Below are 66,014 nucleotides of genomic sequence, written 5' to 3'. Positions count from 1 at the left end.
CCACAATGGGTTTTTGCATTGTGTGAACTGGCCCAATGGAGATCCAATTGCCAGTCATAGGCGTGCGCAAGCACATTTCATTAGCGTGTGCACCCAGGGATTTTTTTAAAAAAAGATGAACATTTATTGAGTATTCGGCCATAAAGGACATTATTTTTATTCATTTATTTATTAAACGCTTAGACACAACAGTCCAGTGTGAGTTATTCTACCCACAGTGGGGTGTGGAGGATGCATAACACCAAAACAGGGCATTTTGACTATGCAAGCCTCAGCTGGGGGTTGCCGTGGCTTGCGTTGTATGAACCCGAGAGGTGGGGGTCATTTGAGGGTAAAACAACCCTTGCCCTCCTCCAGCTTGTCTCCATCCCTCTTGAAGTCACACCACTTTGCAAAGAGTCTGTGCAAAAGAGTAATACATTGCATTCAATCATGGCACCTATTGGGAGTTCCACCTAAGACATAACTGAAGAGGAGGAGGCGCACAACTGCTCCAGACTACACTGTGGGCGCTTCCAGACAAGTCAGCTTCTAGCACTATCAATCAAACGGTATTGTGCAGCCATACCCCTAAGAAAAAAGATAGTTGCTGTGGTGGGAAAACACAGGAGGGTTCCAAATAGAAGACAATGGCTCAGTTCAGGCAACACGTTTCTCAAGAGTGGTTTTAGAATTCCACGGTGGAGTTTTGACACCACCATTTCCCGCATTGTCTGGCGGGAAAACTCCTCACAACAGTGGAGGTTTTTTTTGGAAAACATGCCATGCAAAATATTCACACTGTGCAGAGGAGAGTTCCTGCACAACTGTTGTGTGGCAGGCTTCGTGGAGTTTTCCATTACATTGGCTTTTCCCACTGGCTACGGAATTCCCTGGCAAGCGTGGAGAAAGGAGCAAATACCCCTCTAGGAGAGCTGCTGGGATATATATTTTTCCAGCAATGCCTGATGGGATGCCATTGGGAGGACCAGGGGAGGAGAGAGGACGGAGGAACTGTCAAACCAAATGTGATAGATTGTACTCAACTCCACAGTAGCCCACAGTCACACAATGGTGGAGTTAGGACATGTTGGTTGCTTTCGGACAACACTTTAGTCAATGGAGGGTTGACAAGTCAATTCACAGTTGGGGGTTCGGGGGGTACTCCCCAGACGACGTGTTCCCACGCCCCCGTGGACCGGTTGAGGCTCCAGTCAAGTATATTCCTACGCAACCTAGCATTTGACTGACAGAACGCCTGCCCCTTTCCACAACCTCCCTCCTCCTTCAGTCCTCCACATGCTATCCCAGGAGCCATTGTGACTTGTGCCGACTGCAGCAGAGCAGCTGGTGCAGTTTTGGCCACTCTTGCCTGGGAACTCTGTAGCCGGGTGAAAAAAATAAACTCAACGGGTGAAAAACTTTACTGGCTCGGTTTGGATGACACAAAAACCACCCGTTGTGTGAGAAGTCCTCAATGCAGGCAGTTGTGTTTCTTCAGTTGTTTTCTTGATGAAAAAGTCATCCGTGGGGTGGAAATTGCCCAACAGATGACACAAATAGCAACCGTTGACAACTCAACTGACAAATGATTCCTAAAAATGTTGGTGGTTTTTGTGTCATCAAAACACAACCATTGTGTGGGGAATGCCACCTAAAAACTCAAATGTATATATATACACACACAAATACTGGTATTCCTGACAGTGGCATGCGTGTGTGTGTGTGTGAGTGTGTGTGAATCCTTTTTCCCGTTACCTGGAGACAAAGAGTATCATGTTATTGGTGCTGGATCTGTTTGAGCACCAGAAAAAAGAGCATATATTCAAAATGGGGGTAGGGAGAGGAACTGACTTGTCTTCCTACTGCCCAGAACAAGGGGTGCTGACGATCACCTGTCTCAGAGCTCCCTCATGTGTCCAACTACAGAATATAAGAAAAATAATCCGCCAGTTATATCCAGACTCTTGTTGAGTTCTGACCGCTCCATAACATACAGGGATGCTTAATTAAAAACTTAGTGAATAAATCACGGCTATCCTCGAGTAAATGCCTCATTTGGAAGCACCCAATCCCCCCTAGACAGAACTACATTTGACATTCCATATTATTTTAAAGTTTTTTTCCTCTTTACTTCCCTTAAAGAAAAGCCAAGGCAACTGATAAACATAAAACAGAATAGCAGTCAATAGTAAATTCTTAAAACACCAAAATCTACACTTTACTCAGAGGGTTAGAGTAAAAAAATAAAATTAAGGGTTTACACGCAATTGTTTACTATGAACTATTAAAATTATAAAACTTCTTCAGTTGCATACAAATTGTTGCGTGTAACTAATTAAAGCTGGATCAATGGAACCTGTTACCAGGGGAGGTTGTGGGCTCTCCCACACTAGAGACCTTCAAGAGGCAGCTGGACAACCATCTGTCAGGGATGCTTCAAGGTGGATTCCTGCATTCATAGAATCAGAATAGCAGAGTTGGAAGGGGCCTACAAGGCCATCGAGTCTAACCCCCTGCTCATCTCCCTGCATTGAGCAGGGGGTTGGACTCGATGGCCCCTTCCAACTCTGCTATTCTATGATTTTATGATGTATTTTAATCAGAATTAAGGCAAAATACTATGAAGCGAGATCAGACATCTGTGTCTAGTCATCCCGAATTATTTTGTCCTGGGTTTCCCGCACTTACATACACTTCACTCCTGCATGCCAACCACTCTAAATTAGTAGTTCTCAAATGGTTTACCAAGAAACTATGTGGAACCTTAGAAACTTATTAAGGGTTCCTCAGTAAGATCACTAATAGCAGACAAGTTGCCCTAAAAGACACTGTTAGTGGCTGGACAATCTCCTTTTGCAGCGTTCTACGTGGAACCTAAAAACACTTGCTGAGTGTGGGCCAGCCTTACAATGTGCCTCGGACTCCTCTGTTTATGGACACAAGTTTCAGGGGACAGCAGTGTTAGACCAGAAACAGAGCAGCTGGGCCAGATGCCATCAGAGGTGTGAAGGGTTATCCTCAGTTGACAGGAATGATGGGGTTCAAGACATTGTAGGCAGTGAGGACAGAAGGAAATGAAATGCAAAAACTATGGATAGTGGCAATTCAATTGGAACTTGAACGTCTGTAAAATCAGCTCAGTGACCCTTCACAATAGTAGTGAGAGGTGATAACTGCTTCCACCTTGGCTTTGCCCAGAGAGCTTCGCCTATGGGGCGGTGTACAAATGCAAGAAATAATAATCTGCGGGAGTTCCGTGGTGGAGAAGTCAGTAAGGACACGGTTGCCTATGCATGGAAATTTGGAAAATCATTGCCCTACATTAAGAACAGGTTACAGGGGTCACATTTCCCCAGGATGCCAGAGATGCGAAGGGGAAGAGGCTCTGTATGGTACCTGGAATAGGTACAGAGACTTTTGGGGCAGATACAGCTTTTCTGACCCAGTTTTATGAAAACTGCACGTGCCCAAGTTCCTTACTGAAGGCACACATTTATCCAAGGCATGTGACTCTTACTGCCCTTCTTGGCATCTGTTCGGTTGGCCATCCACTCCATTAGGAAAGGTGCTCCCTCCGCCTCTCTGTCTGTGTGTCTGAGCTTCATCCCACCTACCTGCTTCCTTCGGATTATCCCCATAGCGCTAAACTTTCGCCGTTGTTGTTGCTTTTGCTACCGGGAGGCAGCGATCCTTTGCATACCAGGAAGTGAGTTTAAGGGGGGAAATGTAAAAAAAATCATTAAAAATCAAAGGATGATCCAATTAAATTCAAATTTGGTATGCTTAAAGCGCTCCCTACTATCTATTACTGTGCCAATTTTGGTGTCTGTATCTTTAAAGCTTACACAGATGTAAGCATTTCTTTAAAATTCTGCTCCTGTGGCCCAGCGGCGGCTTGGAAGAAACGCTCAAAAAGTAGGGGCTAAATATGGCGAATCTTTTGGCTTTATAGCACAATTAAGGCAGGATGCCTGGGAGTCCTTCACAATCAAAGTGGATTATAAGGTGGGAAACTTCGGAGTCCTTTGCATGCAATTCGCAGTGATTGCGCAGTATGACGCTGGTGCGATAAAGCTCGGAGTTGCTCCTGCCTACCCGGCCTCTATTTCGCTCCTGTGGCTTTAAACCAGCTTTAAGCCACCTTCTACCCCAATAGTTCCTCTTTATGCAAATCATGCGCATGACTGATCCAATCAGCTTCCACGCCGCGTTCTTCCCCCTCAATCTCATTCCAGGCTCCCCCATCTGCCAATCATTTCGCCGTTGCCTGGAGATGAACGACCCTGGCAACAGTTCCCACCTCCGCGCCTTCCTCCGGGGACCATAGCAACGGCTACAACAACAAAAAACCCGCCCCTCCCGCTGGGGCAAAACTCCTGCAGCAGCTCCGAGCCTGGATGTGGGTAGTTGCTGCTGCTGCTGCTTCCGCCCACAAAACGGAGAAGGGCGCTTAATGGGAAGGAGTTTGGTAGTGGGAGGGCTGGTTTGAGCCCGAGTTTGTCCACAGGTCTGCGGTTGGGCTGTTTTAGGAGAGCAAAAGGTAACGAGGTCACCAGCTGCACAGGTGGGAAACAGTGCAAGGAAGAAGTTCACCAAGTGCAGCTTCTCTCAGCCATATGTGACAAGCTGCACTTGCTCTCTTCCACCCCACACCCTGAGAGTGAACAGAGACAAGCCTCTTGTCCCTTTAAATCAGTGGTTCCCAAAGTGGGCGGTCCTGCCCCCTTGGGGGCGGTGGGATTGCATAGGGGGGCGCTAAGAGGCAAGGGGGCGGCAGGGGGCGCTAAGAGGCAAGGGGGCGGCAGGGGGCGCTAAGAGGCAAGGGGGCGCTAAGAGGCAAGGGGGCGGCAGGGGGCGCTTAGAGGTAAGGGGGCGCCAGGGGGCGCTAAGAGGCAAGGGGGCGGCGGCGGGGGGGGCGCTCGAGGTGGTCTTTTCCGTACCAGGAGTTTTGGTTACAGAAGGAAAGTTCTGATCGCTATCCTGCACTATGGAGAGTGGTTCAGGAGCTCCTGGGCAGGAGCTACACTACTGCTTTAAAATGGTTTATAACAGTTTTGACAACTGTTAGGGCCCGGGACACACAACATATACAGTTTCCAAAACGTTTTCAAAGTGTTTTATCCTGCTTGGTGTAGATCTGGCCCTGGTTGCATTTCCAACATCCTATTTGGTGGAATGTGGTTTTAGTGTGGTCTGCCTATTTTGCTCCAAGCAAAGAAATCGACTCCAGGTTACTAAACATGGTGATTTAAGACTCACATTAAGTGACTTTAAACCGGACACTGGGAAACTGGTATCCCTTCATCAAGCCCATCCATCACATTAAGAATTTACAGAAGAGTGAGGTACTCTATCTATCCTAGTTACTAAATGTGATATCTAATATTCTTGCTGAATGACTATCAGACTTTGAAAAGATGATATCACTGGATCAAGTTCATCAATTATGTTTAATTGAATAAACTAAAAGAATATAATTGGATTTTGAATAAATACTAAATTAATTTTTACTGTTTTGAATTTTATTGTTATTATCTTCCGTAGTGGGTAGTTGAAAACCACTATTCTGAATAATGATTTTTATAGGGTAGGGTAGGGGGCACTGGGCATGAGTTTGTGGAACCAAGGGGGCAGTTACCTGAAAAAGTTTGGGAACCACTGCTTTAAATGGACTTTTGCTTTAGCTCTGGTTAAAAACATGTCAGAATGTTCTTAATGTGCTTTGTGTTTCTGTTTTTGTTACAAGGACTGCACTCCTTCGTTGCATCTGGCCATGCAGGGGCTGATTTGTCAGTTTGGAGACCCTGTTTGCTCTCTGATAGATGTCTTTGAGATATTTGTGACCAGGGCAGGGAGGAGATTTTAGTCCATATGGCACCAACCAGACAGCAAGGACCCTGATTTTTAAAAAAATGACCCTGAGAGGCTAACCCATAAGCACACCGTGTCTTGCTTTTGGGTCCCTGGTCAACAGCTGTTTGGCCACTGTGTGAACAGAGTGCTGGACTAGATGGACCCTTGGTCTGATCCAGCCTCAGGGCTCTTCTGATGTTCTTAAGCCAAGGACCAGTCGGAATGCAAAGTGTTCCCTAAAAGGAGCTCCCCACGTTTCCTGAGAAACGTCTGCCACCAGCACTAACACAGAATTGCATACCCACACCCACACCCACACACACCATCGTCCATAGGAATTAGGTGACTCTGCTAGTGACTAAAATCTACTTTCAATCTGTTTGTTGTTTAGACTAGAAGTTCCAGCTTTTGCAGATGTCAGATGAGGAGCTTGAAGATGACAATGATGCTGAAGAACAGAAGGAAGATATTGATGAGAAAGGGGGAGATGAGGGGGAGGAGGAGAAGGAAGTGGGGGAGGAGGAAGAGGAAGAGGTAACAAACTGATTTTATTCGATTATGCCTAAAAATGTAGGGCACAATCCAGCCAGCGTTTAGGCCCTTTTAATGTCAGATCTCCTTTAATGATAGGCCTCCCTCCCATTAACGACAGTGGGCCCAATGTAAGCTCATGTATCTCTGTCCCCAATGAAATCAATGGGACTTCAAAGGACTTAACTCTAGCTGAATAGTGCCTGTATTGGGTGCTTTATAACGGAGAGCCTAAATCAGCTTGCAATTTAGGAGTCTAGAAACAAATTGGAAGCAGAAGAAACAATTGAGAAAAAGAAAGGAATAGGGAAGAATCCTATTCGGAATAATGTATGTGTGAGGGAGAGAATGGGAGTGGGGCAGGATAACGGAGCCTGATTTTATCTAAAATAGCCAGATTGCAACCTAGAGGTTGCCTTGTTCTTTATGCTTTGCCACTGAATTAGGGGCAAAGCAATGATGATTTTGCTCACCCCTCTCCTACCCTTTTGTCTGCCCCCCCCCTCCATCCTGCCTGCTATAGTGAACAGGACTCCAGGTGTCACACACAAGAGGAGAAGCTGACAGGATGACGTGAGGGACTGCGGGGAATGAATAACAACTGCTTCCTCTCCCACTTCCATGGCAAAACTCTGCAACCTGACAACGTCAATGTTACCTGTTTTCTTTTTCTGTCTGTGCTTTCTTTCATAGCAACAAGTCTCAAACCCTCTCACTGAGGATATCATAAAGGAAGGCCTCTCGCTTTTATGTAAAACTGGCAATGGCCTGGCTCATGCCTTTGTGAAATTAGAGGCCAAAGAAAAGTGAGTGTACAAACATGCCCAAGTCAACACCTGCCCCAATTCCCCCCTCTCCAAACTCCCAAGCCTTCCGTCTGGCTTCAGAGGGATGTAATTCCTTCATCCAACTTCCTGGGGAAATGGAGCTGTTAGAGAGAAGCACTGGAAAGCTGCAACTAGTGAATAATAGTCTTTCTCACCCTCATTCTGTGGCAGGGAACTGACAGACATCACCGTCATCCAAAGTTTCATCCACTTACGTTATGTAGACCTGTCAGACAACCTGCTCCGAGATTTGTCTCCGTTGTCCTGCCTCACACACCTGCTGTGGTTGAAAGTGGACGGCAATCGCCTAACCAGCGCCAGCATGGATGAGCTGCCATATCTGCAGGTTGCCAGCTTCGCGAACAACCACATCAAGGACACCCATGGCATTAGCCATCCCCGCCTGACCAGCCTCACGCTGAAAGGTAGGTGGGCATCACTCCAGATTTCCTCTAAACCTACTTCTTTGAGGGAAACTTCTTAGTCTGTACCTCCTGGGAAAGGAATCCTGAGACAATTAATCCTTTCATTGCTATGTATTCCTCTGACATCCAGGAAATGAGATTGAGGTAATATCAGGATTGGATCCAGACAAGTTGTCAAACCTGCACACGCTAGAGTTGCGGGGTAACAGCCTACAGTCTACAGCTGGACTTTGCTTGCCCAAGCTCAAAAATCTGTACCTGGTAAGAGAACGTGCCTCTCGCACGGTGGTGCCTGTGGGCCAAACTAGATGTGATGCTAATTGTGTGAGTGAAATTAATGTGCACATGCTTATGTAAATAGCACATGGTGAAGCTTAAGCAGCCTCAGCCAATGGAAGGTGGGGAGGATAAATTCAACTCTTTCTTCTTCTGCCATGCTCCTGATAAAAAATCACCTCTCTGATGCTACTATTTGCCTTTCAACAGTAGCTCCCATTGAAGCCAATAGAATTTTCTCTCCAAGTGCAAATAGCAGCTTCAGGGAGGCAATTTTTGTTTGGGCTGTGACAAGAAAGTCACTGTCCTCGCCCTCCATGGTCCCCAGGCTGCTTAAGCTCCACCAGCTGCTACTTACATAACAAACACATGCATATTAATTGCATGCATGCAAATGAATGCAAGTAACACCACTGTAGCAAGAGTAGGCAACTAGGAGCCTTCCAGATATTTGGACTACAACTCCCATAATCCCTGACCATTGGCCATGCTAGCTCAGTCTGATGAGAGTTGTAGTCCAAAACCTCTAGAGTGCATCAGGTTGCCTGCCCCTGATATATGGTTTTGCACTGTTGTGTTTCAAGCTGGAGGTGATTCAGTCCACTAAGTCTCAGATTTATTCAGTGTAATGATTTTTTTCTTTACTTTTTTTTAGTATAAATGTTTTATTATTTTCTAATACACAAACAAACACATAAACATTGCAGAACATAAAATCAAACATCAACATAGCGAACATAAAAAACATACACAATTAAGATGGACTTCCGATTCCCTCCACAGCAAAAAATATGTAACAATATTTTCTCTTACTCGATAATTAAAAAGAATTTCTCTCTTTCGTCTATTTTAACATTTTCTTCTCATTCACTGAATCCACAGATAAGCTATTTTTTCTAGTCCCTGCAAAAAGCCTATAAAAGGTTTCCATTCAGTTATAAACCTAGATGTTACCTTTTCTCTGATAAAATGTTCCTTCTTACTCTTCACATTTCCAGCAGATTCCCTGTACATATTTATACATTTTAAACAGTTTATAAGGAGACATATACCATCTATACATCGTTTTATAAACGTTTTCTATTTATTCATTGTAATGATTTGACAACAAGTCCAAAAGGGAGCTAAACTAGCCTAGGATATGGAAGACCTGGAAATCCATTCTGGGTTCCCATAAATCTCACTGGATGATCCTGAGTCTGTCACATTTCAAGCAGCCTAAGCTATCTCATCGTGTTGCAGTGGGGATAAAATAGGAAACCCCCAGAAAATTAGGAAAACACTGAGCTCCTTGAAAGACGTTAGGATATAAATGGGAAAAAATAAGACAGCATTAAAAACTACTGGTCAGATTCAAACCCTGACAGCTGGGGTCGAAAATGAGTGATGACCAGATTCATGACGATTCAAGGACCAAAAATATGACAGTCCCCTTGCCTACATATTTTGTTTAATTAGCAGAAGTGTTGTGATTCCTCTGACAACCCTCGGCCCCAGTAAGCACAGATGTTGCCAAGCTGGATTCTATAGTTCTGTATTCAGTAACCCTAGCAGCACAGAAGGTTGCATGTGTCCAGATGGAATTGAAATAAGCTTTTAGGTGTGCTGTTCTCCAGCTAACTTCTACAGAACCTGGGGACTGTAGTTAGTTTGTTTGTTTATTGTTTATTACATTTCTATATAGCTTAATAGCCAACGTTCTCTGGGCAGTTCACAAAAATTAAAACCACAAGTGCAGCGTAGAAACAATATAAAATATAAAAATTTAAAACTACAGTATAAAAGTACAACCTGAATATAACCAAGTAGCAATGCAGAGGTTTAAAATACGGCAACAATTTTAAAACAGCAGAGCTAAAAAGACTAGAATACTAAAATTCCTGGAGCAGGGGGATCTTTACCTGGCGTCGGAAAGAGCACAACTTAGGCACCCTAACCTCTCTAGGGAGCTCATTCCATAGCCAGGGTGCCACAGCAGAAAAGGCCCTCTCTCTGGTAGCCACTCACCTCACTTCCCTCGACAGGGGCTCTCAGAGAAGGACTGCTGAAGATGATCTTCGGGTCCAGGCAGGCACATATGGGAGGAGGCGATCCTTCAGATAACCTGGCTCCTGCCATTTAGGACGTTCAGTGTTAATACCAGCACTTTGAATTGGGCTATTAGAAAGTTCTGTAACAAAGTCTTCTCAGCACTCCCACCAAGCTACAATTCCCAAGGTTTTCTGGGAGACATCACGGCAGTTAAACTGGTATAAAACTAATATAGGTTAGCGGCATAGATATACCCACAGATCTAATGAGTTGCAACAGATTTCTAATGACTAGGTTCTTTTATCCCTGCTTAATGTATTGTGGACCAGCAGTCAATTCTCCATCTCTTACCCTGCATCACACCCTAGGCCCAGAATGCCATTACCCATCTCGAGGGCCTGGAAGGACTGGGGCAACTCACAACCCTCCATCTGCGTGACAACCAGCTTGAAACTTTGGATGGCTTCTCAGAGAGCCTGAAATCTCTTCAGTACCTCAATGTACGGTGAGTTGCGCTTCATACAGAATCTCTCTCAGAGGTCCTGGATAAGTAGAGGAAACAGCCCCTGCGACTGGTGTCTGGGCCACGTGCAGCTGCCTAAACTGTAAATGCCACTCTTTGGTAAAAGCCTGCACCTGATCCCAGCACCTTACTCCCTGCAGCATTTGCTGTGAGTAGCAGTGTAGCTAGCATAGGGCAGTAGCGACACCTGCCCTGGGAACAACCTGGAGAAGGGGACAAAACCTTAGAGCTAAAATCTGCTGGTATGTTTGGTGTTTTGGCCTGCCCCCTTTTGCCTTTAGCTCCACCCACCATAGGAACGCCCTCACCCCACTCTGAAATGGAATTTGGCCCTCGGGCTGAAAGAGGCTCAAAGGAGCTTAAAGGCTCATTTATTCTTCGTTCTCCCTGATGCTAGTTCCAGAGTATATGTGTGCACAGAAGTAGACCACCCGTTCTGTGCACAGAAATGCATAGTTATGACACTGGCTGTAAAACAGGGGCTGCGCAACTTTCTTATGCCTCAAGGGTGAATGCTGACTTGGGGAGCTCATGCACACAGACACACACAGATGCACAACGCACACACACACACACACATATCCCGGTGAGCTGGATAAAGATTGTTCTTCTCTTGCTGCTAGCAGTGGTAGGAAAAGAGACACCTACATGAAGTTCTCTGGCAGAGAGAGTGGAGAGTTGATGCAGCTGGGAAATTGGTGGGAGCTAGTGGTGGTGCAGGGCCAGGGCTGATGGTGGACTTCGGGGGGCCCTCAAGCATGGTGCTGCCAATGGCCTCCCTGCCTCTTCCTCCACTGTTGCCACCCTCCACCACCTCCTCTCGTCCTGCATTCCACCCACCACCACTGCCGTCACCAGCTCACTCCCCTCCCATGACTCCAGGGGGCAGCTCTTTCCTGCTTGTCAGGCCATGCCTCATCTTGGCTCCAATGCAAGAACACCCCCTTTCAAGGGGGTGAGGGGGTGTGTGGCCCTTGCTTCAGTCTGCCATGAGGGTTGACATGGTCAGGGATGGGCCCTTCTGAGCTTGTGGGCCCTCGATCGCTGCCCTGCCATGCTGCCCTGATGCTGGGTCTGGTCAGGGCACCCTTGGGTGAGCATAGTAAAGGCCTTGGAGGGACTGTAGGTTGTACACCTTCGCTGACACCAAAATGCGATCTATGAATAGTGCAGGCCCTCAGAGGGAAGATTTTAAATAGTGCCTGGAAGCAAACCTCCGCATGCAGGCCTACTTACTCATTTTATGACATCTGTTCTTCACTTTTTATGTTAGTATTCTGTTGTCGTCGTCATCATCATCATCATCATCATCTAAAGGGGGGTGTTTTATAAGGAAAAAAATGTCCCTTTCCCATTGCTGCAGGGGGAATGCCATTGAGCAGCTACAGGAGCTGACGAAGTTGAACGTGCTGCCCATGTTAAGAGCCCTGGTCTTGCTAGACAATCCTTGTTCTGATGAGGGCGACTACCGTATAGAAGCCCTGGTGCTGCTCCCACGTCTTGAACGCCTCGATAAAGATTTCTTTGAGGAGGAAGAGCGGGCGGAAGCGGAAGACATACGTCAGCGACGGCGGGAAGAAGAGCTGGAACTAGAGAGAGAAAAAGAGAGAGAAAAGGAGCTTGAAGTGAGACGCGGGGGGAAATGCTGGAGGAGGGCAGCAATGATCAAACCCCCTGGGAGCCTCCTCCCCTTTTGTGACAGTCTCCCATTATCCGTTTCATTTCTATACCACCCACTAGCCAAAGCTCTCTGGGCAGTTCGCAAAACAAAACTTAAAACACATAGTAAAACATAATATAAAACCTTACATTTAAAATGGAATAAAACCAAAGCCAGATATAAAAATCCACTGACATAATTTTAAAACCTGAAGGACTAATGACTTAATTACTAGTTTTTAAAGGCTATCGTGATGGTTATAAGTGGGGAGAGTCAGGGGGCGGAGCTTGTGGTTTTCAGTATCACCCTTTCATTTTCGATTCTTTTATTTCAGTTCTATATCATCCATTATTATTATTATTATTATTATTATTATTATTATTATTTATTTGTATCCCGCCTTTTGCCCAATGCTGGGCCTCAATAGCCAAAGCTCTCTTTGTGAACCACACAAATCACAATACAAAATACATAAGATAAAAATTTTAACATACAAAAAATTAAAAATGCTTTAATAGCAAAAAAAAGAGACGTCACAACAAAGGCCTTAGCTAGACCAGAGAATTTCTGTAAACCGCCCAGAGAGCTCTGGCTATGGGGGCGGTATATAAGTGTAATAAATAAATAAATAAATAAATATATCCCGGGGTGAATCCCGGGATCATCCCTGTGCATCCCCATGATCCATCAGGGAAGGATCATCCCTCCCTTGTCCCAGGATACAGCCCTACACTTTGGGCCCGCTTTTTCCACGGTCTCGAGCTGAGCCCGAGACAGGGCAACATGTGGCCCGTTTCCGCGGGTTGACTCACGCGGAGCTGCGCACAGGGTGCAGCACTCCTGAGCAGGTTTGGGTGGGGTGAGCGGGGAAATGAAATGAAATTTAAAAAAACACTTACCTTTGTGCACGACCTTTCGTGCACTCCTCTCCCTTTAAGAAAATTTTAAAAATGGCGGGCAAGATGCCTCTCTTCCTGAAGTCGTCATGCCTTACATGTTAATGAGGGTGAAATCTCACGTTAATCACAACGCAAGGTCTCCCCTCCTCTCCCCCGGACTTTCAGGTAGGTCTAGCTAAGGCCAAAATATTGGGACCTGATAAAACACAGACATAAAGCCTCGTCATATGTCATCTAATGCCTGGGAGTAGAGGAAGGTCTTAACTTGGCCCCAGAAATATGGCCATGTTGGCACCAGGCAGATCTCAGACAGGAGAACGTTCCACAATTGGGGAGATGGGGTGGGGGCACATCAGAGGAGGCACTTAGCGAAGGACCTCAGATGACAGTTGTAGCATATAGTAGGTTCAAAACCTCTACAAATTAAAAGAAATGTCAAAAAGGAATGTCTCCAGTCGAGGTATCAACACTGCACAGCATGAGGTGTACCGGGGGGGGGGGGGGAGAAAGAGTGAGAGAAGCCAACTAAGCGTTCAGCATTAGAAAAGGGATTAAAATGAAGTAGTAATAATATAATTGCATTAATCTATGCTGCATACACATTTAGAATATTGTGCACAGTTCTGGTTCCTTCACCAAAAGATCTAAAACAGAAAAGGGCAACCGACGTGAGCAAGGGTTTGGGCCATCTTTCCTATGAAGAAAGTATTGGGGGCTTTTTTCTTTTAGGGAAAAAAAGTCCTTTTTTTTTTTTTTTTACAAAATTAGTAGTGGTGAAAGTGGAGACTAGAGGGCCCCCAATGAAGCAAATTAAGAGGACAAGACAGAAAAAAGGGAAATCTTCATTATTCAATGCATAATTGTTTTATTTATTACATTCCTATAACATCCAATGGCCGAAGTTTTCTGAATTCACTTCAACGAGATATGTAGACTGTCACTACATCAGATAGCTTTGAAATGATCTTGAGACAAATGCATGTTAGACAGGTCAAGCATTAGCCCTGATGGCTTAAATAGAACCTTAACAAACAGTATTGAGGGCTCAACCCAAAGACGTGTGAAACCATTCCTGCAACCCCCCCCACCACAACAGATTACCATCATTTATAAAGCCCCTAATATGTGCTCCGTACTGAATGAAATGTCCTTGCCTGCAGGCTCACTGCTTAAAAGGTATAGACAAAAGCAGAAGGTAGTTAGAGGGAAAGGGGAAACGTTGTGCCAACGTTGTTGCACTTGACAGTGGAATCCCGTGCACATCTACAGTGAAGAAAGGCCTCTAAGTTTCAAGGAGACTAACTCTGGGGTAGGTGCGCGTGGGACTGCAGCCTTAATTTTCCAGGACATAATTTACTGGAATGTCTTCCACATTTCTTCCACCAAAATTGTTGGGAGCTACACACTCCCATTCATTTCAACAGAGCTTGCACAGGAAGACCTTCCTGTGGATTTTCTCCGTCTTGTACTATCTGGGCTGTCGAGGTGGAGGGGCAGGGGAGTATCAGCGCACTTTCGGTGTGGCTTGTGGATGTAAGATGTGTCAAATTGGTCTGCCTCCTGCCACCGGAAAGGTCCTCATCTGAAAATACACTAAGCTTGTGTGCGCTCTCTGTCTCTCTCTGTCTGTCTGTCTTCTCCACCCTGTTTTTCAGGACATGGAGGATGGTACCCAGGAGGAGATACCGGAAGACTGATGTGGAGCTGTCTGTCCCCCGGTTGGAGGAGTGAGAGCCTCAGGCTGCCTTCCAGAGCCTTCTTTCCGGTGTGGTACAGCGCCAACCCAGACAGCGCTATGCCCCCGGTATGCAAGAACAGAAGGCGGCTGTGCTGTTCTTGCACAGAGCCAGAGGCTCCAGTGGGATGGTAAAAGGAGAGGGATGACTCCATGCTTTGAATGGATTGTGATTTGATGCATGTGAATTAAAAAAAAAAAAGTCTGATGAAACGGGACTGAGTGTGTTGCTTCTGGCGTCCCATTCCTGCAGCAACCACCCACCCCTCCCTTCTCCCTTCTCTCCATCCTCTACGTGCTGTTTGCAAAGCTCCCTTGAAATCCTGACTCATCGCAGCTCTGGGTCACATGCTGCTAGCCAGGCCCTATCAGGGGCAGCTCCATCCCGCCGCCGCTGCTGCTGCTGTTGCTGCTGCTCCTCCTGCCACTGGCTCAGAGGACAGAGCAGCTCCCCTTCAAGTCCTGCATCCCTGATCTCACCATCCAGCACCTCTTAGCGGTGCTGCCTTGGCCAGCCTTCCTACTGCTGCACTAGGAAGGTAAGTGGCTTCTCCCCCCCCCCCCCGCCCCCGCAAGGCTGAGCTTCCAAGGGGTGTTGCAAAATACTCTCTAGACCACCCCGATTATTATTTTTCACGGTATCGTCCTGTTCTCCCCCTTTACTTCATGTTGATTGGCTTCCAGGCTTCCTGCCCCACAGTTGGCTTTTGCAAACACCCCTCTCTGTGGGTGTTTTGATGGAGCGCTTGGGGAACGAGCAGGCGCTGAGGTTCACCCTCTCAGGGATCAAGCCGTGTTCTCTCATCGCCACCACCTGCCAATTCTACAAGCAGCTGGGCGGCGTGTGAGTCGCACTGCTGCTGCCCAAGAAGCGAACAGTCGTGAAAAGGTCGGCTCCTGAAGGGAAAGGAATGGGCGCCAGGCGATTTTAGGGTTGTGGCGTTCTTCCCAGGGCAGTGCCCTGGAGGCCCCTAAGAGACATGAAGAAGATGCGCCACCCTGCATCTTCTTCATGTCTCTTAGGGGCCTCCAGGGCACTGCCCTGGGAAGAACGCCACAACCCTTCGTATATGCTTGATTCCAATGGTTGCCTGTGGGTCCCAGCTGTTCCTCTCCACCCACCCACATGCACACTCCTGCCCCGTCCCTTATCCCTGCTTTATCTGGCCCTGACCTCCTTTCAGGGCATTGCTACTGCTGATGCCTCTGCTTTTCCCTCTGCCGGTTTGGAAAATTCTTGTAGAAGGGGGAAGAAAGGAAAAGAGAGAGGACAGAAATGGAGGGAGAGAGAGAATGAGGACTGGTACGCTTGGAGGGACTGAAAGGGAGCCCGGGGAAGTCCTGCCTCCTTTAGATCCAAGCACCCTTGGAAAGTCTGGGTAAAAGCAGAACAGGCAAAAAGCCTTACCACTCTTAAAACAAATGAATCAAAGGCAAAACTGGCACCAGAGCTGAGGGGTGCCTAGGAATAATTTGGTCTCGATTGCTTAAGATTTGGACTCTGCTGCAGAAATGTTGACACAAGACATGTGTGTCTGTGCACGCACTCGCGCGCACACAACACACACACACATATGCACGTGCACATGCACCAGGGTGCTATAGCGTAAAGAAACTCTGATGCTGGGGCAGAGAAGTTTCTGTGGTCCTGGGTGACGTCTTGGCACCCTGCAGGGAGTGTCTGTGATATGTGACAGACTGTGCAAGCCGTTTCAGTATGCAGAGCAGCTGTTCAGCTGTTGAAGCAGCTGATGGGGGAAACCAGCCCAGAAGGTGCTGCAGAAGGGAGTGGGAGGGGAATTCAGACCTGCGTGGGCTCCAGAAAATCCCAGCCTTGCTGGCTGAAACTCCCAGATGAAGGAGATTTTTTGCTGAGATGCTACTGGTAGATTTTATGGATTTGGCCAATGGGAGACTAAAAACCTTACTGTGCCTTATGCCTTGACTCTGTCTTGTCTGTTCCGTATTGTGTCAGGCGCCATCCCCAGCTTCATTTCTCCTCCCAACTGTAGCGCTGCGGCCTTCTCCGTTCTGCTCCTCCCTTTCGTAGCCTGCCCCCTGCGTCACACACAATGCAGGTGGGAGGGTGTCCAGAGATCTCTTCCTGACATAGCATAAGGTCAACCCAGCATTGCTGTTCTTATTCCTTCCAGATTATAGCTGTTGCTAGCCAATTTGGGCTTAACAGTGATTAAGGAGGGGGCAGCTGAACAAGAAGACAAGTTAACTGCCTGCTGGAAGGGAGGATGGGATGGCCAAAGTCTCCTGGACCTCCGCTAACCCCCTTTCTGCCATCTTCTGCTGCTACAGCTTTCGGTCAGAAAACATTGGCCAATCTGGGCAGCCTCTCTGCAAGCCAAGAAGCAGACACGAAATAAATGTTAAAATAAGAATATGCTAAAATATTTGTTAAATTAAAATAAGAACTTTAAGGCGACAAGGCTACAGATAAAATAATAATCCGAAGGTATATGACACAGAGTTCTTCAGCTGTATCTTAGCAGGTCTAGCCTTGTATGCTGCCTGGATGGGAGACTGCCTGCAAATGATTTGGAAGATGGTCTGAGATCCTTGGAGGAAGAGCAGTGGTTCTGTGAAATAAATGCAGTATTTTTAGGAACATCAGGAAGACCTCCCTAGGGTCACCAGTACCATTGCCCAGCACCTTTAGCAACAGTACCTATTGTCCTATAAAATGGAGGTTGCGAGTGCTGGTCTGCTCCCATTTTTGTTTTAAAAAATTGGTAATATGCGCTTAAGTACACATCTAGCAAGGACTTAAATTAAAACAAGGAAAATATTTCTTCATAGTAGCATTGCTGGCTGTTTATTCGCACCTATTTATTAAACCACATTTGCATTTCCCCCACCAACACCACTGCTCCCGCAGGAGCTCACCTGCCACTTCTACAGTCCAATCCTATACTTGTCTACTCTGAAGTAAATCCCATTGGGTTCAATAAGAATAACTCCCAGTTAGGTGTATATAGGGCTGCAGTGTTAAATGGCTGAACAGAAAACCTATGTGATACACGGGAAATAGGCTGTTAAAGCCCCCCGCGCAAAATTGCACAAAAAGGGAAGGAGGAAATTTATCCCTTGTCAGCAGTGATGTCATAGGCAAGGTTGTGCACATCTATCCATTCTCTATTGGTGCCAAAGCAAGGGCACAGAATTCAGCTTCTTGCAACGTTCAGCTTTCATTTAAGAAAGCCACCTTCTAGCCCTTGTAGTTGTGAAGGTGCGCTTGAAAGTGTGGGGCAATGCCCTGTGAATCGGAGAAGCCAGGAATAAGATTTCCAGAGGTCAGGGGACAGGGCTTCCATGTCCCACATAGCTCTTTACCCTCTCAATGACTAGCAGAACTCGGACCAAGTGTGCGAAGTGCTAAAACTGCAGAGTAATATATGCTAAACCTGAAATTATTCAATTTTGAGCCATCTGCATAATTTATGCACTCATAAAACTCTTGAATTGCCTGGGAGCAGAACTGTAAGGTTATTTTAGTGCAGAGTACACACAGCTGGTTAAGGGGTGACTCCAGTAAACACCCATGACAGATGCACAACCATTTCAGAGAAATCTTCATGGCAATGGAGGTGCTAGATTTTCACCAGCAGCTTAAGTGCTGGGTTCTCTCTAACAGACGCACAACCTGGGAAGTCATATGTATCCTCACCCCCTATCTTTGCAGCCAATGAATTGCTCCAACACAGAAATGTCTACACTGCCCTATTTATTTATTTATTTGAAGTATTTTTATCCCACTTCTGAGCCAAAAAAAAAAAACCCTGTTGGAGCAGCTTATGAATAATCAGTTATACAAGACTATCCCAGCACACAGGCTTACAGTCTAAAAGGACACGACACGCAAGGAAATAGCAATGGGTGGGAATTAATGTGCCTCTTGCACATTAACTTCGGAGGCCCGTCGTCGTTATCGTTCTCTCTCTTTTCTCACTTGTGGCAGTTTTTCTAGACGGACATGACGGGCTTTGCCAAGTCATGCTGTCCTTTACTGACTCGGAAACTTCCTTCTATTGAACATGTTTTGAGTATCTTCATCATCCTCATCAATCACTTTGTGAGCTAGTCTTGGCTGAAAAGCAGGTATATATCTAATACACACCTAAGCGCATATAGAATAACTCTATAAGGTAGGCCAGGATTATTCCGCCTGTATGACAACCAGAGAGGACAAGTGACATGCCAGCAGGTTTGTGATTGAGGTGACATCTGAACTGGAGATTTCCACCCTTATGGCTTACACTCTCAGGCAGAGACATTCGCTTTCTGGCAGTCACATTTCACTGTGGGGAGTGTAACCTCTTCTCCACAGGCCACGGCAGACCTCTGGTCAGAGGGAACTGGGACTCGCAATGGCAGCTGTGGGAGAGAGGGGGTGCGCACAGGGCCGGTGCTACCATAGAGGCCACTCAGGTGGCCGCCTAGAGCACCAAGCTAAGAGGGGCGCCGGGCGCCGCAGCACATGCGTGTTGTTGGCTGTGAGCCGGCCCGGCCCGAGGATTCAGCTGGGCCTGGGCGGGTGAGATGGCACCCCGCGCCCGCCCAGCCGAAGCAAAGCCAGGGACGCTGGGGTGGGGCGGGGCAGCTCCACGTTCGGACTTCTGACTGGAAGCCACCCTCCCAGAGCTGGGAGGCCACCGCCAGAAGAAAAAGCACATGGCGAGCTCGACCCTGGCTCAAGCCAGCCTCTGCCTTACTCCTGAGGAAAGGGCACTGGGTCGCCTTGCCTCTCTCCTCAAACAGGCCGTGATGTCCAAGCAGGCGGGCAAGTGGGACTCCCTCTCCCTTCCCCCAGGAAAGCTAGAGGCTTGTGGACTCCTCACAAGGCAAACTCTCCTGCTTCCTGATCCTGCACGCGTGGATCAACAGGACTTGCATCCGAGGAAGCGTTGCACCGGGAGGCACCAGTGTGGCCCGAACCCCCTATGCCTCCTTACTCGGAAGCCTTATTCCCCTGAGTAAACGTGCGGAAGGGATCGGGACGCCAGACTGCATAGTGGGTTGCGTTCGCCCGGAAGTAAGTCCCAGTGAATTCCAGATGGCTCGGTCCCAAATCGAAGTGAGCCAGTCCCAGCTCTCCACTCGGTGCACACATTTGGACTTCCGTGCAATTTGGGGATGTGCAAGTAGCTCGCCTTGCCTAGGGCACAAAATAGTCTGGCACCGGCCCTGGGTGTGCGTTACTCCATATAATGCAGTCTGATTTGGAGCAGGCTTCTATCTGCTGAGCTCCGGCCTGTGGATTATTGCAAACTTCTATGGGGCTGAAGCTTTCAGCATAGGTCACCACATATTGTGGAGACAAGCTGTTGCAAGCTAGGGTGTGGTGTGTGTCTCTTGAACAGGTCTGCAACTGCTATTTTTTTATCACAAAAATGTTGGGCACCTGGGCCTTAGTGCCTCTGAGCATGTGCACAGTTCCTTCTCCCCCTCCCAGGGAAAGACATTAAAAAAACCCTAAAGCCAAAGTGTCCCTGAGTATGTGTAGAGTGTCTTTCCTTTGCGAAAGGAATGCTCCATTCTTGTCCAGGGAGGATGATTGCTGGTGTGCATGTGCCACTTCCTGGTCTACCTGCTGGCCTGAAGTAGCTGCTATTGCTGAGCTGCTTATATTAGGACTCAGCCAGGGGCTCAACCTTGGAACAGGTGCCTCTGAGGAGCACCAAGAGAGTTCAGAGCCCTTGTATATCTGCCTTGCCCTAGCTGACTCAACTGCCTGGCAGCTGCAGGACCAATCTATATGTATCAGTCTCACCAAATGCACCCTGCTAAATTGCACCAGCCACCTCCAAATTCTAAAGCTACATGATATATTTGTGTTCACAACCCAAACCTTCAGATCATGTACATGTATACTATGCTACAAATTCATCCCCTCCTCCAGTCTGCTGTGATGCCTTGGGGTGTACTGCCATAGCTCATAAGTGTGCTATGGCAATGCATGTGTGCACAGTCATAAGAATAGCAGCTCAATGGACATGTTCTAGCTTTCCTACTTCAGGTTCTGACAACTTCCCCAGAGGGTAAACATCTGGTTGAACCAGCAAAATTTTAACTAGGTGGCAGCCAACCACAAAGCCACCTTTTCTTCCACTCGCCTGAAGCTTTTTAGTGTTCAGTCCAATTTGAGGCTTAGGGACCTTGTGACTAAGTCTCCCTCCTTCTTCCTCTTCTTGGACTCTTCATCTCTTGGACTTCCATGCTCTTTTTGTTCTCTTCCAGAAAAGACCATTTCCACGATGTCTATTGAAAAGATTCACGCCCGCGAGATCTTGGACTCTCGTGGGAATCCCACCACCGAGGTGGATTTGTACACAGCAAAAGGTATGTACTGACGTGGGGGGACTGCAAACCATAGACATCTGCCCGGGCTGCCTCCTCTGCAGCCCAGTACAGAGTGCTCGTAAATTATCTCTGTCCAAGGGCAGTGAGCTGGGAAGGGCAGGAGGTGCCAAGTGAAGATGGCCTGAGAGTGGAGATGCACTTCAATGTCTCTCTACCAAATTTTCCACAGAGAAAACATCTGAGCAATTTCAAGTTCATTGGGTCAGAGGACAAAAATGGGGCAGTCTCCAATGCGACACGAGTGCTAAAGTAAATTATGTTGCACTAGCATAAGGAATCTCGAGTGCAACACCAATAGTATTTGTTGTTGCGACAGAATTCCCTGAAAATCCATTGTGCCAGCTAATGCTGTTGGTGTTCCACTAGAGTCCCTTGCACTAGCGCAACGTAACTTATGTTAGTGCTCATGTCGCACTGGACACTGCCCTAGGAGTTCAGTTTTAGAAACATTAGATGAAAGCCAAGGAGACACGAAACATGACACAAAACTATGATTCTATTCCGTCAGGGATGCTTTAGGGTGGATTCCTGCATTGAGCAGGGGGTTGGACTCGATGGCCTTGTAGGCCCCTTCCAACTCTACTATTCTATGATTCTATGATAATATGATTCTATGATCTAGAGGCAGAAAGAGAAGAAGATGAAAGATACCAAACAGAAATATAAAGCTGCGTAAAAACGATAGTTAAATTTGAAAGTGAATATTTGAAAGAGAATATAAGAGAAGCTAAAGAAAGAGAGACTGGAAACAGAAAGGGATCAAGAACTAACTTGGAGGACCCAACATCGAAAGAAAAGAGGAATGAGAACCAGAAACAGAGAAGAAGCAACCTGAATGATCAGAATTAAGCCACAACAACACAATGATATAAAATCTAAGTTCATATAAAGAAGCAATAAGAAAAGAATTATGTACAGAATGAAAACCTGAGACTAAATTTTAAAAGAAGCACAGAAAAAAGAGGGAAGTAAATAATTAGAAGTATGAATTACATCAGATTAAGTAAAGTGATGGTGACAAAACCCAGACTGGAATAGCTCAAAAAGTGAACTAGCAGAAAGAAAAGAACCGTAAGAAAGAACCATAACCTAGATTTTTGGAAAGGAAAGGAAGTAGTTAGTAGAACAACAGAAAGATCAGAAGAGTCTACAGAAAGTTTTGGTAGGTAGGAATAGGTTATTTGATAGGAAGAAAGGGAGAAGAATATGATAAACCAATGATAACAATTCTCAGGTATAAATCCCACTGTGATTAATAAAATGTAGTGAGATTTCCTATTTCTGCCAAGCCTGCCATGTGACTCAAATCTTGCCTTACCAGGAGCAGTCTTTCCGGCCAAGGATAAGGACATTCCGGTTGGCCACGGAGCTGTCCAGCATGGAACACAAGAGAGATGTTGTTTCAGCAATAGCTAACCTCCAACACAGCAGCCTTATAGGAGATACTGTACCCCACTCATTTCTGGCTTGCCACTGGGGTTTGGATCCAGAGCATAGTTCCTCCTCATGAGTAGGGTTAAAGGTTATTTGGCATGCTGCACCTCAGGCTTTGGGCTGTTCTTGGAGGAGATCCTGGAGCAGGGAGCTGGGACTAGTCAGGGCAGTTTCGTTTTTCCAATGCCACGGCCTCCTTGAATGGAACGTCCCCCTGCATGGTGGTCTTGGTAGGGATATCAACATTGTCTGACTCCCTTGACCCCTGCTGTCACTAAGGTCAGTTATATGACTTCCTCTGAGACCTCATCCAGTTCTAGGATGGTCCTGCCAAGGAAGGTGGTGGCATATGACTGGAGCAAATAGTAGGTTTAATATACTGAAGGGCAGAAGAAAACTTAAATTGGAAACAGGGATAAAGGAAGGAAAACTGATACAACAAAAAAGAAACAATAAAAGGAAAAGGTAAGGAGGGAGGAGGGAGAGTTGAGGCCAAATCAGTAGAAGAAGAAAAATAAGCATGGGTATGAATGAACTTAGAAGAGGGGTGGGGAAATGAAATCCCTGAAGTCAGATCCCATGCTGATCCACAAGGTGGACAGTGACCATTGCAGAAGCAGGCCTCTAGTTAGCAATGACCTAAAATAATAATAATAATAATAATAATAATAATAATAATAATAATAATAATAATCCACAAGGATTGCAAAACTTGGGCAGCAGTTTAAGCAGAGCCAAAGCCAGAAACTTTGTGCTTAGTGAAATTTGGAGAGTATTCTCAAGTAAAGTTTTAAAATAAAACCTAAATACATATAGTTTGATATGTTTAATGTGTTTTTTTTTAATATATATATATTAATGACATTAAATTGTCACAAAATAGTAGCCATTTGCTGAGTGCTTGTCAATCATCCTTGTGCCATTGGCCATAACATTGGACAGTGAAAGAAAAGTGACTTCCTATGGAGCAGTTGACCAGAAAATGCCGACTGCATGTTTTTTATTATAAATTTAGAAGTACAAGAACTAGTGACGTACTTGAAATTAAATTGTTTTAAAAAGACTGTTGTATCATCAGGCCAGAGTTTTGTGCTTAGATCATTTAAATCTTCCTTTCCCTTGTCATTTTCCGCTTCTGGGTTCCACTCTTCCTCAGGAATGTTCCGGGCAGCTGTTCCAAGCGGTGCTTCCACTGGTATCTATGAAGCCCTGGAGCTGCGTGACAACGATAAATCCCGATTCCTTGGAAAAGGTAGGAGCATTCCTGCTTCCATTCATCCCAAAATAATTAATTATTGCAGAGAGCTGTGTGTGACTCTGTGTGTGTGTGTGTGTGTGAGACTGTGACTCTCTCTCTCTCTCTGTGTGTGTGTGTGTGTGTGTGTGTGTGTGTGTGACTGTGTGTGTAATGTGGCCTGCTTTTGGACTGGCAGTAACAGCAGATGTGTGCCAGTGACATTCCACAGGCTTCAGTCCCAGGGATGAGCTGATGGTCTTGTGTGCCTTTCTCTGCCTCTCTTCCTTCCTGCCTTTGTGTGACAGTCTGTGTCTTCTTCTTTCCTGCAGGAGTCCTGCAGGCAGTGGAACACATCAACAGCACTATCGCCCCTGCTCTCGTGAGCTCTGTAAGGGTCCCGCTTTGTTCTTCATTTTGTCATAGGCTCTGCATGTGTATTCTCTCTCTCATTCTCTCTGTCTCTTTATTCCACCCTACTTTTATTTTCTGGATACCCAGGCGTACCGTGTGTGTGTGTGTGTGTGTGTGTGTGTGTGTGCACAAAAGTGTGCAAAGGACGGAGGAGCATCTTTTCCAATGGAGGACATTCTAGAGGCCAATTATATGGCCAGCGCTGCATATAGAGTCTAGATTTCCCTGAGAGTGGAAGGCAGTGTGGCGTGTGGTAGAGCGTCAGTGCAATAACTACAGCAGCAGGCAACAGGAGTTTGTGGCAAATTCCTTCTACAGCACTGTGACGTTTTTACCTTGGCTTCCTACATTTAAGAGATGTTTCTTTCTCCAGGGCTTCTCTGTTGTGGAGCAAGAGAAAATAGACAACCTCATGCTGGAGCTGGACGGGACAGAGAATAAATGTAATCTCAGTTACTCTATTCGTAAGAAAATGGAAAAATCATGAGATGCGGGCCGGTGGGGGCGGGGGGATTGGAGAGTATCGTTGGGTTGGAAGAGCAATGAAGAGCTTTTTGGCAGCATTAAAAGATACTAGCAGAGTTGTGTAGGGAACTCTGAGCTAGACTAGCAACATCTGCTGTGGGGCAAAAAGATGATTGTAAGATCTTAGGGGCAGGGTCCTATCTATTACATTATGTTAAGTTTTGTTTTGCTCTATCTAATTTTTAAATGTTCACAGCTAAGTTTGGAGCCAACGCCATCCTGGGTGTTTCCCTGGCTGTGTGCAAAGCAGCGGCTGCAGAGAAGGACGTCCCCCTGTACCGACATATTGCTGACCTGGCTGGAAATTCAGATCTCATTCTGCCAGTACCTGTAAATATCTGAACGCGCCTGATTTCACACAGAATGCAAGGGGATGAGGGGACAGTAGAGAAATTTGGATGAATGTACAAGGGAAGTGAATTTCCATAATACCAGAACAGAGGTCATGCCTACTACACAATCATTCATATGCACATGCCAATTTTATGTCCACACTACAAATGTAAACCAGTTTCCAACCTGCTTAACTGTCATGGCTGTCAATCAAAGGAAACTTGGTTTATTTGTTCTGTGTGAAAACATGGGATTGCCAATAAAATATTCACAGTACCCGCGTGAAACCTCAGTTCCTAGGCCATGATGGTTAAACTAAGTTCGAACCAGCGTAAACTGGTCGTGTACGTGTGCTCTGAGTTGTAGTATGGAATTTCACCTCGTTCCTCTCTTCTTGTGGAACTCTTCCAGGCCTTCAACGTGATCAATGGCGGCTCCCACGCTGGAAACAAGCTGGCCATGCAGGAGTTCATGATCTTGCCTGTTGGCGCTGAGAGCTTCCGAGAGGCCATGCGCATCGGTGCTGAGGTCTATCACAACCTCAAGAGCGTGATCAAGGACAAGTATGGTAAAGACGCCACCAATGTGGGAGATGAAGGAGGCTTTGCCCCTAACATCCTGGAGAACAGCGAAGGTGAGAAAAGAACAGAGTGGAAAGTCACTGCTGTTCCTGTAGCCTCCACAGAGCAGACGTTTTCTGTTGGGGGTTTCTACAGACCCACGTTTCTAGCCTGTTCCAAGATGGAACTTTCTTATCTTTCTTTGGTTTTGGTTTTATTTTGTTTATTTGCTAGTGTCCTTCTGACCAAGAACATAATTTCTTTGACTTCAGATTTATATTATGTCCCTTTATACAGATATATACAGAGCCTCGTGTGGCGCAGAGCGATAAAGCAGCAGTTTCTGCAGCTGAAACTCTCCCCACGGCCTGAGTTCGATCCCAGTGGAAGCTGGTTTCAGGCAGCTGGCTCGGGTCGACTCAGCCTTCCACCCTCCTGAGGTCGGTAAAATGAGTACCCAGCTAGCTGGGGGAAAGGTAACCGTGACTGGGGAAGGCAATGGCAAACCACCCCGCTACAAAGTCTGCCAAGACAACGTCAGCGAAAGCAGGCGTCCCTCTGGGAGTCAGCAATGACTCAAGTGCTTGCACGAGAGGTTCCTTTCCTTTCCTATACAGATAGATAGATAGGCTGGCTTAAAGTGATAAAACAATACAATAAGCATTGGCGTGTGGACAACAGGCTGAAAGGGTTCAGTTGAGCACCCTAATCCACTGCCGCCATGTTGCAGTAGCAGGGCCGGTGCTAGCTGTAGGAAAGAGCGACAAATTCAGCTGCTCCCCACCCAGCTCCTCCTCCGGAAGGCTTTTTTCACTGGTGCAGCCTCTGCACACACACACCCCAGCTCGCTCGCTTGCTCTTTCATTCACTCTCTCACTCAGCCGCTCCCTGCTCCCAGCTGCTCTGCCTGACCTCTCCCGACAGTTGCTGGACAAGGAGGGAACAGCAGCCATGCTGGGGCCAGGAAGCAGCACATGGTGGAGCCGAGGAGGTGACTGTTTCTGTAAGGAGTAAGATTGCCTGGAGCTGCGGATTGGGGCCCTCCCCCCTTCGGAGCTGCTGCCCTCCTCTCATCATCAGCCTGCAGGTACTGTAATGTTTGGAGAAAGAGAGAGAGAGAGAAGCTGTCTGTTTACGTGCCTTCTCTCCTCATCGCTGCCCCACCGCCCACCCCAGTCTGGACTCCAGCAAGAGAAAAAAAAGGGGGGAGAACTGCAATGTCCCCCAGGACCTCCTAGCTAATGAGGGTTCATTCAGCAGCACCTTTATCAGAATGCTTGCTAAAACAATTCCTATCTGCCTTTGCTTATTTTAGGGTGTCCAACCCCCTTTTTTCAAGCTGTTCTTTGGGTAAACATGGTATGTGTGTATCTTGTGTCACTTTAAAACAGAGCTGCAGCACAATCCTATGTACGTCTACTCAGAAGTAAGCCCCACTGAGATCAATCGAACTTACTCTGAGGTACACGTGCATAGGATGCAGCCTGAAAATGAAGAGAGGATGAAAAAAAGACAGGAGAAAAAGAATTGTAGAAATAGAATCGCAAGGTAACTGTGGGATATTTAACCATATTTAAAGACAATAAGTACAGTAAAATTAGTGCTCCTCTACTTCAGTCCCAATCAAATAATTACAACAGTGCAGTACAGATTACTTGTTAATTAAAAAAATACAGTTTACTTCAGTTTTTGTTTATTTCGTTTGTTTGATGAATGAAAAAAAAGTCCTTTATTACTGTATATTCAATCAATGTTTACCTTAAAAAAAAAATCCCTGGCCGAACCACCTAATGAAATGTGCTGCGCACGCCTATGACAATAAGAGACTAAGGAGAGTAAAATAATATTTTTAAAAAACCATAAAAAATGCCAACAGGATAAAACACAAGAAGGCCCTATGTTAAAACGCTGAAACAAAACAAAGCTTTCCTAAGGCAGGCAATAATGGGGCGTCGTGAGAGCTAGTTCCACATTATAGGTGCCACACCCAAAACAGCCATGTCTCCTGTCCCCACCCATAACACATCCATGAGTGGAGAGAGAGCAACCTCAGAAACAGAGTAAAGTTCTTGGGCTGATTCATATAGGACAGCCTTCCTCAACCTGGGGCGCTCCAGATGTGTTGGACTGCATCTCCCAGAATGCCCCAGCCTGGGAGTTGTAGTCGAACACATCTGGAGCGCCCCAGGTTGAGGGAGGCTGATATAGGAGGAAGCAATTCCTGAGATATCCTGACCCCAGGCCGTTCAGGCCCTAAATTATTATTATAATATTATAATTTTTTATATCCCACCTTTTCCCCAATACTGGGACTCAAGATTAAAACAAACACAATTAAAACATATAAATATAAATTTACAAAAAATAAAATAGAATTAAACCACTGTAATATCAAAAACGTTTAAAAAAATAAATAAAAAGCAAATCACAATTAAAAAATCCAACACAGTAACACAGGTCCAGAGTATTCCCAAACACCTGCCAGAACACAAGCGTTTTTACCTGCCTCCAAAAATATAACAAGGAGAGAGCCAGTTTAGCTTCCCTAGGAAGGGAGTTCCAGAGCTATGGAGCAGCCACTGAGAAGGTCCTCTTCTGCGTACCCATCAGGCGTGCCTGAGATGATTGTGGGACTGAGAGAAACTCCTCCCCTGAAGATCTCACAGCATGCACAGGCTCATATGGGATAATATGGTCTTTCAGGTAATCTGGACCTGAGCCATATAGGGCTTTATAGGTCATAATCAGCACTTTAAATTGTGCCTGGAAACAGACCAGAAGCCAGTGGAGCTGTTTTAACAGGGGAGTTGTCTGCTCCCTGTAACCAAGCGCAGTCAACAATCAGGCTCCAGCTCTTTGAACCAGCTGAAGTTTCTGAACACTCTTCAAAGGCAAACAGGATGTAACTAAGGCATGTGTCACCATGGCCAGGTCAAATCTCTAGGAACTGGTGCAGCTGGCACACTAGCTTTAACTGCGCAAATGCACTTCTGGCCACCACTGAAACCTGGGCATCCAGACTCAGGGCTGAATCCAGGTACACCCAAGCTGCGAACCTGTGTCTTCAGGGAGAGTGTAACCCCACCCAGCACAAGCTGAATCCCTATTCCCTGATCTGCGCTTTGACTGACCAGGAGCACCTCTGTCTTGTCTGGATTAAGCTTCAATTAGTTTGCCCTCATCTAGTCCATTACTGCTGATAGACACTGGTTTATCACTGAAACAGCTTCCTTGAAATCGGGTGGAAAGGAGAAGTAGAGTTGGGTATCCTCAGCATACTGGTCGCATTGAAATACAAAACTCTAGACAACCTCTCCCAACAGTTTCATATATATGATAAATAGAATGGGGGACAAAACTGAACCCTGAGGAACTCCACAGGCCAAAAACCATGGAGTCAAGGAGAAGTCCCTCAGCAGCAGCACCTTCTGGGTCCGCCCTTCCAGGAAGGAATGGAGTCGCTGTAAAACAGTACCTCCGCAGCCCAGGATACCATGGTCAATGGTATCAAATGCCACAGAGGTCCAGCAGAACCAACAGGGACACACTCCACCTGTCCAGTTCCCAGCGTAGGACATCCACCAAGGCGACCAAAGCTGTTTCTGTCCCATAATCAGGTTTGAAGCCTGGTTGAAATGGATCTAGATAATCCACCTCATCCAGGAATCCCTGGAGTTGGGAGGCCACCACGCGCGCCAATACCTTGCCCAGAAATGGAATATTGGAGACTGGCTGGTAATTATCCAATATGGTGGGGTTCAAGGAGGACTTTTTCAATGTGGGTCTTACCACCGCCTCCTTCAAGCACGCTGGCACCCTGCCTTGGTGAAGGGAGGCATTGATCACTCCACTTAACCACTCAGCCAGTCCTGTCCCCCCACCCAATCTGCTGCTTTTATGAGCCAGGAAGGGCAAGGATCTAATACTAGGGTGACCATATGGAAAGGAGGACAGGGCTCCTGTATCTTTAACAGTATAGAAAAGGAAATTTCAGCAGGTGTCATTTGTATGCATGTAGCACCTGGTGAAATTCCCTCTTCATCACAAATTGCTGAGGGAGAGTAGTTTGTGGTTCTGGGGCCACTAGAGCAAACACCCTGCTCCTCCCTGATCCAAAATGGGAACATGATCCAGGTTGGATCCCTGTGCTGCTGCTTCTTCAAAATAAAAGTGGTCAACATAATTACACTTTTTTAAAAAAAAGTTTGATGTAATGTTTGGTCTGGACCTAAGATAGGGTGACCATATGAAAAGGAGGACAGGGTTCCTGTATCTTTAACAGTTGTATTGAAAAGGGAATTTCAGCAGGTGTCATTTGTATATATTGAGAACCTGGTGAAATTCCCTCTTCATCACAACAGTTAAAGCTGCAGGTGCCCTGCCCTCTTTTAAATCTGGTCACAGTATAGCTGCAGTATAGCTCCTGCAGTTTTAACTGTTGTGATGAAATTTCACCAGGTGCGACATGCATACAAATGACAGCAGCTGAAATTCCCTTTTCTAGGCAATTGTTAAAGATACAGGAGCCCTGTCCTCCTTTTCATATGGTCACCCTACCTAAGACTTCGCCTTGAATATTTTCTTCAACTCCTTTTATCTTGACTGGGGCGTGAGAGCCAGACCATGTTACACACAACATGTGTAATAAAGCCTTAATGGCTGTTTCTTCTAGGCCAGGGGTGGACAACCTATGGCCCTCCAGATGTTTTAGCCTACAATTCCCATCAGCCCTAGCTAGCATAGTCAATGGCGAGGGGTGATGGAAGTTGTAGGCCAAAATATCTGGAGGGCCCACCCCTGTTCTAGGCAAAGCAGCTTCAGGAAGGGATGGTTTGCACCAGACAGGCCATGGGAACTGTGTGCTTAACCCTTCTCTCATCTCTCATTTTATTTTTCCCTTTGTGGGGTTTCGGATATGTGTTTCTGAGGTAAACTTGGATCCCTGAGGACAGGGTAGCCACTTGTGAATCACCCAAAAAGATGTGCGTCATTTAAAAAAATATGACACCAATTTGCATAAATTGTGTATGCTGGTTTACATGTATATGTATTTATTTATTTATTTATTTATTTATTACATTTTTATACCGCCCAATAGCCGAAGCTCTCTGGGCGGTTCACAAAAATTAAAACCATCATAAAACAACCAACAGGTTAAAAACACAAATACAAAATACAGTATAAAAAGCACAACCAGGATACAAATTTATTAATAATTATTACAATTGAAATAGAAATACAGTCATGTAGAAGGCCATGACTGGTATGCTTTGCTCAGTCTGCTGGTGCTGTTCGTGGGCAACTTCAAGGCTTCCTTCTTTATTTTTATACTGGACTTGGACTGGACAGCCCTTCAAACGGAGGACATCTTTGAAATAGTCCTCTGGTAGCCCTTCAAATAGGGGACTATTCCCTGTGAAAGAGGACACACGGCCACTGGGCTTATTTGGAAGCTACTGGGAGGCAGATTGAGGGACAAAGTGGTAGTTGGGGAAGAGTGAGCATCTTCTCTCTCACACACACACCCCTTCTCAAGTGCAAGTTCCCTCCTCCTTTGCTGAGGAGAAGCAGCAGCCATTACTACATGGTCAATGTGCACGATTCAGTTTGATCGTGAGCCAAACAGGAAATGCTTTTTTTTTTTGCCCTTTGGAAATCTCTGTTTGAAGGGAATACTTCAGAGTCTTAGAAGGCGTTTTTGATGTTTAAATGTGCCATGTTTCCCTTCCCATCCCTCTCAGCTTTAGAACTCCTCAAGGAAGCCCTAGAGAAAGCTGGCTATACCGATAAGATCGTGATCGGCATGGACGTGGCTGCCTCAGAGTTCTACAGAGATGGCAAATATGACCTGGACTTCAAATCCCCCGATGACCCCAGCCGCTATATCTCTGCTGACGAACTGGGTGACCTCTACCAGAGCTTTGTGCGGGACTACCCAGGTGAGCTCCTGCGCCCAAAGCCTCAGCTCTAAAGATGCAGGGAGTTTCCACCGTTTGCAGACTGGGAGCTGTGGCACAGGGTTGTTGTAATTCTCTCATCTCCCTCTGCAGTGGTGTCAATTGAAGATCCTTTTGACCAGGATGACTGGGAGGCCTGGTCTAAGTTCACGGCAAATGTAGGAATTCAGATTGTGGGGGATGACCTGACAGTGACCAACCCCAAACGCATTGAGCGAGCTGTTGAAGAAAAGGCCTGCAATTGTCTCCTGCTTAAGGTCAACCAGATTGGATCAGTCACTGAAGCCATTCAAGCGTAAGTTCTCAGTTTCGCAAGAGCTCACGGGCTGTAGTTTACCCAGTTCTAGCCTCAAGGACTTCCAAACTGCTGAGACTGAGGGCTTCCTCACACCAGCGTTTTATTGCACTCTCGACATGCCTGTTTTGCAGTGCAGTACCCACATGACGTTGTGCCTGTCCTGCAGTCACCCCACCTCTTCCCCTCCATTTTTGTGTTTTCTTAGAGTGGGGAAAGTCCAGCTTATTTCCTCCACAAGGGATTAAAGCACTCCTTTGCCCCGTGTGTTGCTAACCTATGTCCTTTGTTACGGGCGTGTGCTTTTAAGGGAGGCCTTGCTGACAAAAATGCAGGACAGGATGGATCTCCTTCTCCAGCACACTGTGTTAAATGAATGGGCTTGTGCTGAGTCGGTTGAATGGACTTTCGCTGTTCCAACTCCACCCCGCCTATGGGAATTAACAAAAAAGCTTACATCTCCATCATTTTTAAAGATAAAGTGATGAAACCTGGCACTGTGATATCTCTTAAGTAGGGCTTTAGGCATGCCAAGTTTGAAGCAGATTGGTTTATCCTTTGATTTTTAAAGGGATTTTTTAAAAGTCTCCCCTCAAACCATTCCCCCCCCCCCCATAAAGACACACCCACACCTCTGATTCTGCATTAATTCATCCCAGCACATTTATGCTTGGAGCTTTTATTCTTTACTTTGCAGATGTACACCTGATTCTATTTTTCAGTTTCTTTTGTGTGTGTTTATGGGGGGGATGGTTTGAAGGGAGAAGAATGTACAAAATTCCTAAAAAAAAAAACAAGGGATGAACTGATTTGCTTCAATCTTGGCATGCCAGAAGCCCTAAAGAGCCATCATCTTTAAAAATGACAGAGCTGTAAGCATTTTGGTTCATTCCCATAGGCTATAATAGAGTGGTTATCCAAAAATGGAACGGTTTGGGGTGGAGCAGACCTGCTCTGCACACCCCTAGTAGAGAACAAAGCCTGGGGGGGGGGGGAAGGTGGTTATTCATCAATGACAAGAACCAATGAACTGGAGGGGGAAGGAGAAGGGGCGGGGCGGGGTGGAGTGGGAGAGCGAACGAGGTGAAATAACACAACATGCACACCTGAAAGTGTCCAGCACTTGCTGCACTGATGAAACAGAAGTCAAAATCGCAGATGCATATCAGGGGGGGAAAGTGGGTGTGATACAGCTCTGAGGCGAATCAACTAAGTTTATTTTATGTCCCCACAGCTGTAAACTGGCCCAGGAGAATGGCTGGGGGGTGATGGTGAGTCACCGATCGGGAGAGACTGAAGACACCTTCATTGCTGACCTGGTGGTGGGGCTCTGTACTGGGCAGGTAAGTTCTGGCTGGGTGGAACTCCTGTGTTGGCTGCCTTCTTGGGAAGAAACAAGTGAAGGCTGGGACAGTGACATTTTTAACACAGAAGGAGATGACAATAAGAGCTGACTTAATGTCCCATGGTGGGATGACATCAGGATGGACAAGAAAAAAAGGTGTGTGTGTGTAAAACATAAGACACTTTTAAAAAACCAGATATTGTGTACACAACACATACACACACGTGCACACACACACTTAGGAGAAACAATGAGATCCTAAAAGAAGAAAGAGAGGGTTGGCAGAGCTCTGTATTCAGCTGCAGACTGCCACAAGATAGGAATTGAGCAGTGGATGGATCAGGACCCAACACGTACAGTTCCAGCCCATCCTTTTGTGAGCCTGCGGCAATTGCCCATTTCCCTTCAGATAAGAGCAGGACATTCTCCACTGCCACCATTCCCTCCTCCCAAAGAAACTGAGCCTGGACTCTGCACAGACATGGTTGAGATCGGTCTGGTGCCTCTTCCACATGAGCTACCAGATGGTCAATCTTACGCTGCAAGCAGCTGGGAACGTTGGGTACTCGAGTGCTATAGCCCCATCAGGACTGGATGGAGCATGGATGAAGTTGGGTGAAGCCTGGTGGTAGATCTACCAGAGAGTCAATATTTGGTCAGAGTCAAGTGCAAGCCAAGTTAGTCCAGAGAGAGATGGAATGAGTATATGGATATGCAAAGTAATAAGGAAGTCAACAAACTGGAAGGGGAAGCGGTAATGGCACCATTAGGATTGAACGTTGGGTTTTATGTCCTAGGCCACTGCAGCCCAAGGGTGGGGGGCAAATGACCACCAGAGACAGCGGCAGATGATGGGGGCAGCTGCATAGCAGCAAACAGCCCAGCGTCAATACTTTGCATGGGAAAACCATGGCTGACGCTAGTTGTACAACATCCCTTTTTATTTGATTGTTATTATTATTATTATTATTATTATTATTATTATTATTATTATTATTATTAGTTTTGATACCGAAGCTGGACACTATGACACACTGCACAGTGAAGCGCCAGCTGGTCCCACCATCTTCATTTCCCCCCAAATGCCTCTCCCGGCCCAGGCTTTTCAAGAGAAATGAAGACGGAGGCCTGATATTTACTGCGCAGTGCGCCTGGTCACCCAGCCTCTGACAAAACACGCACGCCACATTCTTAGGGGCGAGGAAGCAGTCTGTTCTTTCCTCTGCTGGAGAGGAAGAGAGCAAATGACCAGAGCTGCGGTGAGAAGGGAACGGGTCCCTCTTTCTTTCTTTTTTCTTATTCTTTTTTGCAGAGGTCTGGAGTTGGGTGAAAAAGTGCCATAAGTTAGCGTGATTCCTATTCTTCCCCTACCATATCCGTAGGCCTTGGATATGGCATACCTCAGTTGAGCTGCTGAGTTTTAGAGCCACAAAGCCAACTGATGGGTCTCTGTGACCTACTTGTGTGGACCTCCATAAAATATGCCTGACTTGAGATTGGCTTTTACAGATAAAGACTGGAGCTCCCTGCAGGTCAGAGCGACTGGCAAAATACAATCAGCTAATGAGGTAAGTGCAAGGGAAGGTGGAGGAAATGTCCCAAGCCCATCAGCCCATCCGCCAGTCAGAGGCAGGGTGCTTCAGTTACCATTGCTGGGAATATCTGACTAGGCCTGCAAATGCTCCCATGACCGACCCTCACAGGCCCAGATGGACCCACCTGGCGCTAGGAGGGACTTGTGGCTGAGTGCTCACCAGCCTTTGAGAGCACTCGAGCACGGGTCTGTCTTGACTTCCAGGTCACGGCATGCCCTTTGCCCCATTCCCTCCCACCCACCACCACTGCATTAATGGCAGAGGGGGGAAATGCGCAATATCCCCAGCCTTGGGGGAATTACGTGTTTCTCTCCCCATCGCAGATGGAGGCCTTAACAGGGCCTTTAAGGCCCCCCATTGATGGAGAATGGGTGGGTGGGTTGAGGGGACCTCCCATTTCTGAAGACTTCCTGGAGCCAAATGATACTGCGAAACTTATTGTACTCCAAGGGAGGACTGATTGTCTAGGCACACCGTTTGTTTGTTTGTTTTATTTATTGGCCAGTTTTTAAAACTGCCTTTCAGGATTCAAAGCCCTCACAAGGTGGTAGACAGACAATTGTTTAAGAGCCACTTACAACAGCATGCAAATTTTAGGATTTCTTTCTGCTTCTATCATGCTGGGGCACATTCTCAGTTTAAACAAAGATTTTTTTGCCTTATCTCATCAAAGGCAGCAAAAATTGATGAGCTGCTCTTGGTATTGGTCTCCAAGGTGCGGCCTTCCTAAAGCTGTCCATAAAAGAAGATTCCATAGATTCCAAACAAAGTACACAGTACCTGGAAAAGCAGCTTTTTGTATTAGAATGGCATATGAAAAAAACAGGCTTATCTAGATTTTAACATCGCTGGATGCAGACTGAAACAATGCTTAGAAAACCTTTTCACGTATACTGTGTTAGTAATCCCTACAACAACTCTGTAAGGTAGGCACATATTATCCTCATATTCCAGAATGAGCTGAAAGAACAGGGGTTTGCCTGGGACCAGCAAGTGACTCCATGACAGAGGTACAATTTAAACTTTTGGTTTTATCCTGGTCGCGCTTTTTATATTGTATTTTGTATTTGTGTTTTTAAATTGTTGGTTGTTTTATTATGATCTTCATGACTTTAATTTTTGTGAACCGCCCAGAGAGCTTCAGCTATTGGGCAGTATAGAAATGAAATAAATAAATAAATAAAATAAAATAAAACTGGGGTTTTCCAAAATCATTGTTTGTACACTTAACCACTATGGTTCAGCAATTTGCAATAGGGCGTTAAATTTTAGGCTTAAATTTGAGAGGAAGTTTTATTTATTTATTTCATTTCTATACTGCCCAATAGCCGAAGCTCTCTGGGCGGTTCACAAAAATTAAAACCACGAAGAGCATAATAAAACAACCAACAATTTAAAAACACAAAATACAAAATACAATATAAAAAGCACGACAAGGATAAAACCACACAGCAAAAATTGATATAGGTTAAAATATGAGATTAAAACAGCAGAGTTTAAATTTAATTTAAGTTAGATTTTAAAATATTGAGAAAATAAAAAGGTCTTCAGCTGGCGACTGAAGAAAAACAATGTAGGCGCCAAGTGAACCTCTCTGGGTTAACTTCCTCTGGACCAGGGCCCGTGATGTGAGCTCCGTCACTAACTGTCTCTATGTCTGTCTTCCACAGGATTGAGGAGGAGCTTGGCGATGAAGCCCGCTTTGCTGGGCACAACTTCCGTAACCCGAGTGTCCTATAAACACTGCCCTCGGCACACTCTGGCTTGCCTGCTAATTCCCAGTACACAGACTCTGAGTGCCCCTTAGACCACGTCCTCCATCTTCCCCGTCCCTCTCTCTCCTGCTCCCACTCCAGCTACTTGGTCTGCCCATTCACCTCATGCCCCTTCACTGGAATTAACCCACAATATGTCGGGAATGACGCTTCCTTCTACCCATCACGGTGCAGTGCTGCAAACCAGCTTTCTGCTCTCTGGGCCTGCTTGAATCATTGTTATACCCCAGTGTAAAGTGGTGTGAGCATGTTTTCCAGACTATGTGGCAAGTGTGCGCGCATTTGAAGATTGCCCTCTTAGACGGGAGCGCAGGCCATGTTTGCTTATTGAGGCGAGATTGTGTGTTTCAGCGTTGTTGTTGCCACTTGGAATGTCAGGGTCTGTATTTTGCTCCTCGGTATGAGTTTGTGTTTAAACCTGTGTGCTGCACAATATCAACAGCTGGTTGGTGTGTGTGTACGTGTGTGTGTGTCCTAGCTAGCCCCCGAGTACTCTTTTTAGATTCAAGCATGGAGTGTCTGTATGTGGTACAGTACCTGGATCGGAGTTTCGGTTGCATTTATCTGAATGTTGCACTGATTTGTGTTTTTCTGAAACACAAGGGCAAGGTGTGCTGCTTGAATACATGGGGGGAGGGGGGCCAGTGTCATTGTGCCATGCTTCGTGAGGTGTTGTGGGTCAGTGTAATGTGGGCGTGTTGTAGCAATCAGCACCCCGCTCAGACCGCTCTCCCTCCCGTTCCCCTCTGGATGTTTGGTCACCTGGCACTCTCTTCCTCTTCACCTGTTTCCCCTCTTGCTCTCCTATCATTTCTGCTTTGACCTCCAGAAGTTTCACCCTTAACTGAGCAACAGTGACAAGTAATGGAAAAACAACAACACCCTCCCAGAAAAAATCTACCAACAGACAAATCCTTAACTCAATTAAATTCTCTTTCACACCTGAGCCTCCTGCCTCTGCCTGACTGTCTATTTGGCTTCTCTTGTGGGAGGCCGAAGAGCTCTGTGGGTGAGAGGGCCAGAGGCCTGCTTGGTGTCAGGATCCTCAAGGTGTAGCCTGATGATGATGATACAGGTGGGCCCTGGTGGGGAAGAGCCCAGCTACACCTGGGGATGTCAAAGGAGGTTGGATTTCTATGAATCTGACCAGGGGATTCTGCAACGGACCAGCTTTTTCCAAGTCCTGCAGATTCTGCAGACATGCAGACCAGTTTTTTTTACTTGGGGGGGATTTGTGCAAACGTGCAGTTGCACAAATGCACTTTAGCATAAATGTGCATTTGCAAACAGAAAAAAAAATTATTGCACATTCCTTAAAAAAAACACCCAACTGATTCTCTCAATAAGTTGATGACAAAACGAAAGATGCCTCACAATCCATGGAACACAGACGGAAACACATTTAACTAAATCTGTACGCCCGTAGCTGCAGCTGTACATCAGAGATTATTATTATTATTTACAGTATTTATATACCACTCAGTTATTTAACACAGATTCCAGAGCACTGAACATAGGTATAAAAAGTAAAAAAGATTAAAAAAGCAAATTAAAATTGTTCAATTTAAAAACAAAAGAAACAGGAAAACAGTGGCTAGTCAGTTGAGGAAGTCTTCTCAAAACAGAGTTGTTTTCAGGAGGCGCCGGAAGCAGCCTAGAGTTGGTGACTACCTGACCTCCAGGGGCAGAGAATTCCCCAGAGAAGGGGCCACCACACTAAAGGCTATTCTCCTGGTGGATTCCAGTCGGCCCACAGGTCCACAAGGAACCACAGGAGCATGCCCTTGGACAACTTCAGTGATCGGGCAGGTTGGTAAGCGAGAAGGCGCTCTCTCAGGTATCCTGGTCCCAAGTTGTTTATGCAAAGAGAATATTCTGCCCCTTGACCCTAAGATTTTATTCTTTCTCCTGGAAACAGATGAAAAAGAGGTTAAATCTCTGATATGACAGCTCAACCCCTGAGAAATGGTAACCCTTGAGGGGGAAATCCCACTAAAGGAAGCTGAGAGAGCAAAAAGAAAGGGTCCTTTTCTGTTTTGTGTTGCCACTGACTTTCCCTTCTATAACTACATACTGCTCACTGCCCTGTCTGGTTTATAGAGCTGAAACCAATTGCAAAGTCTTCATGAGGAGATCCTAAGCAAATCCTTCTAGTTTGAATGAAGTTATACTAGTCTAATACAGTTTCCCTCCTTCAAAATTAACAGTGATTTAATTTTAAGGGCTGTAAGCCATTACAAGGTGATAAAGTACGGAATTTAGGAGGCCACCGCTGCCTTAAAAGTCATCAGTTTATTTTCAAAAACGTATCATAGAATCATAGAACAGCAGAGTTGGAAGGGGCCTACAAGGCCATCGAGTCCAACCCCCTGCTCAATGCAGGAATCCACCCTAAAGCATCCCTGACAGATGGCTGTCCAGCTGCCTTTTGAAGGCCTCTAGTGTGGGAGAGTCCACCACCTCCCTAGGTAACTGATTCCATTGTCGTACTGCTCTAGCAGTCAGGAAGTTTTTCCTGATGTCCAGCTGGAATCTGGCTTCCTTTAACTTGAGCCTGTTATTCCGTGTCCTGCACTCTGGGAGGATCGAGAAGAGATCCTGGCCCTCCTCTGTGTGACAACCTTTTAAGTATTTGAAGAGTGCTAGCATGTCTCCCCTCAATCTTCTCTTCTCCAGGCTATCCTTTAGGGTCAAACTTCCAAAGTAAAATGTGAATATTCTCGAAGGTCAAATTTAAACCCTGAAATTATGACAGGTTTTCAATGCATGCAAATATATATATATATATATATATATATATATATATATATCTAGTAATTTGCAATGGCATAGCTAGACATTTTCCTCTAAGCACCATTCCCCACCCCCACCCCCACCCCCAAGCTCAGAAGAAAGCTGAAGGGAAATGCAAGTCTGTTAATCCTTTCTCTCTACCAGAGCCAGGCTAGGGTCATGGGCAGCTATACCCAATCCAGACCTGGAAGGCCACATTTTCCAGCTCAGAGTCCCTGAAGGCCAACGGCTTGAACTTGAAGTGTAGGTATTGTTATGTTGACCAGACAAAGGTGGAAGGCCAGGCTCCCAGGGCCTCTGGAAACGCGTGTAAGAGACATCTCTTAATTTGAACTGGAGGGACCAGAGCTGAAAGGAAAGCTGGGGAGATCCTTAGGAAGGCGAGGCAGAGGCAACTGCAACTGAAGGTCAGGAATTGGATAAGAAGTAAATCAGAGTGACAAATATTAGAGGGGTAGGGGGAAGAACTGTGGTGAGGCACAGGGATCACAGGCTCGGAAGCATGGAGCAGGCTCTTGAGCCCCAGGCCAGTAGAAAAACCCAGGACTAGCTTGGAAATATTTATAGTCAGGCCTCGTATGGGGAACCAATGGGGGTATGGAGTGGAAATTGGGGTAGAGCCATGCCGGAGTCCTGAAAGAGCAACGCTACCATACTATTCCTTCACGTTACTGGCTCAAGTGATTCACCACCACCAGGAACATCAGCATGTAAACTAGAACACCCCCAAGGTTGATCACAGTCAATACAGAATTGTACATTGTTGTTTGCCTCATTTCCCAGAGTCGTTTAAAACAATTTATCCTTTTGACCAGGGTGCTGGCATCCAAAAGCCCTCTTGAAATAATGCACGTCTTCCCCAGTACAGGATTACCAATCCACAAAACAGGAAGCCTTTTAATGTATCGAGTCCGGTCATTCTACGTGGATGCCAGCTGTGTACTTGTGGCATGGAATGGTAGCTTCAGTTGAATTTATTTATTTATTTATTACATTTATATACCGCCCCATAGCCGAAGCGCTCTGGGCGGTTTACAAAAGTTAAAAACAATGAACATTAAAAACAAATATACAAAAATTTAAAAGCATAAAAACAGCAATATCCATTTAAAACGGCTATTCTGGTGTCCATGTGTCTATTCCAATGAAAAGATAAATCTGGGAGTTGGGTTCAGCACTCTGCTATGAACAGCCATCCAGCCCCAAGGTAATGATGAAACTGGAACTAGCCACAGGTTACTCACTTTTACTCTAGATTATAGAATCATAGAATCATAGAATAGCAGAGTTGTAAGGGGCCTACAAGGCCATCGAGTCCAACCCCCTGCTCAATGCAGGAATCCACCCTAAAGCATCCCTGACAGATGGTTGTCCAGCTGCCTCTTGAAGGCCTCTAGTGTGGGAGAGCCCACAACCTCCCTAGGTAACTGATTCCATTGTCGCACTGCTCTAACAGTCAGGAAGTTTTTCTTGATGTCCAGCTGGAATCTGGTTTCCTTTAACTTGAGCCCGTTATTCCGTGTCCTGCACTCTTGGAGGATTGAGAAGAGATCCTGGCCCTCCTCTGTGTGACAACCTTTTAAGTATTTGAAGAGTGCTATCATTTCTCCCCACAATCTTCTCTTCTCCAGGCTAAACATGCCCAGTTCTTTCAGTCTCTCTTAATAGGGCTTAATAGGGCTCTTTCAGTCTCTCTTAATAGGGCTTTGATCATCCTGGTTGCCCTCCTCTGAACCCGCTCCAGCTTGTCTGCGTCCTTCTTGAATTATGGAGCCCAGAACTGGACGCAATACTCTAGATGAGGCCTAACCAGGGCCGAATAGAGAAGAACCAGTACCTCACGTGATTTGGAAGCTATACTTCTATTAATGCAGCCCAGAATAGAATTTGCCTTTCTTGCAGCCATATCACACTGTTGGCTCATATTCAGCTTGTGATCTACAACAATTCCAAGATCCTTCTTGTTTGTAGTATTGCTGAGCCAAGTATCCCCCATCTTGTAACTGTGCATTTGGTTTCTATTTCCTAAATGTAGAACTTGGCATTTATCCCTATTAAATTTCATCCTGTTGTTTTCAGCCCAGCACTCCAGCCTATCAAGATCACTTTGAAGTTTGTTTCTGTCTTCCAGGGTATTAGCTATCCCACCCAATTAGGTGTCATCTGCAAATTTGATCAGCTGCACCTCCTCGTCCAAATCATTAATAAAAATGTTGAAGAGCACTGGGCCCAGGACTGAGCCCTGCGGTACCACACTCATTGCCTCTCCCCAGTTTGAGAAGGTTCCATTGATAAGTACTCTTTGAGTCCGATTCTGTAGTCAACTGTGAATCCACCTAATAGTTGTTCCATTTAGCCCACTTTTAGCTAGTTTGTTAATCAGAATGTCATTTGGTACTTTGTCAAAAGCTTTGCTGAAGTCAAGATATATGACGTCCACAGCGTTCCCACAGTCCACAAGGGTTACCTTATCAAAAAATGAGATCAAATTTTTTAGGCCCAGGTGCTCCAATCCAGACCAGGGCCCTACCATGGGGGCTAGGAGGGCATCAATCTTTCCCTCTGCTATGCTGGCTGATCCCTCCCACCCTAGATATGGGCCCGAATTGTGCCTGCAATTTGCTTTATATAGATCAGGGGTCCCCAACCCCTGGGCCACGGACTGGTCTGAGTCTGTGGACTGTTAGGAACTGGGCCGCGCAGGTGAGCTGCTTTCACCCCCCCCCCCCCCACCCCAGCGTACCTGGGAGGGCGCCATCTCGCCCATCCAGCCGAAGCAAAGCCAGGACGCTGGAGTAGGGGGCGGGGGAGCTTCCTAAAACCATACCCTCAACGCCCCCCCACCCCGGGTCCATGGAAAAATTGTCTTCCACGAAACCGGTCCCTGGTGCCAAAAAGGTTGGGGACTGCTGATATAGATGACTCTTTTGCAATAGAAATGCATGCATGGAGGGAAGCCTGGTCCAGACTAGGCCCACAGCAGAGTGAAAGGGTTAAAGCCCTTCTATTTCCCCTGCACGAGTTCCTATCCAGATCAGGGATAATGCTCCTAATCTAGAGTAAAACTGAATTCAAAAAGCTGTGTACGTCTTTAAAGTCGTGTCTGGTTTTGGCCCTCACACTCTATTTAGAAATGTAAGAATCCACATAGAGGTACTTTGGCATATATTTTCAAAACATAGATTTATAAGAATAAACAAATATCATGATGCATGCATTTCAATATAAATTGCTCATTATTATTTCAGGAAATTTAGCACTATTCTATAAATGTCCAAACTTCTGAGAGAGCAATTATCACAAAACCCCAGTAGCATACACTGTGGATAGGCTAATAACCCTGTAAATTAAGGACAGCTAATTTACTCACATGTCTTCTGGACCAAAAATAAGATTTTTCTTCTTTTGGGGCCTGTAAATCTTGGGACTTTTCTTTTGGGGCTTTCTGGGGAACTCTAGGGTATAAATTTTTAAGAGACCATATCTTATACACACTACTCTCTCCCTCTCTCTCAAACAAGAGATCCTGGAGTTTCAATAAGGAAATTTTGCTCCATGTGCAGTCCTAGAAAGTGGCTATGTCAGGGAAAACTCTGGGAAAGATGAATTTCAGAATGTGTTAACTTTTAAGTTAAACTTTTTTAAAGGCCCACAGTTTGGTTCGCCACCTCTGCTATACAATAGCAACAGCATAAATAACGTATATGTTTACAGTAGAATGAATGCTGCAGCTCCTATTTTCCACCAAACCTCCCTGTCTGCCCACCTACCTAAAGTCTTACCTGATATAATCACTCGGTCCTTACATTCCCTGTCTCCTCTTCTATTCTTCCTCTCTAATAACCAGCCACACACTCTCGCATTCTACCCTCTCCCTCCTGCAGGATCATTCTGGACATGCCCAAAGAAGAACCTTATGAACTCTGATAGGATAAAATGGGCTGGAATGAGAGGGCGGGGGAGAATATCACATTTTTAATAAAACTACAACTATGTACAATACTACTAGGACACAATATATACTAGACCCTCCCCAGGACCAGACACAACAATTTTCTGAAAGATAGTGTACAAACAGAGAAATTGATTCATTAACCCCAGCAAAACCCATGAGAAAGAAAACAGACAATAACTGTCAAATTAGCAGTGAGGAAGTTATTGAAGAAAAGGTTTGCTTCAAAAAATGGAAGTCTTCCCCAAATGAGAACAAAAAGGAACACAAACTTGCATAAAGGAAATGCAAACAGATAAAAAGAAATAGAATCATAGAATAGCAGAGTTGGAAGGGGGCCTACAAGGCCATTGAGTCCAGCCCCCTGCTCAATGCAAGAATCCACCCTAAAGCATCCCTGACAGATGGTTGTCCAGCTGTCTCTTGAATTCCTCTAGTGTGGGAGAGCCCACAACTTCCCTAGGTAACTGGTTCCATTGTTGTACTGCTCTAACAGTCGGGAAGTTTTTCCTGGTGTCCAGCTGGAATCTGGCTTCCTGTAACTTGAGCCCATTATTCTGTGTCCTGCACTCTGGGAGGATCGAGAAGAGATCTTGGCCCTCCTCTGTGTTACAACCTTTCAAGTATTTGAAGAGTGCTATCATGTCTCCCCTCAATCTTCTCTTCTCAAAAAAGCATTTCAAGGAGCACATCACTAACATCATCAAGGGCAAGAAAGAATTACTTAAATATATCAGAAGCAGGAAACCCGCTAGGGAGGCAGTTGGACCATTGGATGATAATGGAGTACCAAAGGAGGATAAAGAGATTGCTGAGAAGCTGAATGAATCCTTTTCATCTGTCTTTAATGCAGAATATGTAGGGCAGATACCTGCACTTGAACGGATGTTTTCAGGAAGAGAGGAACTGAAGCAAATAGTGGTGACTAGAGATGAAGTTCTCAAACTCACCGACAAATTGAAAGCTAACAATGGCATGAGGAAAGCGTTTTCTGGAAGTACCCTATATACCATGTAGGGCATAGCCTTCCATTTCATATGCTGTCACCAGCAAAGTTCACTTTGTACTGCTAAGTATGATTATAGGACAATTATGTTTTTCCAGTGTATCTTTCATGAGAAGTCAAGCATCCCCTTTGCCTTTACATCATGCAGCTGGATCAAGATTGCGGCTGTGGATTCTTTCTTGGTTATCAAAAAACAAAATGCTGGTGTGCTGCTTCTCTTTCACCTCCTCCCATCCACTACTGCCCACCACCTACATCCAGGAAGTGAATGTAAATATTGTTGAATGCATTTATACAGCAGATGGAGAATAATCTTCAGCAATGTGCAATAAAAAGAAGTGTTTGGGCAGTTTTCCTTATTGTCAGAATACAGGCATTAGAAATATAGTCCCTATTTTCATCAATAATGCATTGAAGGATATGTTGATATTCCTGCTATTTAAAACATATTTTAAAAGTGAAAACAACCAGCAGTGCAAAGCCTACTATGGTATAGTCCACACCATGTGGCCTTTTCAGTGTGCGTGTGTTTTAAAGCCACTGTTTTTCATATGCTCCGGATCTCGGGTTCCCAGAGCCACATGGCTTCATATAGAGCAGAGCTTTCCAAACTTTTCATGTTGCTGACACACTTTTTAGCCATGCATCATTTCGCAACACAGTAATTCAGTTTTACTAGCAAACCGGAGGTTAAACTAACCCCTTATAAGAGATACGGACACATACATAAATTGTAATACATTCACGTGACACACCTACACACTGCAGCCGACACACTAACGTGTCGCGACACACAGTTTGGAAAGCTCTGATATAGAGTCATGGCTGACTCTTCATTGGGCTAATGCAGTGGGCAAGTTGGCTGTTTCCTGGGCTTTATGAAGGATAATAACAAGGAGCATTCTGGGAATTGTAGTTCAGAGACTATTGTATAAAACTCCATTTTATTTCCTGTCTCAGTCTCCACTCTTCAAAATGTGATCCTTTCAACAGGTAAGGAAACGGAGGGGATACAATTGCAGAAGGCATTAGGTTGTGTGACTTCCACTAGAGGGCAGAGGCATGTAAAGACAAGGGCTTAATCATGGCATAATAAAAAGGTGAAGAAGTTAATAAATGGTTTTGGTTTGCCTTGTAATTTACAAACCTGAAGTGGAGATGTTGTCCCATATTGCATTCCTAACATTTTGGGCCAATAGGCCAAACTTGAAGAGCTCCAGCAGATGAATGAAAGGCTAATGGCCATAAAGTTTAGAAGAAATTAAGTTATGGTGAGGTACAGTGGTAAAGGCTTGCATGATGTCACAGGATTTTTTTTTACCATTCTTATAGTGTAGTATTTTAATATCTTGCTGTAATTTTGTATTCTGTCTTGCTGGCAATTGTCTTTCTAGTAGCACAAAGCAGCAAAGTTTAGAGGGAGGGGAACAGTTTTTAAAACAACAGAATGTGGTTTGAAAGAGACCTTCTTTCCTATGAAGTACATGTCCGTGCATATCTCATTTGCCTCATTATGGTCAAACAGGTTTTAACAAGACAAAAACATGCAAGACCTGTTTGATCAGAGTGAGTGATCAAAAGTGGGATGAGTGAACGCACCGGGAGTGGCAATTCTTCTTTCAAAATGAAAAAGGCACTGAAAAGTTTCTGTCTGATTCTGACCAAAAAGTTGTGGCAACTTTAGAAATGATGATGGGAGAGATAGTTTCATAAATTGAGAGTGGCTTGAAAGAGGGATTACCGCTCTTTGTGTGTATGCTCACCCCTCTTTAGTAGTTGGCAAACAGGGGTTGAAGTAGGGTGACCATATGAAAAGGAGGACAGGACTCCTGTATCTTTAACAGTTGTACTGAAAAGGAAATTTCAGCAGGTGTCATTTGTATATATGGGGAACCTGGTGAAATTCCCTCTTCCTCACCACAGTTAAAGCTGCAGGTGCCCTGCCCTCTTTTGTATCTGGTTGATCTAAAGCGGCTTTGCTTCTGGTTCTCTGCATTGGATATTAGCTGCCCCTTAATTAGTGGTTTCCTGAATTTGTATGGTCCCAGAAGGAACTGTCCGTAATACTGGGAATTCCCTCTCCAGATACATGCAGCTGCAAAACTGCAAGAGATCAAGAGACGGTGATGCCCATGGGGGGAAATCTGCTCAGTTCTTAATTTCTTCTTGCTGAGAATATGGGAGACAAGAGTCTCTTTGCTGCCCTGCAGCAGCAATGGGAAGTCCCCGCGCTCATTTTAAAATAAGGAAAAATGGCTATTTTAAACTGCAATTGCCAGAGGTGGGCAGGGAGGAAAAAATCACAGTTCAAAGCACTGAGCAAGGCAAGGTATTAGGGAAAAGAAGAGGAGGAGGAGGAGGAGGGGTCGCTGTTTCCCCGCCCACACAGCTAGCCCCCCCCCCCCCCCCCAGACTGGTCTGGACAGAATGTACCAGAGTGAAACTACTCATGTGTGTCAAGTTCACTGCAATTCTGATTTCAGCATAGGTCGGAAGAAGCAATGATTTGATAGCACTAGAAGCCTGCCCTCTAGAAGACCCTTATCCTTCAATAAGTGTGCAAAGCATACAGACATTTTGTTGCATGTGCATTGGTAAGCACGTCCATAAAATACATCCTGAAATAGGTAGTGGATTGGTTGTCAAATGTATTTGTATTTGCACAAGAATAGATGAATGTGTTATAACTTTAGTATTGGTGTGTCACCAGAGGGAACTTTTATAGCATGCTTATCACATTGTCTGTGGTCTAAATTAGTGTTGCCACATACTTAGAGGTGACTTTTAAGGACATAATAATTATTACAGACATGATCAGTTTTCTGTAGTGGCTCCCTGTAACTCTATGTCCTGAATATCAGAGCTATTCCTCCAAAGCCCTATGAAGAGAGACTGAAAGAACTGGGCATGTTTAGCCTGGAGAAGAGAAGATGGAGGGGAGACATGAGAGCACTCTTCAAATACATAAAAGTTTGTCACACAGAGGACGGCCAGGATCTCTTCTCGATCCTCCCAGAGTGCAGGACACGGAATAACGGGCTCAAGTTAAAGGAAGCCAGATTCCAGCTGGACATCAGGAAAAACTTCCTGACTGTTAGAGCAGTACGACAATGGAACCAGTTACCTAGGGAGGTTGTGGGCTCTCCCACAATAGAGGCCTTCAAGAGGCAGCTGGACAACCATCTGTCAGGGATGCTTTAGGGTGGATTCCTGCATTGAGCAGGGGGCTGGACTCAATGGCCTTGTAGGCCCCTTCCAACTCTGCTATTCTATGATTCTATGATCTTTCCACAGCTATTCACTCCAAACTTCAAAGCTGATGGGATACCTTAAACATGAACTCTTGACATAAAATTTCTTAAACTTTGCACCTTCCTACGTTTGGTCCTAAAATTACACACACACACACTTCATTTTCTTCTACTGTTGTTCGTGCTGTGGATGGGTGGAGCATTGCACAGATAACAACTGTGGTAAAGCAGGTAGAGCAAGAAGATGGTCATTCAAATCCCTGCTGAAAGCTCACTAAAGGGTTTTTGAAGAGTTGCCATCCTTCATCTCAATGCAACTCAAAGGTTTTTCCATGTGGATAAAATTAGATTCACCCCATTTACACTTTCTAAGCACTTTGTGGGATGCAATTGTAAAATAAATAAATAATCACATGAAAACTGAATTAAGGTGGTGGGCATATCAAGAATTTAAATCAATGTTATGAGTCCAGAATCTAGAATACTATGAGATAATGACATTAGTGAAGTTCTCCTAGGGTTGCAGCAGTTCTTAAAATAAACTGTTAGTTAAGGTGCCCTGTACCAACGCTTCTGCGGTGAAAAGGGGAAGGAAATCACTGTTCAATGAAAGCACACCACAAATTATCAGAAGGCCATTCTGGTACTGACAGTTATGGTGCTTCAAGCTGGACCTTTTATCCAGCCATTGGCCTTCCTCATTCATAGGATTTTACAGAGGGCTCCAGACAATTAGCCATGAAAGTGATTTCACGTACCTTGCAGGTTGTCCCCAGCCCCTTATACTCAGATGCATACTGCTCCCGAAGATCGAGCATTTAGGTCACATGACTAATAGCATAGGATCTGAGCTGGTGGCCCTCACTCTTGTAGTAGTGAGTTTCATAAACTACCTAGAAGTCAACTGTGAAGTGTTGGCACAGTGATAGCTCTTAAGTAGAGTTTTCAGCATGCCAAGTTTGAATGAGATTGGTCCATCCCTTGATTTTTTTTTTTTTAAACTTAAACCCTTTTCCTGGAAGTTCACAAGTACAAGGGATTGCTTTTCCTTTCCTTAGTAAGCCTGTCTCTGTTCAATGGGGTTTACTCCAAGGTAAGCATGTATGGGATTTTAGTATGACTTGGATGCAAATACAGTTGAAATCAATGGGATTTACTCTTGAGCAAGGGAACAAACTTGGAGATGCACAGCTTCGCAGGATCAGTGAAAAGAAAAAGTGTTCTTTCATACTTGTGAACTTCCAGAAAAGCATTTAAGGGGTTGAGATTTAAAAAATCAAGGGATGGACGGATCTTGGCATGCTGAAAGCCTTCCTTAAGTGCTATCACTGTGCCAATTTTGATCTATTTATCTTTAAAACTTATGCAGATGTAAGCATTTAATTTCCATTTTAAAAATTCCTTAAAGTCAAGGGATGACCCAATCTGATTCAAACTTGGGGTGGCTAAAGCCCTCCTTAAAAGCTATCTCTTTATCTTTAAAAATGAGAGAGCTGCAGGCAAGGATGTGCATTTCCAGCACTTTTTTCAAGGTGAAAATGCCTACTCAGGAGTAAGAACATAGAGTTAAATGGGACCTCTCTCCCTCCTCCTTCACAGTTGAGTAGAGAACCGCCCCACTTTCCTCTTTTGTTAGCGAGACCGCCCTCAGACACACACGCCCCCAACAAAGAATGGGATGGTGGGATATAATGCAAGGACAGCAGTACACGAGGGAGGTGCACATTTGTTTCGCAGGCAGAGAAAAAAATCCAAACTTTCCCTGCTCCAAAAAGAAACCAAACATGGAGGGTAAGAGGCGAAATGAGTGCAGGACATGGACAACATCATATGAGTACCAGGCTGAAAAAATGCATACCAGGCATGGCGAGCGTGCGATAAATCACTGGTGTGATGGAGCTCATACTTGCTTTCACCTGACTTGAATCTACTGCCAATCCATTTAATTGGGTAAACCCAAGTTCTATTATTATGAGAAAGGGAAAAACAATTCTCCTCTCCATACCATTTTTAATGTTATAAACACATTTTCCCCACCACAGTAATCCTTTGTTTTTTCCTAAATTAAAAAGACCCAAATGGTTTAGCCTTTCCTCATAGGAAACAGATTAATTAATAAAAACATGTAGGGTCTGAAATGCTTGAGTTCTCTTCTGGAACTGATGGACTGAGTACAAAGCTTCAAGGCAAAAAAAAATCTTTTTCGCCACACTATGTCTAGTTGCCTGACCCTAAGACCTGCCACATTACAGCAAGACAGGAAAAGCAATGTCAGTGCAACATAAACAACTGGCATTACTTTCCAGTGTTACACCACTGTTATAGTATAGTTCAGTGATTCCCAAAGTGGGCATTACTGCCCCCGTGGGGAGGGATTGCATAGGAGGGCGTTAAGAGGCAAGGGGGCGGCAGCGGGGTGCTAAGAGGCAAAGGTGGCCTTTTCCGAGAAGCGCCTCTCCAGAAGGTCTTAAAACCCCAGGACATTTTTATGGGAGAAGGTAGTTTGGTCCCAAGCCATATAGGGGAAGAATCCACACATGTATTAATACCATTTAAGAAGAGTCCTTTTAACGGTGAATTGAAATGTTTCAAAAGCACCAAAACGCTAATGAAGAGACATACTCTGCTTGGTGTGCCCCGCCATGCCAGCTGCAAAACAGAGGCGTTTGCTCTCTTTTCCCTCCCTCGGCGGGTGCTTTGGATTTTGAATAAATATTCAATTAATTGTTACAGTTTTGAATTTTAGTGTTATTATCTTCCTTAGTGGGTCATTGATAACTGCTATTCTGAATAATGATTTTTATAGTGTAGGGTAGGGGGCGCTGGGCATGAGTTTGTGGAACCAAGGGGGCGGTTACCTGAAAAAGTTTGGGAACCACTGGTTTAGTTGATTCTGCTGTAAACACAGGCAGATATGCTAGTATAAATGTGTGGGTTTAAAGGTCTGAGGCCTTTACAACCATCCAAAGACAACAGTTCTTAGTAGAATGGTATTTGACATCAGGATTTGCAAAAGAACTGGACTCCGAACATTTGCTCGTGCACAGGGTTTAAGTTGCTTTGGCATTCCTGTTTTACCTCATTGGGGAAATTGCCCTTGTAGTTTATTAAGCGCTCATTAGCTGAATAGGCCACTTCCCATTGGCAAGGTGATTTTGAAGTACCATGTGTGTCCTGTGGGTAGAGAAGATAATGATTTTTCTAGGCAATCCATCTGATGAACATGGCCTCTTCACAATGTATGTTTGAGAGATGCTAATTGTTTGGTGACAGCTTATATTGGACCAAGTGATGTTGGCAAAGGACTCATGTTTTTGAGTCACATACTGGGATAACCTGGTGGAAAGATCTCCTGCATAAGCATCTTTGAAACGAGTGGGAGCTGTGTAAAAGCTCCATCCGATGAGCGTTTTATTGCACGCTCGTTACCTGGTACTCACAGAGTTTACCTACTCGTTACCTCCCGGCCCTTCTGGCCTTCCTCACATGACAAAAAAAACCCTCATTAAGTCCATTTTTTAAAAAAACTCGGAATCGCTGCTCTCTCCTGCTGTGTGCAGGAGATGCAGCGCCATTAGAACAGTGGACTCAATGGGCCTCGTGCTCGTTGTGTACTTCCTCTTTTGAAAAGAGGAAATAACTGAGGAACGAAAACACGGGCAGAGGAGCGAAGGTAGGGAGCGTGTTAACCCCTGGTGTGATGGAGCTTCCGGAGTATGGCCATTGCTGTCAGTGAGACTTGGTTGCACAGGAGAACTTACCAATGAATTGTACGTAGGTTCTTTGTCAAGCAGAATAGATCTTTGTAAATTTGCTAGTGCCAACGTATTTATTATTCAATGAATTTAGAAAAAACTACGATGTCTATGAGACTTGTGCCCTAATCCTAAACCTGCCTGTAATGCTACAACTTCATGGTAGTATAACGTTTTGTAATAGCCTAGATGCTTATTTGCTAGAGCAGAAAATCTCACGACCATCAGACTGCTAGCCCTGAAAATCTCAGCTTGTATGTCTTGTATGTGTGCGTATTCCAATAGAGGGAGAGCCAAAATCAAATGACTGCATACAGAACGGACTGCGCTGCACGGTGTAGCATTGTCACGAATCACGCTGTCCTGCTTAGTAGTTTAGCCACTAATAATTAATACCCGTTAATGGGCAACAAGGGTAACTAAGGAAACAGCTATTTGACAGTGTGGGGGTTGAGATGAGGGTTTTGCCTGGGAGGGACGTTTGCCAAGAAAGGGGGGAAGGGATGAGAAAAGGTATGAAGGGAGGCAGGTTGAATTCAGCCAGAGAAACGTGATTTTTTTTTTTTTTTTTTTGCATCTGGCTAATAAGAAGCAGTCTTGGAGGGAGTCTGCTGTTGCTTTGATGGGGGGACTAGTACTGTTTTGAACATCATAGAATCATAGAATAGCAGAGTTGTAAGGGGCCTACAAGGCCATTGAATCCAACCCCCTGCTCAACGCAGGAATCCACCCTAAAGCATCCCTGACAGATGGTTGTCCAGCTGCCTCTTGAATGCCTCTAGTGTGGGAGAGCCCATAACCTCCCTAGGTAACTGATTCCATTGTCGTACTGCTCTAACAGTCAGGAGGTTTTTCCTGATGTCCAGCTGGAATCTGGCTTCCTGTAACTTGAGCCCATTATTCCGTGTCCTGCACTCTGGGAGGATCGAGAAGAGATCCTGGCCCTCCTCTGTGTGACAACCTTTTAAGTATTTGAAGAGGGCTATCATGTCTCCCCTCAATCTTCTCTTCTCCAGGCTAAACATGCCCAGTTCTTTCAGTCTCTCTTCATAGGGCTTTGTTTCCAGACCCCTGATCATCCTGGTTGCCCTCCTCTGAACCCGCTCCAGCTTGTCTGCGTCCCTCTTGAATTATGGAGCCCAGAACTGGACGCAATACTCTAGATGAGGCCTAACCAGGGCCGAATAGAGAGGAACCAGTACCTCATGTGATTTGGAAGCTATACTTCTATTAATGCAGCCCAGAATAGAATTTGCCTTTCTTGCAGCCATATCACACTGTTGGCTCATATTCAGCTTGTGATCTACAACAATTTCAAGATCCTTCTCGTTTGTAGTATTGCTGAGCCAAGTATTCCCCATCTTGGCTATCTATCCCACCCGATTTTGTGTCATCTGCAAATTTGATAAGCGTTCCCTGCACCTCCTCGTCCAAATCATTAATAAAAATGTTGAAGAGCACTGGGCCCAGGACTGAGCCCTGCGGTACGACACTTGTTGCCTCTCCCCAGTTTGAGAAGGTTCCATTGATAAGTACTTTTTGAGTCCGATTCTGTAGCCAACTGTGAATCCACCTAATAGTTGTTCCATCTAGCCCACTTTTAGCTAGTTTGTTAATCAGAATATCATGGGCACTTTGTGAGAGCCCTGAGGCTGGATCAGACCAAGGGTCCCTCTAGTCCAGCACACTGGTCACACAGTGGCCACCCAGCTGTCGACCAGGGCCCACAAGCAGGACATGGTGCAACAGCACCACCTCACCTATGTTCCCCAGCAACTGGTGTATATAGCCTGTGGCCATGCTTTCTTTCTTCCCATCTGCTCAACCTGTACATTTCTAATTAATGTATTCTAAAGACATTATAAGCATGAGGCTTTTATCCTGCAGTTGCCCTGCCTTAAAAACAAAATGATATGAGGATTCAGCCATTGTCATCTTCCATTTATAACCTTCCTGTGTTTTCCCACCACATCTTCTAGGTTTTTATCTTACCAGAAAAAACAAACATTTTAAGGAGGAAAGGTGCACAGTGCCTTTGGACTGGTAACACTAGAAGCCTTCTGTCTGGAAGCAACCTTAGTCTCCCGTAGTTCTCTCTTCCCAACAGCTGACCTTGTAAAACGCTGCCCCTGAAACCTTCCCTTGCTAGAGAAAGAGCATGTCTTTAAAAACATGCAAGCGTAGGACTTGGCAGGATGCTGCTTCAGGGTCACACAGGAGCAGCACTTTTTCTTTTCTGAAGGCTTTCGGGAAAATCCGTAGCCTGGGGTGGTGGGGGCAGAACTTTCAGTCGGAGGACTGGATTCCATTCTGGAGAAGTCCTCAGGAGGTCACATGGGTGGGGCTTGTACCAATGTGAAAAAGTACTGGATTCCATGGGGTTTTTAAAGCAAATTTTCCGACTGCACAAATGCTTTGTCAGACCCCCCACCCCCACCCAAGCCAAACACAATATTTCTCTTTCATGACTGGACAGATTATCACCAAAGGGGAATCCGCACGTCGTTCTCAGGGCGCTTCCATCTGCCCCCAGTGCACCCCGAAAACGATTGTGTAACTCGCCTGTAAAAGAGCCTAGGAAGAAGCGTCCTTGCCGGTGCCGCCGCCGCCACCCAACTCCCTCCTCGCCGGCTGGAACGGAGAGCTCGGGGGAAGACTCTCCACCCCGCCTTCTTCTGCCGAGCTCTCCGTCCCAGCCAGCGAGGAGGGAGTTGGGTGGCGCTGGCGGCGCCGGCAAGGATGCTTCTTCCTCGGCTCTTTTACAGGCGAGTTACATGATCGTTTTCGGAGTGCACTGGGGGCAGATGGAAGCGCCCTGAGAACGACGTGCGGATTCCCCCCAACACTAGTAGCACCTTAGACTTAAAGACAGAATGACAGGGCCATGTGGAGACCCAGGAAGGACAACAGACCAAGAGAAGTACATCACTGGTTGTCACCTACAGCCCCCAATTGAAACCACTGCAATGGTTCATCAGTGAACTCCAACCCATCATCAGCACAGACACTCCTCTCACACAAGCCTTGGGAGGCAGACCAGGCCTGGCCTTCAGACAACCTCCCAACCTGAAGTGGATGCTAACCAGCAACAGTACACAGGACAGAGACACAGACAGAGGGACCAGACCATGCAATGGACCCAAGTGCCAACTCTGCCCCCACATCTATTCAGGCAACACTCTCACATGACCCAACAACATCAGTCACACCATCAAGGGCTCTTTCACCTGCATCCTTATATAATTTGCGTTGCATGCCATCCCTGACTTGTTTATTGTTAAGTTCTTAATAAACACATAACACATGTCTTATTTTTTTCACCTGCATATTATCAGATTTCCAACTGCACATTTTTCCTCAACTGCACATTTTGCGGCCAACTGCACACTAATCCCCCCCCCCCGCCCCAAGCTGGATTCAGCCTGAGGGACTTGTGCTTCCTAGGAGGAACCAGGAAGTGGTTGAGGGCAACACCCAGTAATTTTGGCCTAAGGCCCACTCCGAGAGAGCTCAGTAGAAGAAAGGCTTTGTTTAAATAAAACTCAGCATTCTTTGGAAGACAAGAGTCTGTGGGATGCAGGACTTTGAAACAGGGCTGAAGGCGGATTGGGGCCCAAAACCAAAATTCAATAAAATAAAATACCAGCATATTTTAGCTGCCAGCTCTTAGTGGCAGTAGCTAAGCCTCAGGAGAGGCACTTCCACCTTTTAGAATGGGCAGAAAAAGTGCACAAAACCGGGAAACCACCAAATGATTGGTGGTTGGGCAAAGGGGAGGGGCCAGGGGAAGGGGCGTGGCCTTCTAAGGAACGTGCCGATGTGAGAGTTTTGGATTCTGGGACCACGGGCTAAGCTACTTGGAACATGGACTGCTGGCAAGGGATGGGTTGCACCTCACAAGGGCTGGAAAGAATGTGTTCGGCCACAGCATGAAGAACTTGATCAGGAGGGCTTTAAACTGAATCTTACGGGGGCGGGAGACATAAACCTCAAGGCAACAATGGATGAAGGCCAAGGCACCACAGTACAGAGAACAGCTCCAATAGTGCCCCAAAATAGTGTCCGCAACAATGTAGGAACAAAGCCAGACTATAAAACACATGGTCTTCGATGTCTATATACTAATGCCCAGAGCATGGGAAACCTGTTGGTTTTAACCTGTTGGTTGTTTTATTGTGGTTTTAATTTTTGTGAACCGCCCAGAAAGCTTCGGCTATTGGGCGGTATAAAAATGTAATAAATAAATAAATAAATAAACAGAATGAACTTGAACTCTTATTACATGAAGGCAAATATGACTTGATAGGTATACCTGAAACTTGGTGGGATGACTCCCATGACTTGGAATATAGCAATTGAAGGATATAACTTGTTCAAAAAGAACAGAAGAAATAGAAAGGGAGGTGGAGTTGCACTATATGTTAAAAATACCTATCCCTGCACAGAAATACAGGCGGATCAGACTGGGAGCCCCATCGAGAGCATCTGGATTAAAATAAATGGGGCAAGGAATAAAAAGAACATGATAATCGGAGTCTACTACAGACCACCCAATCAAAGAGAAGACGAGGATGAAACTTTTGAGAAACAAATTGCCAGCGTTTCAAGGAAGTGTGATGTAGTAGTGATGGGGGACTTCAATTACCCTGATATCTGTTGGGAGACCAATACTGCCAAAAGTGGCCCCTCCAGGAAATTCCTGACATGTGTGGGTGATAACTTTCTCCTACAGAAGTGGAGGAAGGAACTAGAGGATCGGCAATCCTTGACTTGATATTGACCAATAGGGATGACTTAATGGATAAAGTCGCAGTTAAGGGAACTCTGGGGGAAAGTGACCACGTCATACTTGAATTCTTGATTATGAAGGAGACAAAAGTTGAGTGTAGGCATACATGTACTCTGGATTTTAGGAAAGCTGATTTTAATAAACTCAGAACTATGATAAGTAAGGTCCCATGGCAAATGAGCCTAATGAGAAAATGAGTGCAGGATGGGTGGGAGTATTTAAAAAAGGAATTTTTAAAGGCACAGTTACAAACAATTCCAACAAGGTGAAAAGATAGAAGACAACAGAGGAAACCAATGTGGCTCCACAAAAAGTTTAGAGATGACTTGAAAACAAAAAGGGATACATATAGGAAGTGGAAGGAAGGCCAGGCTACAAAAGAAGAGTACAGAGAAGTGGCGCAGAAGTGCCGAAATGGCGTCAGGAAGGCTAAAGTTCAGAATGAGCTGAGATTAGCGAGGGATGCTAAAAGCAATAAAAAGGCTTTCTTCAGATATGTGAGTAGTAAAAGACAGAGGAAAGAAATGATGGTTCAACTGCTTAATGAGGATGGCAAATTGATAACAGATGACAAAGAAAAGGCTGAAGTGCTCAATTCCTGCTTCTCCCAAAAGCGGGTATATGACCCCCCCCTGGAAAAAGTGAAGCAGAAGTTGAGGGGGCAGGATTACAGTTTGAGATTGATAAACAAATGGTGAAAGAACACCTAATTTCCTTGAATGAGTTCAAATCTCCAGGGCCCGATGAACTGCATCCTAGAGTATTGAAGGAGCTAGCGGAAGAACTCTCAGAACCTTTGTCTATTATCTTTGCAAAATCATGGAAGATGGGTGAGGTGCCGGATGACTGGAGGAGGGCTAATGTTGTCCTATCTTCAAAAAGGGCAAAAAGGAGGGACCTGGGAACTACAGACCAATCAGTCTGACATCCATCCCTGGGAAAATTCTGGAGCAGATTATAAAGAAGTCAATCTGTAAACACCTTGAAATCAATGCAGTGATCACTAGAAGCCAACATGGATTTGTCAAGAACAAGTCCTGTCAGACAAATTTGATCTCATTTTTTGATAAGGTAACCTCCCTTGTGGACCGTGGGAACGCTGTGGACGTCATATGTCTAGACTTCAGCAGAGCTTTTGACAAAGTACCACATGACATTCTGATTAACAAACTAGCTAAAAGTGGGCTAGATGGAACAACTATTAGGTGGATTCACAGTTGGCTTCAGAATCGGACTCAAAGAGTACTTATCAATGGAACTTTCTCAAACTGGGGAGAGGCAACGAGTGGGGTACCGCAGGGCTCAGTCCTGGGCCCAGTGCTCTTCAACATTTTTATTAATGATTTGGACGAGGAGGTGAAGGGAACGCTTATCAAATTTGCAGATGACACAAAATTGAGTGGGATAGCTAATACCCTGGAAGGCAGAAACAAACTTCAAAGTGATCTTGATAGGCTGGAGTGCTGGGCTGAAAACAACAGGATGAAATTTAATAGGGATAAATGCCAGGTTCTACATTTAGGAAATAGAAACCAAAGGCACAGTTACAAGATGGGGGATACTTGGCTCAGCAATACTACAAACGAGAAGGATCTTGGAATTGTTGTAGATTGCAACCTGAATATGAGCCAATGGTGTGATATGGCTGCAAGAAAGGCAAATGCTATTTTGGGCTGCATTAATAGAAGTATAGCTTACTGGTTCCTCTCTATTCGGCCCTGGTTAGACCTGATCTAGAGTATTGCATCCAGTTCTGGGCTCCACAATTCAAGAAGGACGCAGACAAGCTGGAGCGTATTCAGAGGAGGGCAACCAGGATGATCAGAGGTCTAGAAACAAAGCCCTATGAAGAGAGACTGAAAGAACTGGGCATGTTTAGCCTGGAGAAGAGAACATTGAGGGGAAACATGATTGCACTCTTCAAATACTTAAAAGGTTGTCACACAGAGGAGGGCCAGGATCTCTTCTCGATCCTCCCAGAGTGCAGGACACGGAATAACGGGCTCAAGTTAAAGGAAGCCAGATTCCGGCTGGACATCAGGAAAAACTTCCTGGCTGTTAGAGCAGTACGACAGTGGAACCAGTGACCTGGGGTGGGTGGGTTGTGGGCTCTCCCACACTAGAGGCCTTCAAGAGGCAGCTGGACAAGCATCTGTCAGGGATGCTTTAGGGTGGATTCCTGCATTGAGCAGGGGGTTGGACTCAATGGCCTTGTAGGCCCCTTCTAACTCTGCTATTCTATGATTCTATGAACTACATAGGGCAAAATGGGGGTCCTCAGAGGACTGGCTTTGGCCGGCGGGCCAGAGGTCCGGCAGCCCTGCCATCTGCTCTGTCTGCTTCCATGTCTGTGGATAGCCCTTGGGGCGGTGTTCACTGGCATTGCTTAATGCGGGACTTGGAGGAGGCACATTGGAGGGCGCTGCCTTCCGCCTGGGGGCCCTTTCACTTTCAAGTAACGAGCCAGGAATTGTCCTTACCTGCAAACCAAGCCAGTCTGTAGGTGATGACAGCAGAGTGGCTGAATCAGTGATGGGCGGGGGGGGGGGGGGAGTTTCAGCACTCTGCATAGTTCTTCACCTCTCCCTATAGCTAGCAGAAACCAAATAAATCATGCATAATAATAATTAATATGTGGATTTTCTCAATTTACTTAATGTATACAGGTTGCAGAATGCAGCTTTTCTTTGTTCAAAATCTGGGTTCCTTAGCACAGTGTGTGCATAAGTAGGGTGACCATATTTTGTAAACCAAAAACAGCAACATAAACCTCCATCCGACGAGCATTTTACTGCCCGCTCGTTACTGGGCACACACGGATTGCTCACATGATGTTGTCCACCTCTCGCACGTCTTCCACCCTTTCTGGCCTTCGTTGTGCCACAAACCACCACCATCCCAGAAAATGTCCGGTTACTGCTGTCTCCTATCAGACTGAATCGGCCTCATTACTTCCTGTTTTCAGGAAGCGACGTTGGAGTGACGACAGAGAAGCGACGAGAGCTGTGCATTTCGACCTAGATGTGATGGGACTTCTAGTCAGCCCCCGGGACGGGAGGGTGTCCAGCACCGAATATAGCCTTGGGTCGCATGTCTGATTTTATAGCACACAATTAAGACAAAGTTGTCCTACATAACGTCTTAATATTAAAATCACTGAAATAAAGAACCCATCTATACAACAATGGGATTGCTCCTCATTAAATATAAACCTGATTTTTCATTGATTCGAATGTGGGTAAAGAATGTCACACTGCAGCAGCAACAGCGATTTATTTCCTGATATTTTTTTAGAGTGCAGTTATTAATGTGCACATGCGCATATACGATGCTATGGAGTAGAGACGATGGAAACTATCAATTTTATATGCGGAGTTCTGCAGATTCATATAATTCACACCTTCTCTGCTGTGGCATCCCGGCTGTGGAATGAGCTCCCTAAGGAGATTCGCTTGGCACCTACATTGTATGCTTTTAGACGCCAGGTGAAGACCTTTTTATTCTCCCAGCATTTTAACAGTTTATAAATAAATTTTAACTTGGTGTTTTAAATTTGTAATTTTGCATTGCTGCTGTTTTTATCTGGTTGAGCTTTTATATTGTATTTTATATTATGGTTTTATACTGTTGTTTTATACTTTGAATGTTTTTAATTTTTGTGAACCGCCCAGAGAGCTCTGGCTATTGGGCGATATAGAAATGTAATAAATAAATAAATAAATAAATATAACAGAGAAAGCGGGGGGGGGGGGAGAGGAACAAGGCAGCAGAGAAGGATGCCCGTTCCCAGTCTTTGTTTTAATAAGCTTTCTTTGCGGTGCTCCGCAGAATCAGAGAATTCAAACTAAAAACGGCACGAAGGAACGAGGCAGCCGATTGGTGGGACATTGGGAAATCAGCCAATCAAGTTGTCCTACCCTCAAAGTTCCGCCCACATGTCAAAATGCTATTTAACTCCCCCAAAGACACATAACCATAACGCAGTGCAAACTCAGACGCGATCGAAAAGTTGCAGTAAGCTGTGAATACAAATATGCGCATTATCACTTTAAAAACCCGGCGCTACGGCGAATGGATGGCTGCGTCATGTGTCCTGAAACACGAATATGCGCATTTAAGTTGGGGTAAACAAGCCCCTGGTGCAGGGCCCGATGACAGGGGATACAGGCTTATACTAAATATTCCATACTTCCTCAGACCCCTCTTCTGGCCTCTTTGCTAGCGTAACATTACACTGACTGCAGAGTAGTGTAAGTTAAAACTCTCCCATTGAACTCAAATCGGAGTGAAAAATCGCAGCTACCCACCTCCTCTTGCTTTGCCCCTTCTGCCACAGCAGGACATAAAGGTTTCAGACTAACGCTGTACCGATCGCCAACCCTATCAGCATTATATATGCCAGGAGTGGACAGCTTTGGAGGATCTAGGGAAAGTTTCCCAGCCCCAGAACCCACCTTGGGCTGTACCCAATTCAGTGGTAACAAAAAAGCCACATTTCCCTCTAAAAGCAGGTGCACAGGGGAGTGCACACCTTGTTTTAAAGCATAATTGCACTCCAGAAGGGCCTGTGTACCTTGTTTTAAAGTGAAAAGGTGGCTTTTTCTTGCTGCTGCTTCACCCCCAAATTTAGTGGCAATTCAACAGCAGCAACTTGGGGGGGGGCAGCAGAGACCCCCCCAGAAAGGCTGGGGACCCACATGCAGCCTGTGGGTCATATGCTGCTCACCCTTGATTTACACCACCAATAATATATGAATCCCTGACAGGATAAAAGGGCATTGTAACTTGGGGCTATGAGCCCCATCACATCTAGGTAGAAACGTGTAACTCCCATCACTTCTCCGTCATCGCTCCGATGTCGCTTCCTGAAAACAGGAAGTAACGAGGCCCATTCAGTCTGGTAGGAGAGAGCAGCAACCGGACTTTTTGTGGGGATGGGTCGGTGGGTTGCGGCACAACGAAGGCCAGGAGGGGCGGAAGAAGCACGAGAGGCATACGATGTCATGTGAGTAATCTGTGAGTGCCCAGTAACGGGCGTGCAGTAAAATGCTTGTCGGATGGAGCTTTATATCTCTCTAGCCTCATGTTGTACACACTTACAAAAAGGGAACTTTGGTGATAGTAACTATGGAACTCTGGATAAAACAGACTGGCCTCAGGACACCTATAGAAAGAGCATACAGCAAAGACGTCTCTCCTTAGGACATCTCCAGGTACCTCATGTCTCCAGACTCAAACACACAACAGAAACTCCTACTCTGTTACCCCAGCTGGGAATGCAAGCATAGAACAACTGGCACAGGTAAAGAAAGGAAGGGGGAAATCCATACTATAAAGGATAACAGATGCAAATGTTGCTTGTGTCCTGCCTCTGCCATTACAGAAAAAACAATGTTAAACTTTATTAAAGAAGTAATCCTTTCTCCAATAGCGTCTAGGAACAGTATTTCCCACACAGGAGGTGTAAAGGTAAGTTTGCATTCCTATGTGAGGGTAAGCGCTCTTGTTGGTAGAGTTGGAAAACAAGAGCAGAAAAGGGCCCCTAAAATGAAATACAAAAAACGGGAACAACTCCCCTGTGAGGAAAGGTTACAATGTCTGGTAATTTTTAACTTAGAAAAATGGTGACTGAGGTGAGACATGATAGAGGTGTGCAAAAGTATGCATGGTGTGGAGAAAGTGGACAGGGAGAACCTTTCCCCCCTCTCATAATACCAGAATCTGGAGTCATCGCACGAAACTGATTGGTGGGAGATAGAGCTTTATCACAGCAGCGTTATACTGTGCAATCACTGCGAATTGCATGCAAAGGACTCCGAAGTTTTCCACCTTATAATCTGCTTTGATTGTGTACTCCCATGCAACCTGCCTTAATTGTGCTATAAAGCCAAAAGATTTGCCGTATTTAGCCCCTACATTTTTAGCGTATCTTCCGAGCCGCCGCTGGGGTGCAGGAGCAGGATTTTAAAGAAATGCTTTCATCTGCATAAGCTTTAAAGATAGAGACACCAAAATTGGCACAGTAATAGATATTAGGGAGAGCTTTAAGCACACCAAATTTGAATTGAATTGGGTCATCCGTTGATTTCCTAATGATTTTTTTACATTTCCCCTTAAACACTTCCTGGTATGCAAAGGTTCGCTGTCGCCTGGTAGCGAAAACAACAACAACCATGAAAGCTTAGCGCTACAGGGATAATCCGAGGGAAGCAGGTACGTGGGATGAAGCTTATAGTTTAAATACACACTGTGCATATAAACTATGGAATTTGCTACCATAAGATGTAATGATGGCCATCACTTCGGATGGCTTTAAAAGGGTATTGGACAAATTCCTGGAGGAAAAGGGTATCAATGGCTACTAGTCCTGATGGCTGTGTTCTACCTCCAGTATCAGAGGCAGTAGGCCTGTGTGCCCGAGCTGCTGGGGAAGATGGGTGGGAGGGTGGAATTGCACTCATGTTCTGTTTGTGAGGTTTTTTTGTGGGCAGCTGGTTGGCCACTGTGTGAACAGAATGCTGGGCTAGATGGACCTTTGGCCTGATCCAGCATCAGGGCTCTTCTCATGTTCTTGACGCCACACACTTTACTCTGAGTTTTGGCCAAACACTTGTGAGCACTTTTGCCTTGCAGAATCACAGCCTGGCTTGCAATGGCCAATGGCTTGGTGCAAATAAAATTTGATTTGGTCACAGCCTGGCCACATGGAACAGAAAAAGGAGTGTTTTCTCTGTGTGTGTGTGTGTGTCTCTCTCTCTCTCACACACACACACTTACTTCCACTGCAACTCCCTACAAGGTAAGGGGTAATAATTATTTTTTTATTTATTGCATTTATATCCCGCCTTTTTTCCTCCAAGGAACCCAAGGCGGCGTACATAATCCTCCTCTCCTCCATTCTATCCTCACAACAACAACCCTGTGAGGTAGGATGGACTAAGAGTCTGGGACTGGCCCAAAGTCACCCAGTTAGTTTCGATGGCTGAGTGGGGACTAGAACCTGGATCTCCCGACTCCCAGTCACAGCATTCTTTCTTCCAAAGGGAGTGCTTCCAGATGGGGCTTTTATTGTGCAATCGGAATTTCATGGAATTTTATGGGGGATTCATCCTCCATTTGTAACCTTGCAGTGCTTCCCAGCACTTCTTTTATTCTTTTTTTTCTTGCCACAGCAAATCCATTAAGGAGGGAAAGAAAGAATAGCTGCACCAAGCCTTTTGACTGGTGGTGCTAGGAGCCGTCCGCCTGGAATCACCCTATCTCTTCCTCATAAACACCAACATCCAGGTCCAGGGACTATGTGAACAGGTGCTGACCATGACTCATGATACTCTCTGTGTCACATTTGCTCTCCACAGGCAGCTCAACGATAGGTGCATAAGCCTCCCACATGCCCAGTTCCCAGCAGGCCACATGGGAGGCCCACAGCATGAACAGCACTGGTGAGCAGAGCACTTTCAGCAGCTGTTCCTCCGTTGAGGTTGCCAACCGTAGGGTGACCCTATGAAAAGGAGGACAGGGCTCCTGTATCTTTAACAGTTGTATTGATAAAGGAATTTCAGTAGCTGTCATTTGTATATATGGGGAACCTGATGAAATTTCCTCTTTCACAACAGTTAAAGCTGCAGGTGCCCTGCCCTCTTTTAAATAGTATAGCTCCTGCACTTTAGCTGTTGTGATGAAGAGGGAATTTCACCAGGTTCTCCATATATACCAGAGCTTTCCAAACTTTTCATGTTGTTGACATACTTTTTAGACATGCATCATTTCGCAACACAGTAATTCAGTTTTACTAGCAAACTGGATGAAATAGGATGAACGCAGCTTTTGAATATTTGGTGGAATATTAGATAAAGACACTCGCATTTCATCATCAAGCATTTTTAAGCTTCGACGTTTCAGTGTTTTTAAGTTTGTCATCGTTGAAAAGGATACTTCACAAATGTATGTAGTAGAAAACTGCAGAAGAATTTTTAACTCTTTTTTTACATATGTTTGGATGCATTTTTGAAACGTGAATCCAAAAGCTGTCTAAGTCACCCTCTTCATACATCATTAACAGACTTCGTTACGTTCGCGTGACACACCTATACACTGCAGCCGACACACTTAACGTGTTGCAACACACAGTTTGGAAAGCTCTGATATATACAAATGACACCTACTGAAATTTCCTTTTCTGTGCAACTGTTAAAGATACAGGAGCCCTGTCCTCCTTTTCGTATGGTCACCCTAGCCAACCGCCTTGTTCAATACAGGCTCCTGCACCTTTGGAAGCCCCATGACTGACAATTATATAAGAGGTCAAGGAATGAGCAGCGTGGAGCTGTGGGGAACCCCACCGCTACTACTCTGATGTTTGTCAGGGAACACCACAACAGCTTGCTGAGGTGAAAAGACTGACAAACCCAGCTGTGTGTATTTTATTTCAGGACCCCACTACCTCTCTAGTGCTGTTCAATAAAAAGCTTCACTTTGCCACAGCTGTTGATTCTTTCTTACTAGGGGTTAGCAGATAGGGATCCCTTCCGCCTACGCTACCCAGCTGGCCTCAGGAGGCAGTGGTGACTGGCTGCAGGGAGACTAAGGAGGCAAAGCCCCTCTGAGCTCAAGAACAGAATGGATACTGCCATGCTGAATGAGACCATTGAGTGGGGAGGGTGAGAGAAGGAAGGACAAGAAGGCCTATTGGGCCAATGACCAGTGGGACCAGCCAGTCAAATGAAACAGGATGAGGGAGGCAGGGCAGTGGAGTGGTGACCCAAAAGGCCTATGCAGGAACCAGGCAATTGCTCTCCCACACTAGGGGCCTTCAAGAGGCAGCTGGACAGTCCTCTGCCAGGGATGCTTTAAGGTGGATCCCTGCACTGAGCAGGGGGTTGGACTCGATGGCCTTGTAGGCTACTTCCAACTCTACTATTCTATAATTCTATGACATTCCTCTCAACTAGGAGCATGGGTGTGTTTGTGTGGACTCTTCCCAGCCCTGCCTGGGCTTGAAGCTGGAGGCTGTTGCTGTTGCTTTGTTCCACAGGACTAGGTCTTCTTATGCAACCTCAATGGTCCTGGTGTAAATAGATGGGTTTCTGGGAGGCACCTGGGGTTTGACAGATGTCCTGCAATGTCTGCTACTGCGACTGAGTGGGCAGGGATCCCGGGAGGCGTGGCTGGCAGAGCTGCTTTATTCTGTGTGGTTTTGTTGTGCTTTGTTCTCAGTTTTTTGGGCTGCGAGTATATAGTATTTTGAATAAGTTACATCAACATTACGCTGACATAAGCAGGCAATCTGCTTTCTGGGACCATTAGGTTGCCCACAGCCCAAAAGTTATGGTGGACTAGCAAATGGATAGGAACGTGCATGGAGTCATGTATGCATGTCAGACTTCCTTTGGACGTATTGGTGGCTAGACATACAAATACGTTGGTGATGAGGATTTAACGTGGGGGAAACAGCAACCACAGAATTACATTAATTCTGCCATGAATTACAGTGAGACGCTGCTTCAAGCAGCAAGGTTTAGATGTCGTTGAATGGAAGCAAATGGTCAGTTATTTAATGTTCTTCTTAACTGGGGAACAGTACACCACTTGGGTGTTCCATGTCAAATGCTAAAATGTCTCAGCTTGAACAGCAAACCCAGCCATAGTGGCTCCAAATCTCCAGTCCTGTTGCACTTCAGGAACTGGAGTTATCATTGCTGGGATAGCTGGTGTCTGGAACTAATTTAATACATTATAAAAACTATTTAATTGGTGCTTGTGACACTCATGCCATCACATTTCACACGGTAACAGCAATAGCAATGACTGAGCTAACTGGGGTAAGCGTTACATTTCCTTGGGTGCAAAATATTGTGCTTTGGGTGACAACAAAATTCCTGCTTCAG

General features: G+C 45.5%; 2 protein-coding genes across 2 annotated transcripts; both read left to right on the top strand.

The window, feature by feature from the left end:
* The first annotated feature begins 6,226 nt into the window (after positions 1-6,226).
* Positions 6,227-14,927, top strand: LRRC23 (leucine rich repeat containing 23). The gene is made up of 7 exons (XM_063128964.1): positions 6,227-6,369; positions 7,060-7,172; positions 7,365-7,618; positions 7,749-7,879; positions 10,294-10,430; positions 11,812-12,073; positions 14,663-14,927. Exons 1-7 carry the CDS (start codon positions 6,250-6,252, stop codon positions 14,702-14,704), a joined length of 1,059 nt encoding a protein of 352 aa, XP_062985034.1. The 5' UTR covers positions 6,227-6,249; the 3' UTR covers positions 14,705-14,927.
* Positions 14,928-15,159: 232 nt separating this feature from the next.
* On the top strand, positions 15,160-36,648 carry ENO2 (enolase 2). The gene is made up of 12 exons (XM_063128963.1): positions 15,160-15,281; positions 20,992-21,093; positions 23,705-23,800; positions 24,115-24,173; positions 24,570-24,639; positions 24,918-25,051; positions 25,466-25,688; positions 31,356-31,553; positions 31,665-31,866; positions 33,101-33,209; positions 34,721-34,779; positions 36,477-36,648. The coding sequence occupies exons 2-12, from the start codon at positions 21,009-21,011 to the stop codon at positions 36,544-36,546; spliced, it is 1,305 nt and encodes a 434-aa protein (XP_062985033.1). The 5' UTR covers positions 15,160-15,281; positions 20,992-21,008; the 3' UTR covers positions 36,547-36,648.
* The last annotated feature ends 29,366 nt before the right edge of the window (positions 36,649-66,014 follow it).

Source organism: Elgaria multicarinata, chromosome 6 (genome assembly GCF_023053635.1).
Source record: "Elgaria multicarinata webbii isolate HBS135686 ecotype San Diego chromosome 6, rElgMul1.1.pri, whole genome shotgun sequence".
In the NCBI taxonomy this organism is placed as follows: Eukaryota; Metazoa; Chordata; class Lepidosauria; order Squamata; family Anguidae; genus Elgaria; species Elgaria multicarinata.
Note: the sequence above shows the minus strand (reverse complement) of the source record. Positions and strands in the feature narration are given on the sequence as shown.

What these genes read in the sequence shown, in the direction of transcription:
- LRRC23 (XM_063128964.1), top strand. Translation starts at nt 6,250, where the DNA reads ATGTCAGATGAGGAGCTTGAAGATGACAATGATGCTGAAGAACAGAAG. An exon ending in GGGAGGAGGAAGAGGAAGAG is followed by an intron (nt 6,370 to 7,059) that starts GTAACAAACTGA and finishes TTTCTTTCATAG; the next exon opens with CAACAAGTCTCAAACCCTCT. An exon ending in AGAGAGAAAAGGAGCTTGAA is followed by an intron (nt 12,074 to 14,662) that starts GTGAGACGCGGG and finishes CCTGTTTTTCAG; the next exon opens with GACATGGAGGATGGTACCCA.
- ENO2 (XM_063128963.1), top strand. Translation starts at nt 21,009, where the DNA reads ATGTCTATTGAAAAGATTCACGCCCGCGAGATCTTGGACTCTCGTGGG. An exon ending in CCCCTGCTCTCGTGAGCTCT is followed by an intron (nt 24,174 to 24,569) that starts GTAAGGGTCCCG and finishes TTCTTTCTCCAG; the next exon opens with GGCTTCTCTGTTGTGGAGCA. An exon ending in CATCCTGGAGAACAGCGAAG is followed by an intron (nt 25,689 to 31,355) that starts GTGAGAAAAGAA and finishes CATCCCTCTCAG; the next exon opens with CTTTAGAACTCCTCAAGGAA.